This window comes from Triticum aestivum, chromosome 3B (genome assembly GCF_018294505.1).
Source record: "Triticum aestivum cultivar Chinese Spring chromosome 3B, IWGSC CS RefSeq v2.1, whole genome shotgun sequence".
NCBI lineage: Eukaryota > Viridiplantae > Streptophyta > Magnoliopsida > Poales > Poaceae > Triticum > Triticum aestivum.
Genome location: NC_057801.1, coordinates 363,432,650 through 363,504,738, shown reverse-complemented (window position 1 = coordinate 363,504,738; position 72,089 = coordinate 363,432,650).

Below are 72,089 nucleotides of genomic sequence, written 5' to 3'. Positions count from 1 at the left end.
TGATCATGACATGGCATAGTAGATGAATTGCACAAATCATGTAAAGGAAGCATGGCAATATCATCACATGAAAAACAAAAGCCAATGACCATCATCTCGTCATCTATGCCATAAGTGCAAATGGGATTTATTTTAATGGGGCATGCATAGTTACTATGTTGAGATTGAAATGATGTAATATGGGAGATCTCACTCATAGCATATGACAAGTTTAAAGGATTATCAAACATGATGTGACCAAAAGAATTTTCACATGATATCCTATGGAGAATAGCATCACAACTAGGCAACTCAACATGCTCATCATCATATTCATCATAAATAGGTAAGTCAAGGCATGAAGAAGTCTCACTAGCATGAAGCATGGGAATAGGTGTATCAACATCATGCAAGCAATCAATGTCAAGAGAGTCCACTAGTGGGACAAGAGAAGCACCATCACCTATGTTACCTTTGGAGCGTCGCTCATGTCTTGTAGGTGAGGTGTCGAAGATCCATTCGTTGTCATCTTCATCTTGATGGAACCATGTGGGGGTGCATCATTTCCACCATGGCCATTGGTTTTCCCATTGGAGGGATGGACTCATCGAGGGTAGACAAGTCATCATGTAGGAGACCTATCACCAAAGAATAAAACACACCAGGAGTAGAGGTTAAGTCGTTAGAAATCATAGTGGCCTCACATGCCATGTCAACTACCTCACTCGCTAAGTGTTGTGGCTCACTCATTCCCTCAAGGATGCTCTCACTCATATGGTTGGTGGAGTCACTCAAATGGCGCTCAACCTCACATAGGACATGTGGCATACTCTCATGTGTGGGGCTAGTGGTGGTCACACTCATCCTCTCATAGGAAATGCTCTCAATGTCACGTATGGTGGAGTCACTCATCTCACTCATGGGGTGGTGGCTCTCCTCACATGGCACTTGGGGCATCTCTTCATATGTGGGTGTCAGAGAGATCTAGGTGCAAATGTCTCCATCTCCAGTCGCGTAGCTTGACTCGGAGTATGAGTCCAATATGGGCGACGTCTTCATGTTGTTGAAGAGGTTCGTGCTCGTCGCCGTAGTCGAATGGGATGGCCCTTGCTCGACATTCTTGTCGCCATCTTGTTGTTGGAGGTCCATATGATGTGGCACCTCGTATGTCGTCTCCATGACCGAAGGGAATTTCCCATGCTCGGACATCTTCCTTGAGGGGCTTCCAAAGATGGAAGTGTCGCCCTCGCTTGTAGGTGGTCGCCTTGGACTTGATGAAGTCGTTTTAGGCGTACACGTGGGAAGTAGGCAAAGATGTCGTATGTCCAAAGGTTAAGATTCCTTGATAGCACTTGGCGAAGATGCCGAAGTGGTGGTGGTAGCCGTAGCACCATCTTGGTGGTGTTCGTCTCGTGGTCTTCTCTTTTGCTCATGAAGCTTCGACTTGGCCTAAAGTAGGGCTTGTTGGGACTTGTGCATTTGCGCTTGTGGAGCATCTTCATGATGATGGTGTCGTTGTCGCGCTTGAGCTCGATGGCGTTCGTCGTCGTCATGCACATGATTCTTGGAGGTGACTTGCCCTTCACGACGATGTTGATCATGAACGTGATGGTGGTCGCCATGTAGATGATGATGTGGGCGACTTGCGCTTGCATCGTGTTCGTGCTCCAAAGACTTGTGGCTTGAACGTCGCCACCTTGAAGATGACGAAGGGGAAGAAGACTTGATCAAGGCCCAAATCTCCTCCATCCTTGCATCTTGCTCCTCTTTTTGTGCGGAAAGCTTCTTATCAATGTAGTCCCTTTTCCTTGCTTCGGAGTGACGAATGTCGATGGAGATGTTCTCTATGCGCTCTCGCAATCTTGATTGTGTGCCTTGCATTTGTTGTTGTAGATCGAAGATGGACGCTTTGGTATTGTAGTTGTTCACGCCGTCTTTGTTGTCGTAGACCGGAGAGGAAATGCCTTGCCTATCCATCACAAGACTCGAGCAAATATGAGTGGGGGAAAGAGAAGAACTAGACCAAATGTACCTTGACCGATGTTGAAGATGGATCAATGATCACTCTAATGTGTAACAAGGAAATAGCACAATTGGTACCAATTCTTGTCGGTTTCCACACCTACACAAGTAAGGCTTATGGTGGAGCTCGATGAGGATAGTGGCACAAAAATTTGATTCAAAATGTTAGCAAGAGTCAATAATGTTGAAAGAGATTCGCAAATTCGCAAGTGAAACAAATGGACCAATAGCAATATGTGGCACGCGGAAACACACACACGGATAGATAAATGGGATCGTGCAACCAAGGAATGAGCACAAAATGTGGAATCCACGGAAAACGCTCGTGTTGCACAACTCACGAGAGACGCTAGCACAATTGCTCTATAGGAGGATACGACACTTGTGCACAACCTATAAGATGCAAAATATATGGACTTCTATCCCAAGTATGCTATGTATGTATGGTTCCCGGTGTTTCTCAAAAGATGATCCAAGATGATCGGATATGACAATCTTATATGCAATGTGGTATGATGCTATGGCACTTGCTTACAAGCTTCTTTGCTCTCTTTCTTTTGCTTAAAAGCTTTATTTCTTTTTTTATGGCCACTTTTGCACAATGCACAAACCAAGATAGCAATTGTGTATATGCGGGAACAAACTTGTGACACAAGATGTGATACCAATATATGCACCACGATGATATGGTATGTATTCTATGGGAAGTATAGATCACTAATGTGCACAAGTAACATTTCCGGCAATACTCAAATGGCTAGTCTCGATAGGCAAGTAACGCAAAATGGGCTAGGGGTTAACAATGCAATGGCAAGGGGAATATACAATGGAGGGATACCACGATACCAAGATGATATGGAGGTTACCGTCTGTGGTGATGATGAGTGGCGGTGTTCTTGATGTAGAAACCAAGATGATGGAGACTTGTCCCTAAGTAGCCGAAACACCTTAGGAAAGGGAAAAACCGCGAACTCAAAATCTCAAAGGTCAATTGTCAAAATGGTGGTAGCGGAAAAGCGGTGGTGGTTTGCACTTAGCAATGCAGACATCAAATGATGGGCTATACACGTGTCAAAGTTGAAGTTGTTGTCCCTAAGTAGCCGAAACACCTTAGGAGACACAAGCCACAACTCAAACAAGCTCAAACAAAATTGTGTTAAGTTTGGGTGGTGGAAAGTGTATGGTGGGCAAGGTTATGCGGAAATGGTGGTGGTTGATGAAGAAGCAACCGTTCCTAAGTAGCCGAAACACCTTAGGAGACTCAAATCACTACTCAAGCAACCACTAATTCTATGGCAAGCAAAATGGGTTAGGTTGCGGAAGTCGGTGGTGGTGTAGCGGATGATGTGGTGGAAGCCCTAGGCAAACTTGCCAAATTTTGGAAATTTTGATGGAGTCAAAAGTTGTTGAAACCTATCTAGATGGATGGGGGGTATCAATAGCTACTCAATGAGATAAAGAACGCGAAAATTGGACTCTGGATGAATTAGTTATGGTCAAAACAGTGAAACGGGAAAAGCTGAAATGACAGCGGGCGGACATCCGGGGGTTTGGCCGGATGTCCAGGTCCTGATGTATAGAACCTTGCGCGAAAATGTGCTCTAGGAGCTGGATGTCCGGGGGTCTGGCTGGATGTCCGGTCTCCAAATCCGAGGATGAACTCGAGGAACTCGATTTTGGGGCAGAAATTGATGATTTCGGGGGCAAAATTGGATGGATTTCGTGGACGGAAGGTGGGGAAACTTGAGGAGATGCTATATCCACTTGAAACCAAGCAAATCCATGGATAAAAATCAACAAAACATCATCAAACCAACAAATCACAAAAAAAATTGGGGGCTATTTTTGGTTGGGTTTTTCGGATTTAGGACCAAATCAACAAAATCAAGCTAGAAAACACGGGTAGGGGCTCCAAAAACGTGATTAACGTGGCTCATGATACCAAGATGATGTAGGGTAGAACCCTAGCGGCCCGATATTTCACGTTTGGAGAGGATCCCTATGAGGAACACGAAGAACGCGCGGAGGGGAATGAGGGAAATCACGGGGAAACGCAAGAGAAAACACTCAACCAACACGAATATGATCACACATGTGCTAGATCCAAGAAACACAAATAGGTGCACGGTCCAAATCCAACAACAGACGATACAAGTGGTGGTAGTTCATCTCCGAGAGGAGATCTTGAATCCACGAGGGATCTTCCCGTAAAGGGGTCTTGAATCCAGGTGGATCTTCTCCGAAGAGGCCGCGGTCTCTCACGAGGAGGAGATCCGTATGGATGAGAAAAGCTCTACCTCAAATGAGCTAAACCAATGCTAACCCTAAAATGTAGGTGGAGGGGGAGTATATATAGTCTAAGGGGCGAAGGGGTACATGGGCCTCGGCCCAGATGCGCTGCACGCAGGCAGGGGAGGTCGGATGTCCAGGCGACGGGCCGGATGTCCGGGCTTTCCCGAGACGCCGAATGTCCGGGCGTTGGGGCCGGATGTCCGGGCTGACGAGATCCAGCTTCTGGACGTTCTGTGATGGGGCGCCGGATGTCCGTGCTGTGGCCGGATGTCCAGGCTTGCGGGAGGGGCCGGATGTCCAGGGCCTAGCTGGATGTCCGGGCCCTGTAGCACTTCGGTTGCTGGGCTGCTGCTGTTGTTGACATCTTCAGGGGCCGGATGTCCGGGCGAGGGCCGGATGTCCGGGTCCTGTAGCCTTTCTCCGGTTCCTCTCGTCGTGCTCCTTCATCCTTGTACTTGGGGACTTGTCCATCATTCCGAGGGTCTCCTTGGTACCTAGGCATGTGTAGTGTCCTTGCATTAGGTAGCAACCATGTCTCGCATGAACGAAAAGGAGAAGCATTTAGGAGCGGGTTCACCTCGTGTCCAATGGCATAGGTTTGAGGTCTCGTCGTATGTACACTTGGGGCTTGGAGAGTAGTCATAGTGTACATGGGGATGATCGTCGGATGCTCCGCATCAGCAGGCCCCACATGTTAGTGACCCAGGGGGGGGTCAAATCCCTGGTCAAACTAGGTTGACTCGTTGGCGTTTAGCCGCCGGTGACGTCCAGACGCGGCGAAGGGTGCGGGTTTCGCCCTCCGGCAACCAAATGGATGGCAGAGGCCACCTACGTGTAGCTGGGAGCGAGCCGCGTTGAGGGGTGGTGGTGGTTGAGCTCAAGGTTGCCGGAAACGATGCTGGCGACGAGCTTTGCGGCTGCCAGAGTTCGGGCGAGGCCGAACTCGTCGTTGTGGTGGTTCTGGAGGCACGAGGCCAGCTCCTACATGGCCTACGAGGTGTGGTGAGGTCAATGGACAAGGTGGCATGGCCGTTGGGTGGCCGGAGCTGCGTCGGCGATGAGATCAGGCTGCGGCGTGTGCGGTGGTGCTTGTTGCAGTCGCTGCAGGGGACGACAGCGAGAACGGAGAGGATGGGGGGAGGCAGGAGCTCACGGTGGTCTCGGAGAGCTAGGCGGCGAGGTTGGGGACGAGCTGGAGTGAGCCTGACAGCGAAAGGGATCTCCGGCGATGGCGAGGTCGAGCGAGGATGTTGCGGTGGCACCAGGGCGAACGAGCGGTCGGGGCTCGGCCTGCTCGACGAAGAGGAGGGCAGCGAAGCTTCTGGACACGGCGAGGTGGCATGGAGACGACGGTGGCCGCGGCTACAACGGCGGTGCGGCTGTGGCTGCGTCGGCCATGGTGGGAGAGAGCGAGGGAGAGGCGCTCGGGGGAGAATGAGGTGTCCAGGGGGTCGGGGTGACAATGTGGAGGACGTCCAGGCGTCCAGCAGCGCGAGCGGCAAGCGGCTAGCGCCCTGGCAAGCTCGCATGCGCCGGCGTCACCTCCCTGCCTGCCTGGCGGGGAAGAAGCAGCTGGCTGGTGCGGGCCAGCACAGTGCTGGGCCGCCACGTGGGCCGGCTGGTGGGTTTGGCCAGGTAAGTTTGTTTTCCTTTTTATTTCTGTTTTCTTTTCTCTCTGTAGGTTTGTGGCTTTTCTAAAAATGCCTAAGCACTTTCAAAAATCATCAAACTACTCATGCCCATTGTAGAGAATATATCCAACAGTAAACATTTTGGTTTATGATTATTTGGACATTTAAAATGTTTTATAGCATTTAAATGTCCAAATGCAATTTACATATGATTTAATCCAGTGACCTTAGGATGTCCTAGAAAATTGTGCACCATTTTTGCTAGAGGTTTTAGACCAAGGCAAAGATGATGAACATTTTAGAAGGGCAGGTTCATTGAAAAAGATTTTAGTAAACCCTAACTGGATTAAGGGGGTGATGGGGGTTCTGTCATCCCCATTTCCAAGTTTTTGATCAAAGTAAACATGATGCAATCACTCTAATGCAGGAACTAGCTAGGGTGTGACACAACGCTTCGGTAAGCGTCGCCGGGACAATGCGTTGGAACTATGAAGTAACGGGAGAGAGAGGGGTGCCAAGGGCTTTGTGTGTCCTCTTGGGGCACCCTCTCCCTTCTATATATAGGTGGAAGGGCGTGAAACAGCCCCTCCAAAGTCCAAGGCGCAGCCAAGGGGGAGGAGGACTTGGAATCCATGTCCAATCCTATTCCTACTAGGACTCCTTCCTTTTTTCCTTTCCCTAGCCACATGGGCTTTTGAGGACTTGGTGCGCCTAGACCAATAAGGCTAGGTCACCTCCCCGCAGCCCATGCTAGCCCTTGAGTCGTGGTGAACCCACTTATGGACTTCCAGACCCCTTCGGAATCCTCCAGGACCTTCTAGAAGCTTCCTAGTACAATACCAAAAAAACTGCACCTTTTTCCGGAACCCAAAATATGAATTCCTATGTGTAAATCTTTACCTCTCGACCATTCCGAGACTCCTCGAGATGTCCAGGATCTCATCCGAGACTCCGAACAACATTTTGTTACCACTCATCAAATATCCCAATACTACTCTAGCGTCAACGAACGTTAAGCGTGCGGACCCTACGGGTTCGAGAACTATGTAGACATGACCGAGACACCTCTCCGGTCACTAACCAATAGCGGAACCTGGATGCTCATATTGGCTCCCACATATTCTATGAAGCTCTTTATCGGTCGAACCGTTATGACAACATACACAATTCCCTTTGTCATCGGTATGTTACTTGCCCGAGATTCGATCGTAAGTATCTTCATACCTAGTTCAATCTCGTTACCGGCAAGTCTCTTTACTTGTTCTGTAATACATCATTCCGCAACTAACTCATCAGTCACTATGCTTGCAAGGCTTCTTATGATGTGTATTACCGAGAGGGCCCAGAGATACCTCTCCGATACTCAGAGTGACAAATCCTAGTCTTGATCTATGCCAACCCAACAAACACCTTTGAAGATACCTGTAGAGCATCTTTATAATCACCCAATTACTTTGTGATGTTTGATAGACACAAGGCATTCCTTCGGTATCCGGGAGTTGCATAATCTCATAGTCGAAGGAATATGTATTTGACATGAAGAAAGCAGTAGAAATAAAACTGAACGATCATAATGCTAAACTAACGAATGGGTCTTGTCCATCACATCATTCTCCTAATGATTTGATCTCGTTTATCAAATGACAACACATGTCTATGGTTAGGAAACTTAACCACCTTTGATCAATGAGCTAGCCTAGTAGAGGCTTACTAGGGACACGGTATTTTGTTTATGTATCCACACATGTATCAAGTTTCCGGTTAATACAATTCTAGCATGAATAATAAACATTTGTCATGAAATAAGGAAATATGAAATAACAACTTTATTATTGCCTCTAGGGCATATTTCCTTCAGTCTCCCACTTGCACTAGAGTCGATAATCTAGTTCACATTGCCATGTGATTTAACACCAACAGACCACATCTTTATGTGATTAACGTCCATAGTTCACATCGCCATGTGACAAACACCCAAAGGGTATACTAGAGTCAATAATCTAGTTCACATCACTATGTGATTAACACCCAAAGAGTACTAAGGTGTGATCATGTTTTGCTTGTGAGGGAAGTTTAGTCAATGGGGCTGCCATATTCAGATCCGTATGTATTTTGCAAATTTCTATCTCTACAGAGCTCTTGTATGGAGCTACTCTAGCTAGTTCCTCCCACTTTCAATATGTATCCAAATTGAGACTCTAAGTCATCTGGATCAGTTAAAGCTTGCATGGACATAACCCTTTACGACGAACCCTTTATCACCTCCATAACTGAGAAACATTTCCTTAGTCCTCTTTAGGTACCTATGGATAATTTTGACCGTTGTCCAGTGATCCACTCATGGATCACTATTGTACCCCCTTGACATACTCATAGCAAGGCACACAACTGGTCTGGTAAACAGCATGGCATACTTTATAGAACCAATGACTAAGTCATAGATAATGACTTTCATTCTCTCTCTATCTTCTGTCGTGGTCGGGCTTTGAGTCTTAATCAACTTTATACCTTGTAATATAGGAAAGAACCCTTTCTTTGACTGGTCCATTTTTGAACTTCTTCAAAATCTTGTCAAGGTATGTACTCATTGAAAATCGTATCAAGCGTCTTAATCTATCTCTATAGATCTTGATGCCCAATATGTAAGCAGCTTCACCGAGGTCTTTCATTGAAAAAACTTCTTATTCAAGTATCCTTTTATGCTATCTAGAAATTCTATATCATTTCCAATCAATAATATGTCATCCACATATAATATCAGAAATGCTACAGAGCTCCCACTCATTTTCTTGTAAATACAGGCTTCACCATAAGTCTTGTATAAAACCATATGCTTTGATCACCTTATCAAAGCGTATATTCCAACTCCGAGATGCTTGCACTAGTCCATAGATGGATCGCTGGAGCTCGCACACTTTGTTAGCACCTTTAGGCTTGACAAAACCTTCTGGTTGCGTCATATACAACTCTTCTTTAATATACATTAAGGAATGCAGTTTTTGACATCCATTTGCTAGATTTCATAATCATAAAATGTGGCAATTGCTAACATGATTCGGACGGACTTAAGCATCGCTACGGTTGATAAGTCTCATTGTAGTCAACCCCTTGAACTTGTCGAAAACCTTTTTGCGACAAATCGAGCTTTGTAGACAGTAACATTACCATCAGCGTCAGTCTTCTTCTTGAAGATCCATTTATTCTCTATGGATTGTTGATCATCGGGCAAGTCCACCAAAGTCCACACTTTGTTCTCATATATGGATCCTATCTCAGATTTCATGGCCTCACGCCATCTGTCGGAATCTGGGCTCATCATAGCTTCTTCATAGTTTGTAGATTCGCCATGGTCTAGTAACATGACTTTCAGAACATGATTACCGTACCACTCTGGTGCGGATCGTGCTCTGGTCGACCTACGAGGTTCAGTAGTAACTTGATCTGAAGTTTCATGGTCATTATCATTAGCTTCCTCTCTAGTTGGTGTAGGTATCATGGGAACAATTTCTATGATGAACTACTTTCCAATTCGAGAGAAGGTACATTTACCTCATCAAGTTTTACTTTCCTCCCACTCACTTCTTTTAGGAGAAACTCATTCTCTAGAAAGGTTCCATTCTTGGCAACAAAGATCTTGCCTTCGGATCTGTGGTAGAAGGTGTACCCAATTGTTTCCTTAGGGTATCCATGAAGACACACTTCTCTGATTTGGGTTCGAGCTTATCAGGCTGAAGCCTTTTGACATAAGTGTTGCAACCCCAAACTTTAAGAAACGACAGCTTAGGTTTATTGCCGAACCACAGCTCATATGGTGTCATCTCAACGGATTTAGACAGTGCCCTATTTAACGTGAATGCAGCGGTCTCTAGTGCATGACCCCAAAACGATAGTGGTAAATCAGTAAAAGACCTCATAGATCTCACCATATCAAATAAAGTACGGTTATGATGTTCGAACACACCATTACGTTGTGGTGTTCCAGGTGGCGTGAGTTGTGAAACTATTTCACATTGTTTTAAATGAAGGCTAAACTCGTACTTCAAATATTCGCCTCTGCGATCAGATCATAGAAACTTTATTTTCTTGTTAGGATGATTCTCCACTTCACTCTAAAGTTCTTTGAACTTTTCAAATGTTTCATACTTGTGTTTCATTAAGTAGATATACCCATATCTGCTCAAATCATCTGTGAAGGTCAGAAAATAACGATACCCGCCATGAGCCTCAACACTCATTGGACCACATACATCGGTATGTATTATTTCCAATAATTCATTGGCTCACTCCATTGTTCCGTAGAATGGAGTTTTAGTCATCTTGCCCATGAGGCATGGTTCGCAAGTATCAAATGATTCATAATCAAGTGATTCCAAAAGCCCATCAGCATGGAGTTTCTTCATGCGCTTTACACCAATATGACCTAAACGGCAGTGCCACAAGTATGTTGCACTATCATTGTCAACTTTGCATCTTTTGGCATCAATATTACGAATATGTGTATCACCGTGATCGAGATTCAATAAACCATTAGCATTGGGTGTATGACCATAGAAAGTTTTATTCATGTAAACAGAATAACAATTATTCTATGTCTTAAATGAATAACCGTATTGCAATAAACATGTCCTATCTTGTTCATGCTCAATGCAAACACCAAATAGCATTTATTTAGGTTCAACACTAATCCTGAAAGTATAGGGAGTGTGCAATGATGATCATATCAATCTTGGAACCACTTCCAACACACATCATCACTTCACCCTCAACTAGTCTCCATTTTTTCTGCAACTCCTGTTTTGAGTTACTAATCTTAGCAACCGAACAGGTATCAAATACCTAGGGGCTACTACAAGCACTAGTAAGGTACACATCAATAACATGTATATCAAATATACCTTTTTGTTCACTTTGCCATCCTTCTTATCCGCCAAATATTTGGGGTAGTTCCGCTTCCAATGACCATTTCCTTTGCAGTAGAAGCACTTAGTTTCAGGCTTATTAGGTCCAGCTTTGGGATTTTTCACGGGTGAGGGAGTCCTGGACTATGGGGTCCTCGGGAAGCTGGCCTATGTGACATGGACCAGACTGATGGGCCATGAAGATACGAGATAGAAGGTTTTCCCCCGTGTCCAGATGGGACTCTCCTTTGCGTGGACGACAAGCTTGTCGTTCTAATGTGTAGTGTCCTTCCTCTATAAACCGACTTTGTATAACCCTAGTCCCCTTCGGTGCATTTATAAACCGGAGGGTTTAGTCCTTAGGGGTAATCACAATCATACAGGCTAGACATCTAGGGTTTAGCCATTACAATCTCGAGGTAGATCAACTCTTGTAACCCCTATACATCAAAGTCAATCAAGCAGGAAGTAGGGTATTACCTTCATTAAGAGGGCCCGAACCTGGGTAAACATCGTGTCCCCTGCCTCCTCTTACCTTTGATCCTCAGACGCACAGTTCGGGACCCCCTACCCGAGATCTGCCGGTTTTGACACCAACATTGGTGCTTTCATTGAGAGTTCCACTATGTCGTCATCAGAAGGCTTGATGGCTCCATCAATCATCCATAACAATATCGCCCTGAGGGAGACTTTCCTTCCCGGCCAAATCTTTGTCTTCGGAGGCTTTCCAATGCGTGCCAATTTGATTGGCCATCTGGAGCAGATCGACAGCTACGCCCCTGGTCATCAGATCAGTTTTGGAAACCTAAACTATGTCATTGACACCCGGGGAGACTTGATCTTCCAAGGGTTCACGTCCTCAATCGCAGCTCCGGCCTTAGATCCGGAACAACTCATCGAGTCCGAAGACAGGAATTTAGAGCTCGCTGGACTCTCCGCAGCCGTAGAACTCAACACCAGAGATATGGAGGGGATCGTTTCACTAGCAGGCCCAGAGTTATACCAGGATCCCTTCATCAACACGAAGCCGGACTCCTCCCCGAACACCAGATCTGAACTCTCGAGGTCCGTGTTATACGAGCTCGGCCAGGGAACTCTTGTCCTGCCCTGCTCCACGGATTCTCGCTTCTCGGTCCAAACCTCACTCTTAAACGAGGCCCTAGACTTAATGTGATCTCTCGCCATCATAGAAGGATCATAGCCGAACTATGCTCGGCCCGCACTAGGGGCTGAGAGTGGGGAACTTTACGCCCCACCCACCACCCACTTCATAGCCATTGTCAGGACTTAACCGACATGCTCCAGATAACGCCAAAGACAAAGAAGCCCCTATCGAACTAACATTCAAACATGACGATTGGGAGGATGGGCAAGTCAACCCCGACGACCCCATCGAGAATGAGGGCTCGGAGAATAGTAACAACTTACCAACCTTCAAAGAGGACGAGAGCCTTGGCAACGAAGAATTCATTGTGCCAGAGGAACTCCTCAAACAAGAGCGCTTTAAGCGTCGGCTAATAGCCACTGCACGAAGCCTGAAAAAAAGAAGAAGCAGCTTCAAGCTGATCAGGATCTGCTCAATGACAGATGGACTAATGCCCTAGCAGCCGAGGAATACGGCCACGAACGCCCAACCAAGAGTTAGCCGAAGCGCAAGCTGCTACCCCAATTCGATGACGAGGCCCCAGAGCCTATACTGCCCACATGTAACGCTGCTGACGGACCTGACCGACCACCACGTGGCCAGGACAGAACGACAACTCAAGCCAAACACCAGCCTGCACCACCCCGCCATAAAGGCAGAGAGACAGTAGCTACAGGATACACTTATGACCTACGACAGGACCTGGCTAATAGATCTAGTCAGACCAGATCAATCTATGGATCACGAGGGCGTGCCCCAGCGGGAGAGGATAGCCATCAGGCCTAGCGCGACAAGCACAACCTCACCCGGGCCAAGAACCGCATACTGACTCCATCCGAACTGCGTCGTGATGTTGCCCGATATAGAGGCGCCGCACACCCCCTATGCTTCACCGATGAGGTAATAGAGCACCAGTTCCCAGAAGGGTTTAAACCCGTGAATATAGAATCATACAATGGCACAACAGATCCCGCAGTATGGATCAAAGATTTTCTTCTCCACATTCACATGGCTCGCGGTGACGATCTACATGCCATCAAATACCTCCCCCTCAGACTTAAGGGACCAGCTCGGCACTGGTTAAACAACCTCCCAGAAAACTCTATAGGAAACTGGGAAGACCTGGAGGATGCCTTTAGAAACAACTTCCAGGGCACTTATATCCGGCCTCTAGACGCCGATGAGCTCAGTCACATAGTCCAGCATCCCGGAGAGTCAGCCAGAAAATTCTGGACCCGGTTCCTAATCAAAAAGAACCAAATTGTTGATTTTCCAGACGCCGAGGCTCTAGCAGCCTTTAAACATGGCATCCGCAATGAATGGCTTGCCCGACACCTCGGCCAAGAAAAGCCGAAGTCCATGGCAGCCCTACATCACTCATGACCTGATTTTGCGCAGGTGAAGATAGCTGGCTTGCCCGTAACAGCATCATTACCAGCAATCCTGGCACTTCCGAAGCAAGGAACAGAAATGGCAGGCCCTGACGCAACAAAAACAAGTGTCGAAGCAATACTGACAATGCCGAAGACACGACGGTCAACGCCGGATTCAGTGGCTCCAAGCCTGGTCAGCGGAAGAGGCCATTCAAAAGAAACAAAGACGGATCATCTAGCCTGGACCGAATACTCGATCGACCTTGCTAGATTCACGGCACCCCTGACAAGCCTGCCAACCATACCAACAGAAGTTGTTGGGTCTTTAAACATGCCGGTAAGTTAAACACTGAGCACACGAGGAAAGGGTCGCCCAGCAAGGATGATGACGAGGAGCCTCGCCCACCGAACTCAAGAGGACAAAAGAAATTTCCCCCCGAGGTCAAGAGGTGAACATGATATACGCTATTCACATCCCTAAAAGGGAGCGCAAGCGCGCGTTAAGGGAGGTCTATGCGATAGAGCCAGTCGCCCCAAAATTCAACCCATGGTCAGCATGCCCGATCACTTTTGATCGCAAGGACCATCCGACTAGTATCCGTCATGGAGGTTCAGCCGCATTGGTCCTCAACCCAATTATCGATGGATTCCACCTCACGAGAGTCCTCATGGATGGCGACAACAGTCTTAACCTGCTCTATTAGGACACAGTCCAGAAAATGGGTATTGACTCGTCAAGAATCAAACCCACCAAAACTACCTTTAAAGGAGTAATACCTGGTGTAGAGGCCCGCTGCACAGGCTCAATCACATTGGAGGTCGTCTTCGATTCGCTAGACAACTTCCGAAGTGAAGACTTGATCTTCGACATCGTCCCTTTCCGTAGTGGCTATCATGCACTTCTTGGACGAACTGCGCTTGCCCGCTTCAATGCGGTCCCGCACTATGCTTATCTAAAACTCAAAATGCCAGGACCACGCGGTGTTATAACAGTCCATGGAAACATGCATCGCTCCCTCCGTACTGCGGAACACACCGCGACCCTCGCAGCAGAAGTGCAGGTCGGCCTTATCAAACCGAACTCCACATCGGTAGTCAACCCACTGGACCCTATCAAACGAGTCCGGACTACCCCATAGAATGATAGTCCCGCTCATCAGGAGCTCGATTAGCAATTCGGCCTCTATCTTTGCTTCAACTGAACTACGGCATATGTACTGCGTGCACATAACTACGCACTACAGATACCATGGGCGACTATGGATGCATATCAAGGATAAAGTCCACAATACGGCTTGACCGTACCTAGACCCCCATATCTACCCTTTTCTTAAACTTCGTTTTTTTTAGGTTCCCTACAACCCACATCACCTTTTTATGGTGCCAAGGGCCCTTTTCCCGGCCCCTGAGGAAAACCTACACATTAATTCTATTAAAGGATAAAACACCAAGGCGAAAAGCAGCGCAGATGTACGGCAGAGTACCTAAATGATCTTCACATATCACGTACTCCCCTTTTTAGCACCTTTACGTAGCTTTCTCTTTCGCTCGGATTGTAAAATAGCCTTGATGCTTATAGCATTATATGTACAAATACGTTTTGACGTATCAATCAGACTATAATGGAAACAGTTTTTCGCCCAAACTATTCGGTATTGGCTTATTTTCTAATCTGTATTCCTTCTTTTTTTTGTCTAATCGTCATTTACACCTCGGCACGACCTAAATCGCCAGGGGCTCCATTCAGCCACGTACATTTCTTAAAAATAATATAAGTCCGAACACTTTCATAGTGCAATTTGACGTCCCAAATCTAACATTATATGCATCGGCTCCGAATCATGTCTTGGGTCAATAGTTGGGTTGCCCGGCTCCTGTGGTTACTACCTTACATTTTGATTGTTCGGCTAAGGAAGTAAAGGGAGAACTACTGCGATTGTGTTTCTGGTTAGCCGGATAAACACCTTAGTAGAGAAAGCCGAAAACTGACTGTCATGATGCGGCGAGAGCTGGTCAGCTATTCGGTGACTCGGTATAAATCTCTTGCAATTTTTCCCGTGTCACACGAAGGACTGGTTTTTACCTCGTCAGGTGTCTACAACACCCAAGTTCGGATCACCGAACAATACCAGGGGCTGTGCCTACAATCTTATTGTCAAACTCCAATAGCCAAGTGAGAGTGATAAAGCTGCATAGTCTGATTGCCTGGTTCGCCGCACTAGCACCTCCTTCAAGGACCAAGTCATCGGGTTAAGTGTGTTTTTGTGCTGTTCCGAACACCCCCGTAGTATCTACGTGAGGGGCTGAAGCTGACGACTGGCCAACTCTCAAATTGAACAAACGGTCGCAACGGAGGATAAATAATTTTAGAGGAAACAATACTAGAATTATATGAACGCCTTGTTTTCATTATACAAAGTTTTGACATTGCAGATACATTCATTCAAAAATGATGTCCTTCAAACACAGGCCCTCTACAATGAGGGATCCTTCAAGGACGTAATTGAAGTATCGCTCCGGTGTACGATGCTCCTTGCCTACGGGGGGTCCCTCGGTTGCAAGACTGGTGGCATTCATCTTCGCCCACTACACCTTGACACGGGCAAAGGCCATCCGGGCACCTTCGATACAGACTGACCGCTTTATAGCATCAAGTCGTGGGCAGATATCGACTAGCCGCTTCACAAGCCCAAAATAGCTACTGGGTATGGGTTCCGCTGGCCAAAGACGAACTATAACATCCTTCATGGCCAGTTCGGCCACCCTATGTAGCTCGGTCAGCTGTTTCAGCTGATCACTAAGGGGCACAAGATGCTCTGGTGCAAGGTACTGTGACCAAAATAGCTTCTCTGTTGAGCTCCCCTCTTTGGGTCAGAAGAAATCCACAGCATCAGCAATACTTTGGAGAAGATCTGCAAACGCTCCTGGAGAACTCCAAATGCATGTCAGTAAGGTGTACTTTTTCCTCACAATTTTGCTCTGCATGTTAAAGGCCTTACTCGCCGTGATCTGCTTGGCCTCTCGGATCTCCAAACAGGCGCCTTGGGCTTCAATCTGGGCCTCCTTTGCACTTTGGAGCGCCGTACCAAGTTCGGAGTCTCGATCCGACACCTTGCGCTCCCAGGACTCACATTTGCTTATAGCATCAGTGAGCTCTTGTTGGACTTCCTCCAACCTCGCTTCATGTTTTTGGCGGGCGGTTCGCTCCTCGTCCGCCTCCTTCTTGGCCTAGGCTAGAGCACTCTTGAGGGCCTCGACCTCAGATGTGTCACCTATGAGCATAATCATAAAGCTCATTTAGATAACGAATTGGAACTCATATCATTTTAGATATGCTTCGGTATTACATACCTTGTTTTGCCTCCAACTTCCACTTTAGTTCGGAGACTTCGGCAGCATGCGAGGTTGCTGCTAGCTTCGCAGCCTGTTCGTCCAAGGAGACATATATGTTAGCTCTTGTGAAGTATTATTCGATCCTCTGTTCGGCTTTTCTTCGCGAACGCCGAACAGAGCCTCAGGGGCTACTATCTATATACAGGTATTCCTTTTGTAAATAGCCAAAAGTATATTACGTCACATACCTCAAAGTCTGTTAGAAGGCTGGTATAGGCTTGGTTCAATCCGCTCTTAGCGGACCGAACCTTTTCAACCACCGTACCCATAAGGGTATGGTATTCCTCCACAATGGAAGCACTCTGAAGCACTTCCACCAGAGTGTCTGGCGCCTCCGGATTGATAGAGGACGCCGGCGGAGACGGTGCGCCCCCTTCCCTCAAAGAAGGTTGTTGGTCCAATTCTGGAGCTATATGGGTCTCCAGAATAACATTCGGGTGGGGACCGAATTGAGCATGGCCCCCATCGTTGGTCTCCATGGGGGTGGATTTCCCCCTCTTTTCGGCAACAGAGGTATTACCCTCCGTCGCCACCTTCACGGCCTCCTGCACTTCCCCATGACCCGGAGAGGTTTTTTGGGACAACACTTTGGTGTTACCGTAGCAGTGGGTGGAGAGATCTGCAGAGGCGACTCGCTCTCCATCGCGTTGAGCCATAGCGAATTCCCAGATGATGATGATTGTGAGCCGGGCTGCAATGCGCAATTCAGTATGTTAAAATAATAAGGCATAAATTCGGATATGTGTATGGTGTCTTCACATACTTACGGTCCAGCCAAGGGCTTTGGCCTAGGGTGCCACTCGGGGATAGTGTAAGTGCATCTAGTGCCCCTTAGTGATTTTGGTGTATTGAAGACTTATAGGTTAAGGGACTAATATGTTCGTGAGTATACACAAGTTCTATAAGTCGATGAGGAGTTTGATATTTACAGTGAAAGTCGACCCCTAAAAATGAATGTCTTCGGCTGAAGACTTTGGTTCTCCTGAAGACTTTGAAAGTGAAGAAATTGGTGTGACTATGAAGACTCGGATATTCATGCGAGGACTATGAAGCATGAAGACTTTTGTTTTCGTAGTTTCATTTTCTTCTTCTTGAGTCATAGGAAACACCGTACTGTTAAAGGGGGTCGAGGTAATACTAAGGGAACTGATTTCCAAGTGATGCTCATCTCAAAATCCTACACCTACCCAATCCTTCGAGTGAAGCCTTTAGAAATCTCATATCAGTTCAGTCAATTTCTTCAGTGACAGAGATGAAGATCTTCTTCTGGTCTCTGAGGAATTTGTTTTGACTGAGGAGTCAGGAATTCGCCAGTGCGGATTGCCTACACAGTGAGGAACATGATAGCCCTGAGGAATTCGAACCTCAAATCCGACTGTTGCTGCGCCACGCGCCAGCTGTCCAAAGCATCAACCCACCTAACGGTCATATCATTGAAGGGCATTTATGTCTTATCATGTCAGGCTGCTCCCTAGGCTATAAATAGTCGCCCCCTACAACCTAGCTGGTTGGCTGCTCCGAGAGAAACTTACACTTGTCGATTGATAGCATCCCATCCTCCGAGGACTTTGAGCGAAAATCATCAAGTGAGGAAAACCCAAATCCCAAACCCAAACCTACAAACCCAAAGTGATTGAGCATCACTGAAGAGATTGTTCCTGTGTGGAACCGACGCTTGTTACCTTCGAGGACTGTGTATCCTCCAGACGGTTAGGCGTCATGGTCTGAGCATCCAAGAGCAATTGTGGATTGCCGAGTGACCGAGTCTGTGAAGGTTTGGAAGTCACCTATAAAGACTTACCACTACTGTTGAACGAGGTATTTGTGATCTTAGCTCAAGGAGAATACAGTGAGGACTGTGTGTCCGGGACTGTGTGTCCTCGAGTTTAAATACTCAGCCGCTCCAACCAGATGTACAACTGTCACAGCAGTTGGAACTGGTCTACCTAATCATTGTCTTCACCAAGCCTACTGGTTCTATTTCCTCAACCCTTTCATTTCCTCTATTATGTGTTTATGAACCTGATCATTACTGTTTGAAAACTTTGACTGAAGACTTTCCCTAATCCTCAATCCTATTTCTTCAGTCAGTTTGTCTTCGTCCTGCTTATCATGTGTTTACGCTTTCTGTACTCTGTGTTAGTCTTTCATTTCATCATGATGACTATGATGTTGCTCTGTTATGCTTATACCTGAGTACTTATTCCGCTGCAAGTAGTTCTTCGCTTAGGAATTTCCTCACCCTGAAATTCCTCAGTGAAGAATTCTTAAAAATCGCCTATTCACCCCCCCTCTAGTGGACGTAACGCCCTTTCAATTGGTATCAGAGCAAGGTACTCCCTTGTTCTGTGTGATTTTGGTTTAACCACCTGGAGTTTTAGGTATGTTGACTGCAGGTATGATCAAGGTCTCGACTGGGTGTCCTACCTTTGATGGGATGGACTACCCCTACTGGAAGAACAAGATGCGCATGCATCTTTAGGCAATTGATAACGATCTCTGGTATGTTGTGGAAAATGGCGTTCCCTCTGTCACTCCGTCTGTGAATGCCGCTGATGTGAAGAGATTCAAGCAACTTGATTCTCAAGCGAAGAATATCATATGTGGCCATCTGAGCAAAGGACACTATGGCAGAGTGAGTGCTCTGGAAACTGCCAAGATGATTTGGGACAAGCTGTCCAAGGTCAACGAACGACTCTCAACTCAACATGACTCCCGAGTTGATGTTCTTCGCAATCTCTTCAACCACTTCAAAAGAATCGACAACAAAAATGTTCAGCAAACCTTCGATCGCCTCACAGACATCTCAAATGAGCTTCAAGCACTTGGTGCCACTAACATCACCGACCATGAGGTGGTGAAGAAATTGCTGAGATCACTTGATTCTTCATTCGACACTCTTGCACTGATGATTCAAGAGCGAGATGATTATAAGTCACTAGATCCCGCTGATATCCTCGAGAGGATAAATACTCATGAGTTCCAGCTTGCTGAGAAGAGAGATCTCTATGGACCGAGGTACGGAAGATCACGTGCATTGAAGGCCAAGGCAATCCCTGAGTCCGAAGCTGAAGACTCTGGTAGCAGCCTTGGTGATCCTGAAGAACTGAGTCAGTAGCTAGCAATGCTCGTGAGGAAATTCCAGAAGTTCTCTCGCCGCGGTCGCTTTGGAAAGTCTTCAAGAAATGATGATTCCTCGTCTCATGACTACAAGAAGAGAACTTGCCACAAATGCAAGAAACCTGGTCACTACATGTCTGGTTATCCTCTGTGGGAAAAGGAATCAAAGAAGAAGAAGTACAAAGATGACGATTCTGATGACTCAAAGAAGAAGAAGAAATCTTCAAAGTCTTCATCATCAAAATCTTCAAAGTCTTCATATCACAAGAAGAGCAGTTCCAAGAAGGCTCGGGCATTCATTGGCAAGGAAATGGACTCTGAAGCTGAATCTGAGGAAAATGTGGAGGAGGAGGAATCCGAGGAATCAAACTCTGGTGTGGAAAGCTTAGCCCTCGCTATCGCTTACGTCAGCAAGTACATCTTCAACACTGAAGAAAATGACCTCCCCAACTCTGCTGACAAAAGCTTTGATGACTACGCTCCCACCTACTGCTTCATGGGAAAAGGTGCCAAGGTACTCAAACATTCGCCCTCTGACTCTAGTGAGGATGAATCCGATGAAAATCTCAAGCCTAGTTACTCGAAACTTGCTAGAATTGCTGTTAAAAAATAGAAGGCTTTAGAAAAGATTCAAAATCAACTAGACAGAAGCGATGACCTGTTGGGTGAGGAATTGAATCGAGCCAAGACTCTAACAGATAATCTTCAGAGACTTTAAACTAAGTTTGACAACCTTCAAAATCATCATAACACTCTCTTAACAGATCATGAGAAGCTTTCTTATGAATTTCTTCCGAGAAAGCAAGATCTTGAGAAGTTAAAAGTGAGTTATGATGATCTTCAGAAGGAAAACGATTCATTGCTTGCTCAACAGATCAGTTCCGCTCAAGAAGAATTTATTCCACCATGTCTGAAATGCATTGAGCGTGAATCTGCTAATTCATCACCTGGATGTTCAAATGCTTCTATTACTGCTATCGGATGTTGGGTTCCGGCATACCCTTAAGGTTCGAACTCTGGGGTGCGCGCGAAGATCCTCCCCCTGCCAATCCACGTCTGATCGCCTCGCGAGAATCTAAGCTAAATGATGAACAACACGGGGGTCACAAGATTTATACTGGTTCGGGCCACTATTGTGGTGTAATACCCTACTCCAGTGTGTGGTGTGGTGGATTGCCTCAGGGGCTGATGATGAACAGTACAAAGGATGAATAGCCTCGCGAGAGGTGTTCTTGAGCTGGTGCGATGAACTACTTGGATGAGCTAGATCGCCTATGGATCTGATGAGGATTCTCTGAGATGCCCTCTTCTGTGGTGGCTAGCCCTATTTATAGAGGCCCTGGCCCTCTTCCCAAATATTGAGCGGGAAGGGCGCCAAAAACGGCATGTTTTGAAGGGGAACATCTAGTACAAGTTATCCTGACTAAAGTTGGTCTTCAACTGCCAAAGGTACTGGGGATGACGCCGTCTTGGGCTCCACGATGACCTCCATCCTGCCGCTCGGCTGGTCTTGGTCTCGTTGCACTGAAATGGCAACCTTTGCCTGATGCCTCGGTACTCCACGCCTGTGCTTGCCCCCTTTGCACCAAAGAGGAAACAAGGACACCGCGCAGGCCGGCGCCCGCCTGGCGCCCACCTGGTCTCAATCGTCACGGCTTGCGTCACGAGCACCTCGCGAGGTACCCCTGCCTTGATCTCTCTGCCTCCTCGCGAGCCTGCCTGGCGAGGCCGCTCTTGAGGAAGCCTCATGTCGTCCACCCCGCGAGGCTTGGCCCTTCGCGAGGGTCTTGAGTCTTGTGCTGATGAAGATGGGTCGTACTGGGCCACCACTCGAGCCATGCTGCAGGCCGCAGGCAGGGAAATCTGGGGACCCCCATTCCCATAACACCAACAGTAGCCCCCGGGCCCAAGGCGCGCTCGGACTTGGCTTAGCAGAGAAGCAAAGGGGCAAGTGCGGAGCGCCGCAGGCCCCATCATCCTGTGGCCTTGGGCGCCGCGTGGCGGTTGATTGGACGTGGGCGCCTCCACTTCCCCATGCTGCCTCGGCAACTGCTCGACTTGACAAGTCCCTGCATGCAGAAACAAGTCCTAATTACCTGTGATCGTGGAGGCCGACGGTTGGCCTCCTCCGGACTATAAGTACGGACGAGCGAGAGCCCCCGCAGTCCATCTCTTTTTGCTTCACTCTTTCTTCCTTGCCCTTGCTCCACTTTATGCCAATGGTACCGATCCGCCGGTTTTTAGCGGAAGAGAAGGGGAAGGCCCCCCGAGAGGGTCCCGACCCGCTTCCGCCGAAGAAGCGGCCGGCGACGTAGTTGCATGGCAGGAGACGTCGAGGCCCTGGTACGAGCAGCCGCCGCCTGGGTTTCCGCTGCCCTTGTACGCCCAAGCCGAGGGCCCTGGAGAAGAAGATGCCGAGCGGCACCGCCGGTGACACCAACGAGTCACGGCGGTGCGCGTTGTCGCCCCTGGGGTCCATGCCGAGGGCTCTGAGGGAGTCCTGGATTAGGGGGTATCCGGACAGCCGGACTATACACTTTGTCCGGACTATTGGAGCGTGAAGATACAAGACTCAAGACTTCGTCCCGTGTCCGGACGGGACTCTCCTTTGCGTGGAAGACAAGCTTGGCGATCTGGATGATAGTTTTCCTTTTTTGTAACCGACTCTGTGTAAACCCTAGCCCCCTCTGGTGTCTATATAAACCGAAGGGTTTAGTCCTTAGAGGGACAATCACAATCATAATCATCATAGGCTAGCTTCTAGGGTTTACCCTCTACGATCTCGTGGTGGATCAACTCTTGTAATACCCATATCATCAATATCAATCAAGCAGGAAGTAGGGTTTTACCTCCATCGTGAGGGCCCAAACCTGGGTAAAACATCGTGTCCCTTGCCTCCTGTTACCATTAGCCTTAGACGCACAGATCGGGGCCCCCTACCCGAGATCCGTCAGTTTTGACACCGACATTGGTGCTTTCATTGAGAGATCCTCTGTGTCGTCTCTTCAAGGCTCGATGGCTCCTTCAATCATCAACAACAACGCGGTCGAGGGTAAGACTTTTCTCCCCGGATAGATCTTCGTGTTCAGCGGCTTCACACTATGGGCAAACTCGCTTGGCCATTTGGAGCAGATCGACAGCTACGCCCCTGGCCATCAGGTCAGATTCCGAAGCTTGAACTACACGGCCGATGTCCGGGGAGACTTGATCTTCGACGGATTTGGACCTATGCCAGAAGCGCCGAACAGTCACGACGAGCATGGCTTAGACCTGCTGTCTGAGAAACTCGGGATATCGCGCCCGCAGGAGCTCCGGACCTAAATCCAGGGCAAATCGCGTCGTCCGAGGACGGGTGGATGGACCCCGCCCCGGAGGCTGCACACTCATTGGTGATAGAGCCGAGCACCGGCTTCACCCTCAAGGAAGCATGTGACACCAAACCCCCGTACTCATGTCTGGCCGTAGGTTCCAGTCTGCGCCTCCCCGAGCCCGCCAAATCTGGCTGGGCTCCGGTAATGGAGTTCACCACCACGGATATCTTCCAACACTCGCCCTTTGGTGACATGCTGAACTCGTTAAAGTCTCTCTCTTTGTCAGGAGGCTCCTGGCCGAACTATGCCCGGCTTCAGTGGGAAGCAGGCGACGAGGGAATTAGTTGCCCACCCACCACCCACTTCATTGCCACGGTCGATGATTTGACCGACATGCTTAATTGCGACTCCGAAGACATCGACGGTATGGACGTCAGTGCAGGAGACGATTCAGAACCACCACCCATGGGGCGCTGGACTGACACCTCGTCATATGATATATACATGGTGGACACGCCTAAGGAGGACGATGGCGATAAAATGGAGGACAAAACCCCCGGACAAAAGCCAAAACGACAGCGCAGACGCCGCTCTAAGTCCAGCCACAGTAAAAACGACGATAACAGTGCGCGAAGGATCGACACCCCAGACAATTCCAAAGGAAACAACGACCATATGGACCCAGCGATGGAGCAGGATGAGCCAGGTCACGCCGAACACAGCCCGGAGCAGACGCCCGATCACAGCAATCCCGAGGGCCGAACCCATCAACCCGCCCTGGGAGAAGAGCAAAGCCCGGACGACGATGCATTCATCATCCCGAAAACATGTTTGGAACGACATAACCTCCACAGAAAGCTCATGGCCACTGCGAGAAGTCTAAAGAAGCAGAAGCAAAGGCTTAAGGCTGCCCAGGAAACGCTCAATCGCAGATGGAATACAGTGCTAGATACTGAAGAAAAATACAACGACGATCGCCGCACAAAGAGCTATCCAAAGCGCAAGCTGCTGCCAGAATTCGACGATGAGGCCGTTCCACCGAAGAACAATACGACCAGTCGGACGGACAAACCACTCCGTAACTGCAACAAAACATCCACTGACGCCGCACACGATTTACGCGAGCTACTGGACAAAAAGCCCGGTGCAACCAGGTCCATCTACGGATCTAGAGGACACGCTCCGGCGAAGGATTATGGTCACAAAAATGATCATATTGATCGAATACCAGTTCAGAATCAACACCGGACACAACAACAGTCGATAGCATGCTACAACATGTCCAGATACAGAGGAGCCGCTCACCCTCTGTGCTTCACCAAAGAGGTTGGACCACGAATTTCCATAGGGTTTCAAACCCGTGAATATAGAGGCATACGACGGAACGATAGACCCCGGGGTCTGGATTGAGGATTTTATCCTGCATATCCACATGGCTCGTGGGGACGACCTCCACTCCATCAAATACCTTCCCCTCAAGTTGAAGGGACCAACTCGACACTGGTTAAAAAGCCTCCCCGAAAAATCAATTGGAAATTGGGAGGAACTCGAGGATGCTTTCAGGGCCAATTTTCAAGGGACCTATGTCCGACCTCCGGATGCGGACGATTTAAGTCACATAATTCAACAGCCTGGAGGGTCCGCCCGCAAGCTCTGGAACAGATTCCTCACTAAGAAGAATCAAATTGTCGATTGTCCGGATGCCGAAGCCCTGGCGTCCTTCAAGCACAGCATCCGGGATGAGTGGCTCGCCAGACACCTCGGCCAAGAAAAGCCAAAGACAATGGCAGCCTTAACAAGCCGACCCGCTTTTGCGCGAGTGAAGACAGCTGGTTGGCCCGTAGAGGCACCAGCGACCCAAGTACATCCGAAATAAGGGATGGCAATGGGAAGCCATGGCGCAATAAAAACAAACGTCGAAACAAGGAAGAAAGTCCGGACAACACAGCGGTCAACACCGGATTCAGGGGCTCTCGACCCGGTTAACAAAAGAAGCCATTTAAAGGCAGCAAAGAAGGACCCTCCGGCCTAAACAAAGTCCTGGACAGGCTGTGCCAAATTCATGGCACTCCCGAGAAACCTGCGAACCACACTCATAGAGAATGGTGGGTCTTTAAGCAGGCCGGCAAATTAAATGCCGAACACAAGGGAAGGGAAACACCAAGTGAAGACAAGGATAAGCCTCGCCAGCCGAACACTGGGGGACAGAAAAAATTCCCACTAGAGGTAAAAACAGTAAACATGATCCACGCGACTCACATGCCCACAAGAAGGCGTGAACGCGCGCTTAGAGACGCATACGCTATAGAGCCCGTCGCCCCCAAACTTAACCACTGGTCGGCCTGCCCGATCACCTTCGATCACAAGGACCACCCAACTAGTATGCGGCACAGAGGATCAGCTGCCTTGGTGCTCAACCCAATAATCAACGGATACCATCTCACTCGCGTCCTCATGGACGGCGGCGGTAGTCTTAACCTAATATACCAGGACACTGTTCGCAGGATGGGGATAGACCCATCCAGAATCAGCCAAAATAACACCACCTTTGAAGGGGTGATACCAGGCGTTGAAGCCCGCTGCAGGGGCTCCCTCGTACTAGAGGTGACATTCGGCTCCCCAGGCAAGTCCAGAAGCGAAGAACTACTCTTCACGATCGCCCCCCTCCAAAGTGGTTATCATGCCTTGCTCGGGAGAACGGCCTTTGCCCGCTTCAATGCAGTACCGCACTACGCCTACCTTAAACTCAAGATGCCCGGTCCACGTGGCGTCATCACCATTAACGGAAGAACAAATCGTTCTCTATGCACCGAAGAGTATGAGACGGCTCTAGTAGCCGGACTCTAAGCTACCTCTAATACATGAACGCACGATCGGTCGTTAAGACCACGGACACGGTTAGACGAGTCTAACAGTCCAGATAAACCTGATCTAGGCGCCATACATGTAATCCAATAGAGGACACCAGGGGCTATGGATATTTAATAAAGCCCCACTATTGGCTTAACCTTATTAATAGGCCAATGTCTTACACTTTCACTATTCATCGCACGCTTACGTCATGCTCTTCTACATGAGTCTTTCCTTTTACAGACACCATTCGTGCGATACCCTTCCAGGACATGGCACAACAGAGATAAAGGTGCAGACGTGCAGCAGGGCCCCGCTCAAAGGTTTATCTTTAGATTAAGCCCATGTGTAAACCTTTTTATTGTCTCTTGTTGTTTACACATCCCATGGGTACTACACCCACAGAGGATACTTTCGTTATTGGCATTTCGCCACGGTAGACTAATGCACGTACCTGGAAATACAGGGTTCATAATGAAGGGCGTTATTCAGCCCAGTATATGTTACAAAGTCCGAATACCTTCGGGAGTGTTCGGCGTCGCGAGTTTGGCCTTATATGCATCGACTCGAATCATGTCTTTGGTCAAATGTTGGGTTTGCCCGGCTCCTGGGTTTGCCGCCTTACGTTCCGTTCTTATCGGCTAAGGCGGCCAAAGGAGAACTACTGCGATTGTGCCCTGGTTATTCCGGATGAGCACCTCAATAGAGAAAGCCGAAAACTGACTGTCATGATATAGCGAGAGACTGTTCAACCACTCGAAGACTTATCGGAATCTTTAGGATTCCTCCGCATTAACGAAGGACCGTTTCCTGGTCATGTACACACGCGCCCATTCGGATGCACTCGAAGGTACCAGGGGCTACATAGTCGCCCCACCGTCAAACTCCTATGGCTAAGTGAAAGTGTTAAAGCTATATAGTCGGGTTTCCTAGTTCGACGTGCGATCACCTCCTTAATGCACCAAGACATTGGATCAAGTGTGATTATGCATATTTTCGTGAACACTCCCACATTGCATGCGTGGGGGTTGAAGCCAACTACTGCTAACTTTCAGATTACATATATACATAAAACGGCCGCACAGGAGGCACAATAACACTTTCGGGCAAAAAGTATAAACATAGCCTTCATAATTAAAATAGCATTGTTTTTACAATTAAATGGTTTGTCACTCGAACATGACATTCTTCGAGCACTAAGCCTCTATTAAGCGAGCACCTTCTGTTACCTGCTCCAAGTAGTGCTCGGCCGGATCCTGGCCTCCCGCCGGATTCTGGGTCGCAATGATGGTGGCCTCCATATCTGTCCACTATGCTTTAACGCGGGCAAGAGCCATCCGTGCACCCTCTATGCACGCCGACCTCTTCATGGCATCAATCTGTGATATGGCACCAAGGAATTGTTGCACTAAACCAAAATAACTGTTCGGCTTAGGCCCCTTCGGCCATAGATGGTCTATTACAGACCGCATTGCAAGACCGGACAACCTATGAAGCTCAGCCACAACAGCCATCCTCTCACTCAACGGATCTGGGCGCGTGGGAGAACTGAATTGCGACCAGAACAGCTTCTCCACTTCCTTATCTTTTTGATCTTCGAAATACTTGGCCGCATCAGCCGTACTCTTCGCCAAGTCCGCATACGTGTCTGCAGGGCTCCAGCGTCGATCCAGGGGAGCATACTTCGGATCTAAAAACTTCATCTGCAGTAAAAAGGGGTTTCTAGCCGCGATTTCTCTGGCCTGTCGAAGCTCCTCCTGCGCATCCCTGATTTTCGACCGCGTCTCCTTGGCCGCATCAAGTGCCTTCTTCAGCTCAGCCGAATTAGACTGATTCTCTTTTTCAAGGAGCTCATACCGGTCGGCGGCATTTTTCAGCTCCACAGCCATCTTGGCTATTTTGTCTTTGCTTCGGCGATGAGCAGCCTGTTCGGCTCTCAACTCTTCGGCCGCATTTAGGGCACCCGCATTGCTAGCCCGGGCTTGTTCCTTGGCTAGGGCAAGTTCCGCCCTCAAGGTTTCCACGGCAGCAGCATCGTCTGCAGTCCAAGCATATCGCATTAATATTATGCTCCTCTCAATCTTTCCTATAAAAATAAGGAAAGCAAAGCACATAGCTTGTGACTCGTTAAGCCGCTCATTCACAAGTGTTATGTCGGCATCAATAACTCCAATCTGTCGCCTCAGTTCGGCAACTTCAACTGACTGGTCGGCTGCCGGATCCTTAGAGACATGCGCATAAACATAGCGCGATCATTACTTAAAAATGTGATCCTCCGTTTGCCGCCTAAGGTTGGCAACAAGAGTCTCAGGGGCTACTATCCATATGGAGCACACCTAGCGCGTGCGTCACAGTCAAAAATTATGTATTTTCATTACATACCTCAAAGCCTCTGAGCAGGCTCGTAAAGGCTTCATTCAGCCCGCTTGTGGCGGATGAAATCTTCTCGAGCACCGTGCTCATTAATGAACAGTGCTCCTCCAAGAGAATAGCTCGCTCCAGAAGACCCGTCACTGTGTCCGGCTAGACGCCGAACTATGCCGAACCCTTCTTATCGACCCCCGTGGGAGCCGAGCGCTCCGGGCTTAGGGCGGTGATAACCCGCAAGTATACGGGATAGTTGTAGCCTCTTTCGATAAGTAAGAGTGTCGAACCCAACGAGGAGCTAAAGGTAGAACAAATACTCTCTCAAGTCCTATCGTCCATTCATACGACTCTACGCACGCTTGACGTTCGCTTTACCTATAACAAGTATGAAACTAGAATTACTTTATAGGTGTGATAGGATAGGTTTGCAAGATAATAAAGAACACATAAATATAAACTAGGGGCTGTTTAGATAAAGATGCAATAAAGTAAATATAGCGAGTGTGGAAAAGTGGTGGTAGGAGTTGTGAAATTGTCCCTAAGCAATTGACTACGTTACTAGACTGGTAATCACTATTGCAATTCTATTTGAGGGAGAGGCATAAGCTAACATACTTTCTCTACTTGGATCATATGCACTTATGATTGGAACTCTAGCAAGCATCCGCAACTACTAAAGATTCATTAAGGTGAAACCCAACCATAGCATTAAAGCATCAAGTTCCCTTTATCCCATACGCGACAACCCCCTTACTCGGGTTTGTGTTTCAGTCACTCATGCAACCCACTATAAGCGAATCATGAACGCATTGCAACACCCTACAGTGGGAATCCCTCACGCTTGTGCTACACGGAGGGCCCAATAGGACAGCACCAATAATAAAACATGCAACTCAAACGAATCATAGCAATTCATCAATCACCGATAGGACAACGAAAATCTACTCAGACATCATAGGATGGCAACACATCATTGGAAAATAATATGAAGCATAAAGCACCATGTTCAAGTAGAGGGTACAGCGGGTTGCGGGAGAGTGGACCGCTAAATATAGATGGGGGAACGTGATGGAGGCGTTGGTGAAGATGATGGAGGTGTTGGTGAAGATCGCGGTGATGATGATGGCCCCCGGCGGCGTTCCGGCGCCACCGAATGCAAGGGGGAGAGATCCCCCCTTCTTCTTCTTCTTCTTCTTCTTCTTCTTCTTCTTCTTCTTCTTCTTCCTTGACCTCCTCCCTAGATGGGAGAAGGGTTTCCCCTCTGGTCCTTGGCTCCCATGGCGTGGAGGGGTGAGAGCCCCTCCGGGATTGGATCTATCTCTCTGTTTCTGCGTTCTCTGATTCTACCCATTCACCGTTTCTTTAATATCTGGAGATCTGTAACTCCGATTGGGGTGAATCTTTCGCCCAGATCTTTCTCATAAAATTAGCTTTGTTGCGGCAAAAGAAGAGCGTCAACCGCCTTACGGGTGGCCCACGAGAGTCCAGGGCGCGCCCAGGGGGAGGGCGCACCCCCCTGTCTCGTGGCCACCCCGGACACCGTTTCGCGTTGATTCTTCCTCCGGAAAATCCCAAATATTCCAAAATAATTATCCGTCCATTTTTATCCCGTTTGGATTCCGTTTGATATTGGGTTTCTACGAAACATAAAACATGCAACAGACAGGAACTGGCACTGGGCACTGGATCAATATGTTAGTCCCAAAAATAGTATAAAAAGTTGCCAAAAGTATATGAAAGTTGAAGAATATTGGCATGGAATAATCAAAAATTATAGATACGACGGAGACGTATCAGCATCCCCAAGCTTAATTCCTGCTCGTCCTCGAGTAGGTAAATGATAAAAAAGATAATTTTTGATGTGGAATGCTACCTAGCATAATCTTGATCATATGTCTAATCATGGCATGAATATTAAGACACGAGTGATTCAAAGCAATAGTCTATCATTTGACATAAAAACAATAATACTTCAAGCGTACCAATAAAGCAATCATGTATTTTCAAAACAACATGGCCAAAGAAAGTTATCCCTACAAAATCATATAGTCTGGCTGTTGCTCTATCTTCATCACACAAAGTTTTTAATCATGCACAACCCCGATGACAAGCCAAGCAATTGTTTCATACTTTAATAATCTCAAACTTTTTCAACTTTCACGCAATACATGAGCGTGAGCCATGGATATAGCACTATGGATGGAATAGAATATGATGGTGGAGGTTATGTGGAGAAGACAAAAGGGAGAAAGTCTCACATCAACTAGGCATATCAATGGGCTATGGAGATGCCCATCAATAGATATCAATGTGAGTGAGTAGGGATTGCCATGCAACGGATGCACTAGAGCTATAAGTGTATGAAAGCTCAAACTGAAAACTAAGTGGGTGTGCATCCAACTTGCTTGCTCATGAAGACCTCGGGTGTTTGAGGAAGCCCATCATCGGAATATACAAGCCAAGTTCTATAATGAAAATCCCCACTAGTATATGAAAGTGATAACTCAAGAGACTCTCTATATGAAGAACATGGTGCTACTCTGAAGCACAAGTGTAGTAAAAGGATAGTAACATTGCCCTTCTCTCTTTTTCTCTCGTTTTTTCTTTTATTTTTCATTTTTTTCTTTCTTTTTGGTGGGCTTCTTTGGCCTCTTTTTTTATTTGGGCTTCTTTGGCCTCTTTTATTTTTCATAAAGTCCGGAGTCTCATCCCGACTTGTTGGGGAATCATAGTCTCCATCATCCTTTCCTCACTGGGGCAATGCTCTAATAATGATGATCATCACACTTTTTATTTACTTACAACTCAATATTACAACTCGATATCTCGAATAAAGATATGACTCTATATGAATGCTTCCGGCGGTGTACCGGGATGTGCAATGATCTAGCATAGCAATGACATCAAAAAACGGACAAGCCATGAAAACATCATGCTAGCTATCTTACGATCATGCAAAGAAATATGACAATGAATGCTCAAGTCCTGTATATGATGATGATGGAAGTTGCATTTCAATATATCTCGGAATGGCTATGGAAATGCCATGATAGGTAGGTATGGTGGCTGTTTTGAGGAAGATATAAGGAGGCTTATGTGTGACAGAGCGTATCATATCACGGGGTTTGGATGCACCGGCGAAGTTTGCACCAACTCTCGAGGTGAGAAAGGGCAATGCACGATACGAAGAGGCTAGCAATGATGGAGGGGGTGAGAGTGCGTATAATCCATGGACTCAACATTAGTCATAAAGAACTCATATACTTATTGCAAAAATCTACAAGCCATTGAAAACAAAGTACTATGCGCATGCTCCTAGGGGGATAGATTGGTAGGAAAAGACCATCGCTCGTCCCCGACCGCCACTCATAAGGAAGACAATCAATAAATAAAATTGTGCTCCAACTTCATCACAAAGCGGTTCACCATACGTGCATGCTACGGGAATCACAAACCTCAACACAAGTATTTCTACTAATCCACAACCACCCACTAGCATGACTCTAATATCACCACCTTTATATCGCAAAACTATTGCAAGGAATCAAACATATCATATTCAGCGGTCTACAAGTTTATGTAGGATTTTATGACTAACCATGTGAATGACCAATTCCTGTCATCTCTCTAAATACATATAAGTGAAGCAAGAGAGTTTAATTCTTTCCACAAAAGATATGCCCATGCTCTAACAAATATAAGTGAAGCAAAAGAGCATTCTACAAATGGCGGTTTTCTATGTAAAGAGAAACAGGCAATCCAACTTCAAATGATATAAGTGAAGCACATGAAGCATTCTATAAAGCCACACTCAAAAGATTTAAGTGAAGTGCAATGAGCATTCTATAAATCAACCAAGGACTATCTCATACCAGCATGGTGCATAAAAGAAAAGTGAAAACTAAATGCAAAAGACGCTCCAAGACTTGCACATAATGCATAAACGAAATGAATACGAAAACATATCGATACTTGTAGAAAGAGGGGATACCTTCCGGGGCATCCCCAAACTTAGACGCTTGAGTCTCCTTGAATATTTACTTCGGGTGCCTCGGGCATCCCCAAGATTGAGCTCTTGCCTCTCTTCCTTTTCCTCATATCGAGACCTCCTCGTTTAGACACTTCATCCACACAAAACTTCAACCGAAAACTCGGTAAGATCCGTTAGTATAATAAAACAAATAACCACTCTAAGTACTGTTGCAAACCAATTAATATATTGTTTTTGCATTGTGTATACTGTAATATAGCTTTTACATGGCTTAATCCACTAATATAAATTGATAGATTCATCAAAACAAGCAAACTATGCATCAAAAACAGAATCTGTCAAAAACAGAACAGTCTGTAGCAATCTGAACATCCACCATACTTCTGGTACCCCAAAAATTCTACCAAAATTAGGAAAACTAAACAAGTTGTATAGCAAGACAGATCAAAAGGAAGCAGAACAAATTGGCGTTCCAGTTAAAAATTGAAAATCGCGCACTACAGCCAAAGTTTCTGTCCTGCACCGTACAAACCAACAAGCATCGTAAACATCCTAAAGGCAAACCTTGGCACATTATTTTTATAATACAATGTAATTGTACAAGGGGATAATTATTTTTGATGAAAAGTTTCTGTAATCAAGATTCACAAAATTTCCGTGAGCATGAACAAAGTTCAAGGCTAGCTCCCACTTCAACAATGCTTGTCTTTCTCACTTTCACTTTCCTTTTTGAAAAGTTTTTAGGTTCCCCTCTTTATTTTTTGTTTTTTCAAACTATATGAAAGCACTCAACAGAAATAAATGACTCTCTAAAACTTCTGGGTTGTCTCCCTGGCAGCGCTTTATTTAAAGCCATTAAGCTAGGCATATAGTGCTCAAGTAATGGATCCACTCGGATCCCAAGGTATATCAAAGCCAATTTTAATTAACAATGATTTGTAATTTAGTAGTGAGCACAACGTAAGATATATCAAGTAACAATGAAGTATAACTCTCTTCCTATGCATCGGCATGTCGTAAAAGAACAATTCATGCACACATAGTAAAGGCCAATGCATAGTATAAGCAGTTTCTTGCAATTCTATCGTGTTGGAAACATAGAGAGGTGGAGACATAGTTACTCTCTCATAATAATTGCAAGTAGGAGCAGCAAGCACATGCATATCACATTCATCAAAATCATCATGTGCAATGGTAAAAGGCAACCCAACAATATAATCCTTACTAAGCGCAAATTTCTCCAATATAGTGTAGTAGGGATAATTCAAAAGGATAATAGGACTATCATGCGTGGGTGCGATAGCAACAATTTCATGTTTAACATAAGGAACTATAGCAAGTTCATCTCCATAAGCATAATTCATATTGGCATCTTGGCCATAAGTGTAGCAAGCATCATCTAAAAGGGATATTTCAAGAGAATCAATGGGATCATAGCAATCATCCTTCGGTAAGCACGAAGGGGAATTAAACAATGTATGAGTTGAAGAGTTACTCTCATTAGAAGGTGGGCACGGGTGATCAATCCGCTCTTCCTCCTTTTGTTCTTCGCTCTCCTCATCATCTTTTTCATCCAATGAGCTCACAATTTCATCAATTTCTTCTTCCATAGCTTCCTCAAATATTAGTCTCTTCTTGGACAGTGGAGAATTTCTCAATATATGGTTTAACATAGGCATTAGAAGCATAATTATCATAACAATATTGAAATATAGCAAAATTTCCAGATTTGTAAAGAGTAGCATCATACTTTTCAATCAAAGAGGCAATCTCATAAGCACCTTTAAAAGCAACAAATTCTTCAATTTGTTGAACATCATAGTAATTGTAAACACCCTTAGCATACGAAGATATGATTCCATTATCACTAAACAAGCATTGATAGGGTAGGTGTTTCTTAGGGTCTTTAGAACAACAAGTAAACTCATATATTTCACATAAATTCCAAGCATAGAATTGCAAACGTTGAATTTGATCCCATAATAGTTCCCTTTTTCAGATATACGGTGTCGCACAAAACAAGCATGCTCATCTAAAGATTTTCCCTCAACTAAACTAGTGGGGGTTTCAGCACGAGCACAAAGGGATCGAAGATGATCCATGTAAAAAGCTTCAGGAGTGTGATAGATTTTGAGTGGTTCTTCAACCACTGGTTCAGTAGGTACAACTATTTTTTTGGTATTTTGCGTTTCCTACCCATAACTAAAGATAGAAAACAAATAAGAACAGCAAATAAAAATTACTTAGTGATAAAGCAAACAAGGACACACGAGAATATTCACCCCACGCTATGACTCCCCCGCAACGGCGCCAGAAAAAGGTCTTGATAACCCACAAGTATACAGGATAGTTGTAGCCTCCTTCGATAAGTAAGAGTGTCAAACCCAACGAGGAGCTAAAGGTAGAACAAATACTCTCTCAAGTCCTATCGGCCACTGATACGACTCTACGCACGCTTGACGTTCGCTTTGCCTATAACAAGTATGAAACTAGAGGTACTTTGTAGGTGTGATAGGATAGGTTTGCAAAATAATAAAGAACACGTAAATATAAACTAGGGGATGTTTAGATAAAGATGCAATAAAGTAAATATAGCGAGTGTGGAAAAGTGGTGGTAGGAGTTGTGAAATTGTCCCTAAGCAATTGACTACGTTACTAGACCGGTAATCACTATTGCAATTCTATTTGAGGGAGAGGCATAAGCTAACATACTTTCTCTACTTGGATCATATGCACTTATGATTGGAACTCTAGCAAGCATCCGCAACTACTAAAGATTCATTAAGGTGAAACCCAACCATAGAATTAAAGCATAAAATCCCTTTATCCCATATGCAACAATCCCTTTACTCGGGTTTGTGTTTCAGTCACTCACGCAACCCACTATAAGCGAATCATGAACGCATTGCAACACACTACAACGAGAATCCCTCACGTTTGCACGACACGGAGGGCACCATAGGACAGCACCAATAATAAAACATGCAACTCAAACCAATCATAGTAATTCATCAATCACCGATAGGACAATGAAAATCTACTCAGACATCATAGGATGGCAACACATCATTGGAAAATAATATGAAGCATAAAGCACCATGTTCAAGTAGAGGGTACAGCGGGTTGCGGGAGAGTGGACCACTGAATATAGATGGGGGAAGGTGATGGAGATGTTGGTGAAGATGATGGAGGTGTTGGTGAAGATCGCGGTGATGATGATGGCCCCCGGCGGGGTTTCGGCGCCACCGGAAGCAAGGGGGAGAGAGCCCCCCTTCTTCTTCTTCTTCCTTGACCTCCTCCCTAGATGGGAGAAGGGTTTCCCCTCTGGTCCTTGGCTCCCATGGCGTGGGAGGGGCGAGAGCCCCTCCGAGATTGGATCTATCTCTCTGTTTCTGCATTCTTTGATTCTACCCCTTCACCATTTCTTTAATAACCGGAGATCTGTAACTCCGATTGGGGTGAATCTTTCGCCCAGATCTTTCTCATAAAATTAGCTTTCTTGCAGCAAAAGAAGAGCATCAACCACCGTACGGGTGGCCCACGAGAGTCTAGGGCGCTCCCAGGGGGAGGGCGCGCCCCCTGTCTCATGGCCACCCCGGACACCGTTTCGCGTTGATTCTTCCTCCGGAAAATCCCAAATATTCCAAAATAATTCTCTATCCGTTTTTATCCCGGTTGGATTCCGTCTGATATTGGGTTTCTGCGAAGCATAAAACATGCAACAGACAAGAACTGGCACTGGGCACTGGATCAATATGTTAGTCCCAAAAATAGTATAAAAAGTTGCCAAAAGTATATGAAAGTTGAAGAATATTGGCATGGAACAATCAAAAATTATAGATACGATGGAGACGTATCAGGCGGCCGAAGTATTAGCTTCTGGCTTCGGCGAATCTGGACTCCTCCGTGACGACACCTCGTGGTCGCCCGCCATATGAGGCGGGGAGGTTGGTGGGGTCTCACTCTCCATTATCTCCGGAAGGAGATCCCCCGAAGACGAAGTCTGTTGAGAAGAGCTGCTAGCCGGACTACAAAGAATGGATCCTAGTTATTGTTCTCGGAGAAGGAAGCAGTACCTTTGTATTTATGATTGACTTACAGCTCGGCTGAGGGCTGGCCCGTTGGCGGGCATGGCGCGATGAGGACGCCCTCTGGGGCAGGGCCCCCTGGTGAAGCTCTCTTCCCTTGTCGGGGCACCTCCGTCTCCAAGTATTCATAGGCGGCCCTCTTCTTCCCGCGAGGGGAGGAGGCCTTAGATTCCCCTCCCCGACTATTCTCCTTTGGGGAGGTGGCAATTCCCCCGATTTGGATGTACAATGTGTGAAGTTCTGCTTCTCTGTTCTTCCCTTCGCCTTTCCCCGAGGGCACCTTAGTTAGCACACGACCAAGCATCTTGGCTATGGCTGGACTAGGCAAGCCTTCGGGAAGTGGCACCGGACACCTGATTCTCTCCACCTTGTTGAGCCACTCCTGTCCATGGAGGATTTTTAGAATAATGTTATAAAAATAAACAAAGTGTTCGGTTTCTGGGTCGCTTACTTGGGTATCTGGGCGGTTGCTGCTCAGGCCCGCATCCTCGGTGGTGTCCGGACACTTTACTTGTGGTCCGAAGAATAACTTACACATTCGTTCGAGCGTCATGCTGAAGAAGTGCAGAATAGTCTGCGGACCTTCCGGATTGAACTCCCACATCCGGAGAGGCCGTTGTTTGCACGGCAGGATCCGTCGGATTAGCATTACCTGAATTACGCTTACAAGGCTGATGTCCCTCTCAAGAAGCTCCCATATGCGGCTCTGCTGCATTGGTACATCATTAGCAGGCCCCCAATCCCGTCCTACGTTAGGGGCAGCTACCCACTTTGTGCCTCTGGGAACCGTGACGTAAAATCACCTTCGCTGCCATAGATCGGACACCTCCGGGAAGGAGACCTCTGACCATGGGGCGTCGGTGTTCCTACTTATTACAGCACCTCCGCACTCCGCGTGTCGCCCCTCAATCATCTTCGGCTTCACATTGAAGGTCTTGAGACATAAGCCAAAGTGCGGGGTGACGTGGAGAAAAGCTTCGCACACAACGATGAACGACGAGATATGAAGAATGGTGTCCGGAGCTAGATCATGAAAATCTAGTCCGTAGTAGAACATGAGCCCTCTCACGAAGGGATCAAGAGTAAGGCCTAATCCACGGAGTAAGTGAGAGACAAATACGACGCTCTCATTGGGCTCGGGAGTAGGGATGATCTGCCCTGGAGCAGGGAGCCTGTGCCGGATGTCAGCGGTCAGGTATCCGACCTCCCTAAGCTTCGCGATATCCTCCTTTGAGACAGAGGACGCCACCCACCGACCTTGAAGGTTGGGTTCGGACATGATTGAAGATCCGGAGGGCTTAAGCTTGGGCTTCAGGTGTTGGAACTCGAGATGTGAAAAGGCGCAAGCGTGGTAGAAAAGAGGGATAGGCCTCGACCCCTCTATAAAGGGGGTGAATATCAAGCGTCCTCAGCGTAACCGCTTGAGACTTACCTAAAAACACGGAGTCACACCAACAGTCGTCGTGGGGTGGTGCACGCCCGTATCGATGGAAGATCCCGCGATAAGGGGAACACGATCTCTGCTTTGGCAGGGCGTGCCAATAAAACCGCCTCGCAACGCGTATTGAGGCAAGCCAAGAAAAACCGGTTCGTGTTAGACCAGACTATGGCGTAAGAGCACACCGTGCAAAAATTACCAGCAGATCAGATTTATGAAGTACTATGCTCTCTATGGAGGTGTGCGGAAATTATCTCGCAAAGCTGGACACGATCCGTAAATCTGCTTCGGAATATTCGGAGATGGAACCCGGCTTGCAATGCCGAAGACAATCTACGCGCCGGACTCATCGTCATTGAAGCCTGGTTCAGGGGCTACCGAGGGAGTCTTGGATTAGGGGGTATCCGGATAGCCGGACTATACACTTTGTTCGGACTATTGGAGCGTGAAGATACAAGACTCAAGACTTCGTCCCGTGTCCGGATGGGACTCTCCTTTGTGTGGAAGACAAGCTTGGCGATCTGGATGATAGATTTCCTTCTTTGTAACCGACTCTGTGTAAACCCTAGCCCCCTCCGGTGTCTATATAAACCGGAGGGTTTAGTCCTTAGAGGGACAATCACAATCATAGTCATCATGGGCTAGCTTCTAGGGTTTAGCCTCTACGATCTCGTGGTAGAGCAACTCTTGTAATACCCATATCATCAATATCAATCAAGCATGAAGTATGGTTTTACCTCCATTGAGAGGGCCCGAACCTGGGTAAAACATCGTGTCCCTTGCCTCCTGTTACCAATAGCCTTATACGCATAGATCGGGACCCCCTACCCGAGATCTGCCGGTTTTGACACTGAAGGCTCTTCTCGCGAGCTTGTGCTTCATGCCGCTATGCCTCCACGCACTTGGATTCGCCTTCCTCCCTCCTTCGCCTTCTAGATGCCGCCGAGAGGGCCTCTGGAGCTCTGGCTACAGCATGCTGACTGCAGCACCCTCGTGACTAGAGCGGAGGTCGAGGTCGTCGCTCCGGGCAAGGTCTACATGACCCGGGGCTGGGGCGAGATCGCCCGGGTCTGCCGGACAGGGGGTACCCTCGTGATTCATCTTGAATATGATGGCGCCTCCTTGATGTTCTTCAAGGTCTTCGATGCGGAAGGACGCCGACTGGAGTGCTGCCTCAAGGAAGGCGGCCGGGGCATCAAAGTGGCGAGGGCCAGGCCTGCCAACCGCTTCCCCAGCAGCTCCTCTGGTAGCAGTGGAGAAACCGGAGGGTCCAGTGACTCTCCTGAGCTTCACATGAATCCGGAGACGAGCGACGACAGCTACGAGCCCCCGAGCTCGCGTCGCGCTCGGAGTGGGGCAGCTGCATCGGGCCGCCGACGCCGCCGATCTGGATGAGGTTGGTGCCGGCGCATGTCGGCCCACTGTTGATGATGGCGTCTCCTATGGAGGGGCGCGTAGTTAGCGTTCCTTAGGATTGACACCTTTTGTTCCCTGCGAGGAATCGAAGAAACACCCCGCGGGGGTATGTAAAGCGTATGCCATGTCTTTTATGAATATTATCCTTATTATGGAGCGATGCGAGGTGCTTGTCCTGTCTCGGCTCGGCTTCCCCTTTCTATCCTCACAAGGACTTGGTGCTCTACGCTGACAGGTCCTGGTTCCCAGGCAGGCTTCAGCCATCGCTGGTATGCCAGGTCGCGATGCCGTGGTAAAGGCCAGGAGGTGAGCGGCCCAAGGTCCAGTAAGAGCCCCCAAGGTGCGATGCTCGGGAGGTCCCCTTTAGCGCTCAAGCAGCCTCCGCTGGGCAAGAAACGAAGGCAACATCGCTGTGACAGAGCCGCACTAGGCGAGGGTTTAGCGTCGCGTTGATTTAGCTTTTCCAGGGGCGTGACTTATCTCATGAGCTTGGAGTTGTTCTTCGGCGAGGTGCCGGGCCTGCGCGCCGACAGCTGGGGGTGTTGCTGGGTTGGGTCCTCGCGAGCTTTTCTCCTTTTCCCCGCACTTTCCTTCATGCTCTACGTCCTCAGGTCCCGGCCCTCGAGCGAGCTCAGCTGCCGCTGGTATGACAGGTCGTGATGTTGTGGGTCAAGGCCAGGGGGTGAGGGCTGGAGAGCCAGTAAGAGCCCCTGAGTCGTGATGCTCAGGCGCCCCCCTTTTAACATGCGAGCGGATCGCACGGGAGAGAGAGAGAGAGAGAGAGAGAGAGCTCACGACGCCCCCACGCTATTCCTTAGGCGGATCCTGTACACCAACACGAGGAAAACAAGGACTGCCATTATGGTTGCCAGCCAGCCATTGGTTGCTCCGAGGGAGTGGTTGAGGCACTGAGGGCCTGGTGAGGTAGCGCTTTGCAGGGCTGCCACGGCCAGAGCTCGACCACTCAGATTTGTCGATGTTGTAGGGACGGACCCATGCGCAAGCGCCGTGCCAGAGCGAGCGGCTCCAAAGGTAGGTGTCAATCGAGCAGGCGATTATCTCAAGCAGGTTAAGCATGAAGAAGCAAATCAACTTGGATAGATGCAGAGAAAGGCACACGCCACTGGGTCAGGCCCAAGCGGCTTGGGGATGATGCAGCCAGAGAGGCGCCCCCAACAAGGTAAGCTGAAGACATAAGAAAAATGGATACACGCTGCGGGGACAGACCCACGCGACCTGGGAATGATGCAGCCCTAAGGGCGCTCCCAACTGAAACGAAACTTGAGAGAAGTCACCTGATACCGTTGCAGAGCGAGTGTCGGAGTAGCTGACGGTGCATGGTGAAGAAGCCAATCCTCACGAGCCCTCGGGGCTCTGAGCCTCGGGAGGCTCTGGAGGTCCGGGCGGCTCGGCGAGGTCCACTTCCATTTCCTCCGGGAGCGCGCGGTGCTTGGCCACCTGAGCTTCCAGAATGCTTCTCATCATGCGCTAGTGGGTAGCAGCCGTGTTCGGCAGGCCGAAGGGCATGTGAATGTAGCTGTGCGGTGGACCCTCGCAACACCCCACACGCAAAGGCTAGAAGCGCTCCTGAGACGCGACTCGATTGAGCCCTGGGTAGTCGATGCTGACGCGCAAACCGCCATCCTCGCCTGGATGGGGAGCTATGCTGGGCAGGTGGCGGTTGCCGCACATGACTCTCGATTCCTGCAACTCCTGGGCGACCTTGGTGATTAACTCCCGAGGGTTGGGCCCTCCTTGCCTTACGCCTTCCTGAGGGAAACGTGCTGCGAAGCACGCCTCCAAGTGGTGCCCGAGCGCCTCCCTCGTGACCTTGGCAAAGTCAGTGGCTCCCCAAGAGAGAGCCCCCGAGCCTTGCCCGAGGAGGGCGCCGGGCGTGCCTTCCTATGCGACGGAGGGTGGTGCCCCTTGGCTGGGCGCATGTCCGGATGTGGCGCCTCCGGAGGTGCCTGCTTATTGAGGCCTTGAGTCAGGTGATGTCTTCTTCTTCTTGGGGGCTGCTTCAGGAAGGTTTCTACTCTTGCTGTCTGGGTCCTCAATTGATGCGGCTTGGAAGGCGTGCTCGAGAGAGCACACCGCATCCTTCTCTTCACAGGGGACCGTGATGACTCCGCCACTTCCTGACATCTTGAGAACGTTGTAGCCATGGTGAGTCACTGCCATAAACTTGGCCAGGGCGGGATACCCGAGGATGGCATTGTATGGCAGGCGAATGTGGGTGACGTTGAAGTCAATGAGCTCGGTACGGTAGTTCTTGCGCTGTCCAAAGGTGACAGGGAGACGAACCTGCCCTATCGGGACAGTGGAACCATCAGTGACTCCTGAGAAGGGCTTGGTTGGTTGAAGCTGATGGTATGGCACTTGGAGATTGTTGAACATCTCGACGGATAGGACGTTGAGCCCTGCCCCGCTGTTGATGAGGGTCCTGGTAACTTGCACGTTGTTGATGACTGGGGAACAGAGCATCGGGAGGACACCGGCTATTGCCACGCATTTGAGCTGATCCGCTGAGCTGAACATGATGGCGCACGCAGGCCACCTGAGGGGGCGTGTGGCCTCAGGCTTGGGGAGGACTGCATTCACCTTGCGAGCAAACTTCTTGAAGGTGCGCTGAGAGGCTGGGGCCTGGGCACCGCCCAAGATGCAAGCGATTACATGCGGCTCCTGGAAGCCCCCAGCCCCCTCGTCCTGATGATGGTCGTCATTCCTTCTTGGCAGTGGTGGCAGAGGAGGAAGTCCTGTGTTGCCTTGCGGGCGATCCTTACGAGGCTGATCCCTCCAAGCCCCCTCGCGAGGCTGATCCTGCCAGCGGTCCTTGCGAGGTCGGTCACGCCACCCTTGGTGAGGGCCACGGTCGTCCCATCATCCTCCACCTCTTCCTCCGCCTCGGCCGTAGCCCCGATCATTGCGCTCGGGGCATCGACCGACATGGCCTTCTTGCACGGCCCTGAGCTCTTGGCATTTGTTGGTGTTGTGGGTATGGAGATCGTGGTACACGCAGTACCGGCTGCCATTGGACGACTCCGGCTGATCCTTGTCCTGCTTCATGTCCGGCTCTACTGCGAGCACAACTGCTCCCTTGCGCTTCACATCCTTGGCCTTGGCTTTCTTTTCTTCTGGATCTGCAGCCGGGAGATCGAGAAGGGAAAGGCGTCCCTCCTCAGCCCTTGCGCACTTGGTCGCCAGGTTGAACAACTCCAATGACGTACACAGATCTTCGTGGATTGCCAGCTCCTCCTTCATCTTGATGTCATGGATGCCATCAGAGAACGCCGAGATGATGGCCTCCTTGGTCACCTTGGGAATCTTGAGGAGAGCGTTGTTGAAGCGCTGGATGTACTTCTGCAAGGTCTCTCCGGGTTGCTGCTTGATGCGGCGCAGGTCACCCACGGCCGGCGGACGGTCGCGAGTGCCCTAGAAGTTGGCAATGAAGCGAGTGCACATCTCGTCCCAGGAGGCAGGTTGAGGAGCCAGGTGCGGGCACCGTCCTTGAGTGCCATGGGAAACCAGTTTGCCATGACCTTTACGTCCCCGTTGGCGGCTTCGATGCCCAGCTCGTAGAGCTGTAGGAACTCTGCGGGGTCGGCAGTGCCGTCGTAGCGAGGGGCAGGTCAGGTTTGAACTTGCCCGGCCAAGCGACACTGCATAGCTCGGTGGTAAATACGCGGCAGCCTGCGATAGCCATCGGAGCTCTCTGATGCGGGGCTTGCTCTTAGGGATTCCCACGCGCCGCTGCCTGGAGCAGCGCGGGGTCTTGATGTGCTGGCGCAGGGATGCGGTCGTGGCGCATCGGTGCCGGGAGCACGCGTGCACCTTCTTGGGGACGAGGGATTTCTTGGCAGCTCCTTTCTTGTCGCGCGGGCACCAGACGTGGTGGATCTCGTCCTGGGGCCGCGCACCTTGGAGCCAGGGCGCCTTCTTGGGGAGGAGGTGGCGGAGGCACCTCCTGGGCTGCACCACCCGTGCAGGACGGAGGGTGAGGCAGTGAGAGGGACGGTGAGGGGAGCCTCCTGTGGTGCTGACGAGCTCGGTGATGCGAGCGAGCCACACTTCGTAGAGGTCGTCGACGAGATAGTAGTGCAGGAGCTCACGCGCCAGGAGTAGCACAGTGTGCGTGTCCGTGGGGGCGCGACGGGCGTGGGACGACGAACCAGCTGGAGTCAGCGACGGGGTGGCGGTGCGGCCTTCCCGCCACACCGAAGGATGCAGCGACGAGGCCTGCTACTCGTTCCCCGCCGGGCCGATGGCGGCGTTGGCGGCAGGCGACGGGGAACAATGGGGACACCCACCGATGGGAGCCGTCTAGGCAACGCGGGCGGAGAGGGCAGCCCGACGCTCGGCACGAGCCCGGCGAGCGTCAGCCATGGACACGACGGGTGATCGAACACGGAACAGCGGAAAAAGGATTCCGGGGCACCCCTACCTGGCGCGCCAAATGTCGGATGTTGGGTTCCGGCAGACCCTTAAGGTTCGAACTCTGGGGTGTGCGCGAAGATCCTCCCCCTACCGATCCACGTCCGATCGCCTCACGAGAATCTAAGCTAAACGATGAACAACACGGGGGACACAAGATTTATACTAGTTCGGGCCACCGTTGTGGTGTAATACCCTACTCCGGTGTGTGGTGTGGTGGATTGCCTCAAGGGCTGATGATGAACGGTACAAAGGATGAACAGCCTCGCGAGAGGTGTTCTTGAGCTGGTGCGATGAACTACTTGGATGAGCTTGATCGCCTATGGATATGATGAGGACTCTTTGAGATGCCCTCTTCTGTGGTGGCTAGCCCTATTTATAGAGGCCCTGGTCCTCTTCCCAAATATTGGGCGGGAAGGGCGCCAACAACGGCCATTTTGAAGGGGAACATCTAGTACAAGTTATCCTGACTAAAGTTGGTCTTCGACTGCCAAAGGTACTGGGGATGACGCCGTCTTGGGCTCCACGGTGACCTCCATCATGCCGCTTTGCTGGTCTTGGTCTCATTGCACTGAAATGGCAACCTTTGCCTGACGCCTCGGTACTCCACGCCTGTGCTTGCCCCCTTTGCACGAAAGAGGAAACAAGGACACTGCGCAGGTCGGCGCCTGCCTGACGCCCGCCTGGTCTCGATCGTCGCGGCTTGCGTCACGAGCACCTCGCGAGGTACCCCTGCCTTGATCTCTCCGCCTCCTTGCGAGCCTGCCTAGCGAGGCCGCTCCTGAGGAAGCCTTGTGTCGTCCGCCCTGCGAGGCTTGGCCCCTCGCGAGGGTCTTGAGTCTTGTGCTGATGAATATGGGCCATACTGGGCCACCACTCGAGCCACGCCGCAGGCCGCAGGCAGGTAAGTCTGGGGACCCCCGTTCCCAAAATACCGACAGCTGAAAATTCTTCAACTGTCTCTGTGGTCACAAATTCCTCATCTGAGGATACCACATGTATCACTGAAGATAATGCAGGGCTGAAGGAATTGTATGTGACAGGCATTTACAAAAGCCTCAAAGAGTATCAGACTCTATGTGATGTGCTCAAAAAGTAGATCTTGAACAGGAACCCTAGGAAAGAGGGTATTGCCTTTGAGAGGAGACTCAATGCAGATGGGACCTACTGGAAACCTTAGCAGTATCCCAAAACCTCATGGGTTGCTGTGAAAGGACCTCCTTTAGATCCATGCACTCTATCTAGCTTTACTTGTGATTCTTCATATTCCTCTGATGAGTCATTTGACTCCAACTATAAACTGTTTAACAATCAGAATGGTGAAGTATTTGCTCGATTTGTTGGAATTAATTGCAGGAACGGTCCCCCTATGAAGAAAATCTGGGTTCCTAAAAGGTGCCTTGAAAATCTTTAGGTGAATGTCATCATGACACCACCCATGAAGAATAGGAACCCCAGATCAAATTCTTCATATGGATCAAAATCTTCATGGATCCAAGTCCTCATATGAACCAAATTCTTCATATGGATCAAATTCCTCACGTGGATCAAAATCCTCATATGAACATCATCATGCTAACACTTCTGTTTCGCAGGAAAATCTAAAGGCTATGAATATGTGCATTATTCTTCAAACCATTATGTTCATAAGTCCTCAAAGAATTTCTCTGCTTATTCATATGCTTATCCTAACCACTCATCTATGAAACAAAGTGCACTGGCTTCTATGCCATCTTTTTCTTATGGAGCTCGCAGAATAATGAACTCTTTGCCACCCCTCCAGATGTAGGTGGTGAAGAAAAAGAACTAATCTCTTATGCAGGGTCAGGTCTCCAGAAGAACTTGATCGTCTGAAGAAAATGTTGGAGACCTGAATGTGCTTGAAAGGACGCAAGCTAATCATGAAGAAATGAATCATTCATTTCTCACGTCCTCATACTGCTATGTCTGTTACTGTTGATGAAATTGATATCATATTCTTCACTGATGAAGTATATGGGTTCGTAAGTTACACTAATTCATCTACATCATGAACAACCCAAAGCTACTGAGTGGGTCCTCGACAGTAGATGTACAAATCACATGACCGGTGACAGGAACTTGTTGATGGACACTGATTTGTCACCATCTCATCTGAAGCATATCACCTACGCTGACAAAGGCAAAAGCAAGGTATTAGGTCTAGGTAAGGTTGCAATCTCAAAGGATAGACACATGGACAAAGTCATGCTTGTCGAGTCCTTAGGATTCAACCTCATGTATGTCTCGATGCTTTGTGATCTTGATATGGTTGTTGTCTTCGGCAAATATCATTGCATTGTCCTAATGCAATCTGACAACTCCAAAGTCTTTGAAGGCTTTAGGAAAGGAGACTTGTATATTGTTGATTTCTCTGCAGGACCACATCCTACCACTTGTCTACTTGCAAAAGCTTCAGAATGCTGGCTATGGCATCGACGACTTGGTCATGCTGGGATGAGGAACTTACATCCACTCGTGAAGAAGAAGCATGTCATTGGCATCGAGGGTGTCAAATTCCTCAGAGATCATCTTTGTGGGGCTTGTGAGGCTGGAAAGATCACTAGAGCCAAGCATCCCTCGAAGACTATCATGACCACTTCTCGTCCCTTTGAATTACTTCATATGGATCTCTTTGGCCCTACTCATTATGCCACATTCTCTAGTTCTGCATCATTATATGGCTTTGTCATAGTTGATGACTATTCTCGTTACACATGGGTGCATATCATCACTTACAAAAATTAAGTGCAGGAAGTTTTCAAACGATTTTCCTCAAGGGCTTCTACTAACTTCGGTGTGAAGATCAAGCATATTAGGAGTGATAATGGAACAGAGTTCAAGAACACTGGCCTCGATGAATATCTTGATATACTTGGTATTACTCACGAATTATCTGCTCCTTATACTCCTCAGCAGAATGGCGTCGTGGAGCGCAAGAACTCCTGTTGAATACTCAAGAACACTGGCCTTAATGATCTCTTGTTGAGATGGCTCGCACTATGCTTGATGAATACAAGACACCTCAGCGCTTTTGGCCTGAAGCAATTGATACTGCGTGCCACATCATCAAAAGGGTATATCTTCACAAATTCTTCAAAAAGACCTCATACGAACTCCTCACTGACAAGAAACCCAATGTAAGTTATTTCAAAGTCTTCGGTGCTAAATGTTGGATTAGAGATCCTCACCATCACTCTAAATTTGCACCGAAAGCACATGAGGATTTTATGCTTGGTTACGGAAAGGACTCGCACACGTACAGAGTCTTCAACATCAATCATCACAAGATTGTTAAAACTGTAGATGTGCGGTTCGATGAAACTAATGGCTCGCAAAGAGAGCACCTACCTCCTGTGCTAGATGAAATGTCACCTGAGGAATCCATCAAGTTCAAAGCTACTGAGGATATCATCCCTACCAAAGAATCTGCTGAAGAAGTCATTCCGGTTCATGAAGAAAATCACGCTGGTGCTGCTGAAGAAACTGGTCCTGAAGAAGCTGCTGGGCCTAAGCAAAGTCATCAACCCGCACATCCTCGCGTTGCAAATGAAGTGCAGATCGAGAAGATCATCGATGACATCAATGCAGTAGGTCCTCTCACACGCTCAAAAGCTTCACATTTATCTAACTTTTGTGGGCATTTTGCTTTTGTCTCTATCACATAGCCCACTAAAGTTGATGAAGCATTCATGGAATCTGAGTGGATTCAAGCCATGCAAGATGAATTGCATCAATTTGAGCTCAACAATGTGTGGGAACTTGTCAAGCGACCAGACCCACGCAAGCACAACATCATCGGTACCAAATGGATCTACCGCAACAAACAAGATGAAAATGTCCTTGTGGTGAGGAATAAAGCTCGTCTTGTAGCTCAAGGCTATACACATGTTGAAGGAATTGATTTTGATGAAACTTTTGCACCTGTTGCTAGACTTGAGGCTATTCACATATTGCTTGCTTATGCTAACCATCATAATATCATCTTAGATCAAATGGATGTGAAAAGTGCATTCCTCAATGGTAAGCTTGAGGAAGAAGTATATGTTGCTCAACCACCAGGTTTTGAGGATCCAAAATTTCCAGATCACGTCTATAGACTCAACAAGGCCCTCTATGGCCTCAAGCAAGCACCTCGGGCGTGGTATGACACACTGAAGGAATTCCTCATGAAGAAAGGCTTCAAACCCGGTTCACTTGACCCAACTCTTTTAACCAAAACATACGATGATGAATTATTTTTGTGCCAAATATATGTTAATGATATTATCTTTGGTTGTACTAACCAACGATACAGTGATGAATTTGCCTATATGATGAGTGAAGAATATCAAATGTCTATGATGGGAGAATTGAAATTCTTTTTAGGTCTTCAAATTCGTCAACAATACAAGGGCATATTCATATCTCAGGAGAAATACCTCAAGGATGTGTTGAGGAAATTCGGCATGCAAGATTGCAAAGGCGTCAAAATCTCTATGCCCACAAATGGCCCTCTATGCACCGATGAAAATGGTAAAGACTTCGATCAAAAGGTATATCGCTCCATGATTGGCTCTTTATTGTACCTATGTGCATCTAGGCTGGATATTATGCTTAGTGTTTGCATGTGTGCCCGATTTCAAGCTACACCGAAGGAATCACACCATAAGGTTGTGAAGCATATTCTTTGATATCTAGCTCACACACCAACACTTGGATTATGGTATCCCAAGGGCTCTTCCTTTGATCTCATTGGTTATTAAGACTCTGACTATGCTGGTGATCGGGTGGACCGCAAGTCAACATCAGGAACATGTTATTTCCTCGGACGATCCTTGGTATGTTGGTCCTCGAAGAAGCAAAACTGCGTATCACTCTCTACTGCAGAAGCTGAGTACATTGATGCTGGATCTTGTTGTGCTCAATTGCTATGGATGAAGCAAACCCTCAAGGACTATGGCATCAATGTGAAGAATGTGCCACTCTACTGCGACAATGAGAGTGCTATCAAGATTGCTCACAACCCAGTTCAGCACTCGAAGACAAAGCACATCCAGATTCGTCATCATTTTCTTCGTGACCATGTGTTGAAGGGCGACATCTCCATCGACTACGCAAATACTAAAGACCAGCTAGCCGATATCTTCACAAAGCCCTTGGATGATAAGAGATTTAGCAAGTTGCGGTGTGAGCTAAATATCCTAGAATCTTCGAATGTTCTTTAAAAAGGACACACATCCTAACACTTATGCTGACTTGATGACTTAGATGTGCAACACACAAAGTAACATTTTTCTTCAATCAATGAAGACTAACCCTCTAAGTGTGAATAAATTAATGAAGAATTTGATTCTCAGAACCCTACGACAATTGTACGCGGTGTCTGAAATCATCATTCTTATACGGTGGGTTACGCCACCAACCAAAGCTGAAAATCTTCAATTTGAGTTTTTCTTCATTTTTGAAATTCCTCAGTTTTTCAAATTCTTCAACTTTGCATTGTCTTCACTCCTTCCGTCGTTGTTCTTCATTAACTATATATATACTTTAGTTTTTATGCCCTCTACAACATTCACTTATTGCTAATTCTTCAAGTTGATTTTTCTGCTAAGTGAATGTGATCGGACCCTTTCCCCCTCTATGCTAAACTCAACCCAGTCTATTCACAACTTCTTCATGTGCGTTCTATTTGACACTCGTTCAAAATCTTCACTGTGTCCTTGTCAGCTGAAGAAATTGTGAACAAAACTTGAAAATATTCTTATATGACTTTTTGGCTTTTGCCGCTCAAACCGTTACACATCCCACGATAAAACTTACCTATTCACCCACGATCTTACACAATCTCCACCACACTGTACGTGGGTGACACATGTTGCTAGGATGAGAAGGGTCAGGGTACCGTCGTCCATTTTCCTCGGGCGAACGGTTTTTCACTACGGCTATAAATACCCCTCACCCTCCTCAGACTGCATTTACCCCGCTTGATCTCACTCCCCTCGCTCGAGCTCTCAAGCCCTAGCACCACCGCTACTTTCATCGTCGCCGATGAGGAAGAGCTTCACTGCCTCGACCTCGTCATCATCGTACTCGCGTTCGCCGTGGACATCTTCTCTCTGCCGCCGCCGTAGCTGTCTTCCTCCGCCAAGTTAGGGCGTGGAAGATCTGGGTAGACGAACTTATCAATCTACATTCCCAGTTCATCGTGTTCTTCGTCAAGGGTAATTAAAAGTTACTTTTACTTCCTTTGTTTCTACTTATGATTTTCATAAAATCCTCAAAATGTGTTTATTCTTCAACCTCCACACTCTAAACACCTAGCACAAATCTTCTGCTCTTGATTTGTTTCTCTAAGTGACGTTTTCCTTCATGATTCCTTAATCGTGTGAATCTCACATTCCGCACAACTCTGGAACCTAAGTCAAAGAGCGCTTAGTGAAATTCTTCAAGGCACATCTGGTCAATTTCCTCAAACTTGTTCTTTTTTGCAAAAAAAAACTTCTGAGAACGCATATGACCTCTCCAAATTCTTCGCACCTATACTCTGTTCACATGTACACATGTCTTCTGTTGAATCACTAGGTTCTCATCAACTTAACTCACTTGCAGTGTTCCTCGAAGAAAAGCTGCATACTTCCTCAGAGAACTCTATTGTTCAAATTCCTCAGCTAAAGAAAATGGCAGATGGTAAAAGACCTCAGAAAGGAGGAAAGAAGCTTGAAGTCAACACTGCTTTTGAAATCCCTGATGACATTGACGCAGGGTACTGCACGCCTGATGAGGCAACTCACGGCAAATAAACCAAGAATGAGCGCAAAGTGCGCATACAAAGGATTGAACGAAGATGGGCACGAGAATGGAGGGAGTACAGATATGTCACTCCTAAATATATGAAGAAATTCGCTCTTCACCCTCCATGCTCAAGACCTCCATTGGCACCTGGCCAAAGAGCTGATCCAACAAGCCTTAAACATGGTGAGGATTATGCTGACGAATGGGCCGGGCGGCAAGCTAAGTTGGCCAAGCAGGCCAAAGAAGCAGTGAAGAAATTCAATGAAGATTCTGCTGTTGCCGCTGCCGAGGCCACCACGAGCAAGAATGATATGCCTAAGAAGCCTGCTCGATAATCAACTTCCTCAGCAATGCCCTCACGGCCAATCTCCTCTGTGCCATCAAGGCAAAATCCTCAAGCTGCCCCAGTTCCTCAAGCTACACCAGTTCCTCGGGTTTCAAAACCCTCATCTCCTCCGGCAAAGTCCTCAGCACCTGTGCATCTCGCCACGTGCCAAAGGACCACAGGCATCTCAATTGCCTCAGGAGCTTCAGCAAGTTCTTCAGTTCCTCATCTGTCTTCAAAGAGCCCAACTCTGCTGAAGACTAAGGCCACTGCAGGACGAGGCACTAGACCAAGTCCTCACAAGGAACAAGTTGCTTTTGAAGTGCCTTCTGATGATGATGAGGCTGATGGTGATGAATTAGCTGATATCATCCCAGAGAGACTGCAAAGGGCCGCTAGAGCCAAAGGAAGTGTTGTGCCTCTTCTATTGGATCCGAAGAAGATCCTGGATTTCAATGACCTCTGGCAGAAAGATCCAAATACTCCTCTGCCAGAGCTAGACCTCACTCCTGGACAAAGTCACATGTTGATGGCGTTCATTGCTGAAGAAAAGTGGAAATTTGATCAACCCAGAGCTACCAAGAAAGCCCAGTACAAGAAGCAGCGCTATCTGAAGGATAAGGTTCTGAGGTTATCGCCTGAGCAACTCATTGCTATGCAATTTGACAACAAAAAGCTCAGTGATGAATTTGATGCCTATAAGGCTCAATGGATGGGAGCCAAGGTCAGATTCGTCAAACTGGCGAAGAAATTCACTTCCAATGTTGCTGATCCATCGCACATTGAGATTCCCTCGGCTGAAGCTTCTGCCCAGCCGACTGAAGAACATGCCAGCACCGCTGATGACAATCAGGCTGCTGATGAAACTACTAGCACCAGGGTTGAAGAAATACCAGCCGCTGAAGAAATTGCCTGGGCAACCACTAGTGTTGCGCGTGAAGAACAAGTCAGGACAGCTGAAGAATCTGAAGTTTTGCCTGAAGAAATTGCACAAGACAGGCCAACTGCATCAGTTGTGCGTGAAGAAATTGATCCAATTTCCTCTGCTCCGCCTGCACCAACACCAAGCTCAATTCTTCCTTCTGCTCTAGAAGTGAAGAAAACAACAGCTGCGGAGCAAGCCGTTCTGAAGAAAAGCAAAGCATCTATTTCCTCAGAATCTTCTGCACCCAAGAAGGCAAAGATTTTGACAAGCTCAATTGAGAATCCTATCGATGTTGTTCCTCTCTCAAGCATGCCATCAAAGGAACTCGTTCCTTTTGGTGAAGATTGTGAGATTCATGATGAATCTGGTGAGGAAAATCCCTCTGCTGCTTCCACAGAGCAGATGGATGAAGAAATTGAAGTGGATGCTATCACTTCAACTCCCCAGGTATCATCGCCAATGCCTCAGTTCACAGCTGAAGAGGCCCGCGTTGAAGAAATGGAAGAGGATGAGGATGTGGACATTGGGAGCACCACACCTGTGATGAACGATGATTTTTGGGATAGTCAGCACCCCAACTCTCCTCTGTTCACACCACTTCAACAAATTCCTTAGTCCCCAGTCTCTACTGAAGTTCAGATGGGTTCTGATGAAATTCATACTGCCACTTCCATTCATGAAGAGATTCCAGCCACTAGTGCTGATGACAAAGCTGATGAAGAAATGGAGGCCCAGGCTGCTACTGAAGCAGAAGCTGAAATTCCTCAGCATGCGGCTCCGGAGATTGAGATTCCTGAGATTGTACTGCAATTGACTAACACTCCTCGGCCAAAGCCGAAGAATCCCTTCTCCAAGACTCCAAAATTCAAGGCTGATGCCTTCTTCAATGAGCATGTGTTCTTCACTAACTACAATCCATATGACTCTGCTCGTCTGAGAAGGAAGCGTTTCTAGACTGCTAGCCAAGCCAACTTCTATTCCTCGGTGCTTTTCAACAAAGACAAAGTCTTCGACCATGAGCACATTCCTCATGTTGATATGGAATCACTGCCATGCTTCACACGAGTCCTCAGTGATATTCATGATGTTGGACTGCTCAATTTCTGCACTGATATCTGTGATTGGAATGAAGAACTCATTCTTCAGTTCTATGCGTCGCTGCACATCACTAGCAATGCTGAAGATGTGAACTCATGGGTGTTCGACTGGATGACAGAAAATACTCACTTTAAAGCACCGGCCACTGAATTGCTTCATGCCATGCTTGCCAGTCCTCCCCCAGAAGGTGCGCATCTCATCTACAATGAAATTGAACTGTCTGGTCACTTCATGCAAGTTATGATGAAGCCATTGAAGCTTGGTCAAGCCTCAAGGACAAAGTTCCTTGTGAAGGAATTGCAATATGTGCCTAGGAATGTATACCGCATTCTGACCAAGACACTGAGTCCAATCAAAGGCCACAACTCGAATGATGAAGAAGTTGTTGGCATCATGAAGAATCTGCTTTTCAATATCATGCATGGTATTCCAGTGAACTACCATGACTTCTTCATGAGGACTTTGGCAAATGTTGCATGTCTCCCTTTGAGTTGAAGCCTTATGCTCCTTGGATTATGAGATTCCTCAGATCAAGGTCTTCACTCAACTACAAAGTTGACACACTCAACCATGGCAGGTAGTTGCCCCCTATTGAAGTCCTCAAGCGGACATTTTCCTCAGCTGATGAAAAGGGCAAGGCCACTGCAATTATTGATGAGGGCAATCGACCATTGGATGGACAGTTCCGCAAAGCTGCTTCATATTCCACCAATGATGACTCTACTACTCATGACTCTGCTGCCAATGCCTCAAAGCAAAGTCCTCAGGCCACAACTCCAATGGTGATGACTGATCGTGAGCTTCTCCTCAGTCTTCATCAAAAGGTGGATTGCAATCATAAATGGGTCAAGCGTCAGTTTGGTGCTATTCTTCACAACATGACTGCCACATACAATTCAGTGAAGAAGAACCACTATTACCTCAATGAAGTTTTTGATCGCACCTGGGCTGTCCTGACTCATCTCTACGATGATGAAGATCTCAAGCAGATGGGCTTCAAGCAGGATTTCAGCTGGTCCAAGCCTCAGGCGAAGAAATTCAAGAAGGTTGAAGTTCCTCCTTTGGTGCCCAGCTCATATTACTCATCCCGTGAGCTTGATGAAAATGAAGACCTGGACGACACTGCGGCAGGCCCTACTCCAACAACCGACCCCAACAACACTGGCGCTCCTCCATCGACTTCATGATGAAATTCTTCAGGGGCGTTAGTCCTCACTTTTTGTCCCTTTTGGTCATTTGATGACAAAGGGGGAGAAATTTGAGTTAGTCTTCAAGTGGGTCTATCTATATGGGCATTTTTTTGTTAAGTTGCAACTCTCGCTCTTCTGAAGTGTTTGTTGATTGAGTTGTAAACTTAAGTCCGATGGTGATCTGATACGTTTGCCGTGTCTATTTCCTCATATATGCTACACATGCATGCTGAATTACATAAGTCACCATATTTCGTCATGCATTTCAAATTCTTCATTCAATATGTTAAATGCGTGTATGAATTACAAGATATAGGGGGAGATCTCCATGATTCTACTCTCCAAAGGTGCATTGCTTCAAAAGCAAATTCCTCACTATGCACTTCTTCAGGGGGAGTTCTTCTATATCTTGCAATCGAATTCCTCAATGTTAAGCACTTTCAATTCATATGTTTATCCCCATTGAAAACTTAACCTATATTGTCATCAATCACCAAAAAGGGGGAGATTGTAAGTGCATCTAGTGCCCCTTAGTGATTTTGGTGTATTGAAGACTTATAGGTTAGGGGACTAATATGTTTGTGAGTATAGACAGGTTCTATAAGTCGATGAGGAGTTTGATATTTACAGTGAAAGTCGACCCCTAAAAATGAATGTTTTGGTTGAAGACTTTGGTTCTCCTGAACACTTTGAAAGTGAAGAAATTGGTGTGACCGTGAAGACTCGGATATTCATGCGAGGACTATGAAGCGTGAAGACTTTTGTTTTCGTAGTTTCGTTTTCTTCTTCTTGAGTCATAGGAAACATCGTACTGTTAAAGGGGGTCGAGGTAATACTAAGGGAACTGATTTCCAAGTGATGCTCATCTCAAAATCCTACACCTACCCAATCCTTCGAGTGAAGCCTTTGGAAATCTCATATCAGTTCAGTCAATTTCTTCAGTGATAGAGACGAAGATCTTCTAGTCTCTGAGGAATTTGTTCTGACTGAGGAGTTAGGAATTCGCCAGTGCGGATTGCCTACACAGTGAGGAACATGATAGCCCTGAGGAATTCGAACCTCAAATCCGACCGTTGTTGTGCCACGCGCCAGCTGTCCAAAATATCTACCCACCTAATGGTCATATCATTGAAGGGCATATATGTCTTATCATGTCGGGCTGCTCCCTAGGCTATAAATAGCTGCCCCCTACAACCACTAGCTGGTTGGCTGCTCCGAGAGAAACTAACACTTGTCAATTGAGAGCATCCCATCCTTCGAGGACTTTGAGCGAAAATCATCAAGTAAGGAAAACCCAAATCCCAAACCCAAACCTACAAACCCAAAGTGATTGAGCATCACTGAAGAGATTGTTCCTGTGTGGAACCGATGCTTGTTTCCTTTGAGGATTGTGTATCCTCCAGACGGTTAGGCGTCATGGTCTGAGCATCTAAGAGGAATTGTGGATTGCCGAGTGACCGAGTCTGTGAAGGTTTGGAAGTCACCTATGAAGACTTACCACTACTATTGGGCGAGGTATGTGTTATCTTAGCTCAAGGAGAATATGGTGAGGACTGTGTGTCCGGGACTATGTGTCCTCGAGTTTAAATACTCAGCCGCTCCAACAAGACGTACAACTGTCACAGCAGTTGGAACTGGTCTACCAAATCTTTGTCTTCACCAAGCCTACTGGTTCTATTTCCTCAACCCTTTCATTTCCTCTGTTATGTGTTGATGAACCTGGTCATTACTGTTTGAAGACTTTGACTGAAGACTATCCCTAATTCCTCAATCCTATTTCTTCAGTTAGTTTGTCTTCGTCCTGCTTATCCTGTGTTTACGTTTTCTGTACTCTGTGTTAGTCTTTCATTTCATCATGATGACTATGTTGTTGCTCTATTATGCTTATACCTGAGTACTTATTCCGCTGCAAGTAGGTCTTCGCTTAGGAATTTCTTCACCCTGAAATTCCTCAGTGAAGAATTCTTAAAAATCGCCTATTCACCCCCCCCCCTCTAGTTAACGTAACGCACTTTTAGATAGTATCGGCATCCGCTTTGGAATTGTTCGAAAGGGAGGGTTTTCCCTTCTTGGTCGCCTTTGCCTCCAGATCTGCGGAAGTCGCCCTTTTCTTCTCCCCCCTTAGGGGGAGAGTTGCTCTCTTCCTCCTCTACATCTTCGTCATGAGAAGAGGAGGTCTCGGTGTCTTCGTACACGGCATCCGAAGCACCCTTACGATGGAGGCCCCCTCTGGACTCCTTGCCCTTCTTCTTGGACTTCTTCTCCGGCGCCTGATACGGCACCGGAACCAGCATCTTCATCAGCAAGGGGGTGGGATGGTCCTCGGGCAGTGGAGCCAGACATTTGATCTGCTCCACCTTCTTTGTCCAGCCCTGTGGGAGTAAGAAAGTTCAATATACTCCTTGGATTTGCAAATAAAAGTTATCATAAAACTAACGGGAGTGGCCGGACGTGCGCAGTCAAGGCCGTGGTCTTCAGTTGTCTCCGGCCACGACTTTTGAGCCTTGAAGAGCAGCTTCCATATGTCTTCATGCGTCATGCCTAAGAACCGTTGCAGGGTCTGAGGACCGGCCGGGTCGAATTCCCACATATGTTGAGTCCGGTGTTGACAAGGGAGAATCCGGCAAAAAAGCATCACCTAGATCACACTGGCAAGGCTGGTATTCTTGTTTATCATGCCCTTGACGGGGCTCTCCAGCGTCGTCACCTCATCAGGCAACTCCCAATCTAGGCCCTTATTAAGCCAGGATGTAAGCCGCACCGGGGGCCCGGACTTGAACTCAGGAGCGGCGGCCCATGTGGTATCGCAGGGTTCTGTGATATAGAACCACCCCTGCTACCATCCCTTGACGGATTCCATAAAGGTCCCCTTTGGCCTGGTGACATTGGGGAGTTTGCTCACCATGGCGCCTCCGCACTCCGCGTGTTGGCCTACGACCACCTTCGGCTTCACATTGAAGACCTTGAGCCATAGGCCGAAGTGGGGAGAGACGCGGAGGAATGCCTCGCACATGACGATAAATGCCAAAAGGTTGAGGAAGGAATTTGGGGCTAGATCATGAAAGTCTAAACCATAGTAAAACATGAGACCATGGACGAAAGGATGAAGGGGAAACCCTAGTCCGTGAAGGAAATGGGGGATGAACACTACCCTCTCATTAGGCTTCGGAGTGGGAATGATCTGCTTTTTGGCAGGGAGCCGGTGGATTATATCCGCGGCCAGGTACCTAGTTTCCCGGAGCTCCTTGATGTTCTCCTCTGTAACAGAGGAAGCCATCCACTTGCCCTGCGCTCCAGATCTGTACATGGCTGGGGTGTTTGGTGGCAATGGAAAAGATTGGGACTTGGGCGCTGGAGCTCGAACGGCGGATGGGCTGAGGAGGAAGAAGGCATGGGTAAAAATATGGATCCTTATCTTCTTCTAGAGGCAGTGAATATCAAGCGCCCCCTCATAAGCCTTAAATGTCGCCTATTCCCAAGGGGACGTGTGAACGGCACGGTTGGATTACCCAAACCCCTATTGATGAAAATCTCGTGATAAGGGGACATGATCCCTGCTTTGACAAAACATGCCTATGACCGTGCCTCGAAGCACAAAGCGAGGGTTGTGAAACAGTTCAGCATAATAACAAGGCCAGGACATAATGCCTCACCGAAAAAATCGCTTATGGACGTGACTTACTTCGTTTCGAATATTTTTTGCCCATATAGCTTAAGGCTGTAATTATTTAGCAGAACCGGATACGGCTATTTTGCATGGAGGACTGCATTGGAGTATTCAAAAAAGGAACCTGCCTTGCAATGCCGAAGACAATCTGCACGCCGAATACATCGTCCTTGAAACCCGATTCAGGGGCTCTGAGGGAGTCCTGGACTGTGGGGTCCTCGGGGAGCCGGCCTATGTGACATGGGCCGGACTGATGGGCCGTGAAGATACGAGATAGAAGGTCTTCCCCCGTGTCCGAATGGGACTCTCCTTTGCATGGATGGCAAGCTTGGCGTTCAGATGTGTAGTTTCCTTCCTCTATAAACCGACTTTGTATAACCCTAGTCCCCTCCGGTGCATTTATAAACCGGAGGGTTTAGTCCTTAGGGGCGTTCACAATCATACAGGCTAGAAATCTAGGGTTTAGCCATTACGATCTCGAGGTAGATCAACTCTTGTAACCCCTATACACATCAAAGTCAATCAAGCAGGAAGTAGGGTATTACCTCCATTAAGAGGGCCCAAACCTGGGTAAACATCGTGTCCCCTGCCTCCTGTTACCTTTGATCCTTAGACGCACAGTTCAGGACCCCCTACCTGAGATCTGCCGGTTTTGACACCGACAATGGGAGTGAAAACTTTCTTGCCATTCTTCTTGAAGTTCCCTTTCTTTCCCTTGCCATTTTTCTCGAAACTAGTGGTCTTGTTAACCATCAACACTTGATGCTCTTTCTTGATTTCTACCTTCACTGATTTCAGCATCGCGAAAAGCTCGGGAATCATTTTCGTCATCCCTTGCATATTATAGTTCATCACGAAGTTCTAGTAGCTTGGTGATAGCGACTAGAGAACTCTGTCAATCACTATCTTATCTGGAAGATTAACTCCCACTTGAATCAAGGGATTGTAGTGCCCAGACATTCTGAGCACATGCTCACTACCTGAGCTATTATCCTCCATCTTGTAGGCAAAGTACTTGCGAGAGGTCTCATACCTCTCGACATGGGCATGAGTCTGAAATACCAATTTCAGCTCTTGGAACATCTCATATGCTCTGTGGCGTTCAAAACGTCTTTGAAGCCCCGATTCTAAGTCGTAAAGCATGGCGCACTAAACTATGAAGTAGTCATCATATCAAGCTTGTCGAACGTTCATAACATCTGCATCTGCTCCTGCAATAGGTCTATCACTGTCAGAGTATTGGGCCATGGGTAGCCTCACCCGAGTCCCTGAACCTGCCAAAACTTTGGGCCGGCTTTGTGCTGTGAGCCCCCAAACTGAAGCACCGCCTTCCGGAGGCCGGCTGGCTCAACCCCCAGCAGACGGCACCAAGAGCGGCCGGCTCCTGTCAGCCGGCCTCCAGAGAGGTCGGCGTCATGCAGGTGGCTACCTGGCGCCCTCAGAGTCTGCGCCCTCATCAAGAGGACAAGACAGGGTGAGGCTACAGTGTAGTCCCTCACCCCCGAATCATGGGCTTGGCGTGGCTATAGTGCCCCATACAAACAGAGCTCTCCTCATGGCGCAGCACTGTAGCCACTCCCCCCTTGACGTCACTCCTAACAGGCGGAGTCCTATTCCCCATGATGGCCTGTCAGTACGGCCTGCAGGCGGCGGGCCCTACCAGGCAGCGAGAGCAAGGAAGACGGCGGAAGCCAGACCTGAGGGAGGCCGGCCTCCGGCAGGCGGCCAGTTATTCCCTCGGGGCCCGTGCGCCATCAACCAGATGAGACCTGGTGTGGCTACAGTGACATCCCGCCAAGCGGCGGGACTGTAGCCACACTCTGCTGACCAAGCCCGCGTCATTAGCAGCACGGCTACAATAAACAGCCACACCCCAGACCCTCCAGCGGCGGGAGCGGCCTGTCAGCTCCGTACCAGACCAGTCGGCGAGGCCCACCAGGCGGCGGGCCCCAGCAGCCAGTGGAGAAGCCGGCGACCAGAGACACTGACAGTCGGGCCCAACACTCGGCCAGATTACCATTGTACCCCTGGGGGGTAGGCCTATATAAACCCCCCAGGGCACCCATGCAAAGGTTTTCCACCCCATTCGAACTAGCCACTACCCTAGAGGAAGAAGAGAGCTAGCCTTGCTTCCTTCTACCTCTAGCGCACAGCTCAAGGAGCACCATTGTATCACTTGTGCCTTAGTGATCATGCGGAGACCCCGCAGAGCAGGACTAGGGGTGTTATCTCCTAGGAGAGCCCCGAACCTGGGTAAAGTATGCCAGCGTTCGTGTCTACGCCTCATCCCGCTTCCAGGCATCGGCGACGTTCTACTCGCTCCCACCATGATAAGCCATCCTTTGGCATATGTCGCACCCAACCCCCGACATTTGGCGCCCACCATGGGGCGAGGTGCACCGTATTCCGGAGACCTGCTCTGGACGGGAACCTTGTTCCTCCCTGGCGAGTGAAGCCAGCCCAGCACGCCCGACAGCGTCAGCCTTGACGTGCTGCATGGCGTGGAGATCGCCTGTGCGGCGAGCTGCCTCGCCGACCTTGTTGGCGAGATCCACCTCTCCGACGAGCCGGCCTCCGACGCGGGCACCGGCTGCCCCGAGAGCCGTCTCATCAACCTCCTCGATCAGCTTCACGTCACCAGCGAGCCTGCTGTGGACCTGGAGTCTGTCGGCTCCACCGACCCAATGATCATCGACTCCGACACGGCGCTGCTTGATGCATTCCCCACCAACATGGTGACCTACAACAAGCCGCCTCCTCGCTAGCACAGCGGCGGGAGCACCATCACGGAGGTGCTTGTCATCAACAGTGGCGAGTGCTCGGACGGAGGCGCTCGAGACCCACTCGATGCGGCGCTGCGAGACCTGTCGGTGCCCATCCCAGAAGACGTAAACGCTGAGATGATGGAAGCACGCCGCGTCCAGCTCCTCGAAAGCGCTGGCCGACTGGCCAGCGTGCGACGCCTCTCGGACGCCTACCGTCGCTAGATGGACCGAGCCGTTGGTGGCACGCCGGCTCCTGAGGGGCCCAGCCGCATCGGCTCAATCCGGCAGCGTGGCGCGACCATCGCCAGCATGTTCGGGGTAGAACGCCCCATCTACGCCACGCCTGCAGAGAACATTCGGGCCGCCCAGGCGGTAACGGATGAGTTGGACAAGTATGAGGGCAACGAGCATCGCCACATGATGGAGCGAGTCCAGCAGATCCTAGACGTGTCCGCCGTGTAGCACGAAGCTGGCTGCCGCGCTGAAGTGCCCGCCCAGCGGAACGACGAACCGCCACCTCACCAGGACCATGGCGCGACATCCCGGACACCGACTGGTGGCGCCCGCGGAAGAAGAGGCAACGAGTCGGCTGCCAGCCACAGCCGGACTCGCCTCTCCATTGAGCATGACGAAGACGACCGCCCTCGAGCAGTGGAGCGGCGAGGCGACCCGCCTCCTCCTCTGCCTCATGGAGCAAGGCATCCCACTCCACCGCCTATGACGCACCCGACACTCGGCGACCGCCTTGGCCGCCGAGAGGGAGTCGGAGAGAACGACGCTCGCCACCGGATCGACCACCCCAACCGATCCCTAGCGTTAGAAGAAGAAGACGCATTGGGACCGCCTTGTTTCGGCACACAAACCCGAGATGAGCCTTTCCCCAGAGGGTTCACACTCCCAAGAGATACGCCCAAGTACACTAGCTCCATGAAGCCGAAGGACTGGCTAGTCGACTACTCCACGGCCGTCAGCATAGCGAATGGCAACAAGCGTGTTGCCGTGAAATACGTCCCTCTCATGCTTCAAGGCACAGCCCGGACGTGGCTCAACAGCCTGAAGCCCCGCAGCATCAACAACTGGGTTGATTTCATTGAAACCTTCATCCGCAACTTCACCAGCACATACAACCAGCCTCCCAAGCCCTGGCAGCTCTCCTTGTGCGTCCAAGGGCCCAGTGAATCAACTCGCGACTATCTCACGCATTTGGCCATGCTGCGCAACTCCTGCGAAGGCGTGCACGTGGTGCAGACAATCGAGTACTTCACCGCCGGGTGCCGAGAAGGCACCATCCTCAAACACCGACTTCTCTGCGACGAGCCTGCAACTCTCGACGAACTACTAATCATCACCGACAAGCACGCCACGGCTGACTCCTCCATGAAGGCGGAAATCCTAGTTGACGCATCCGGCAAGGTGGCACCTCAGGCTCCTTGGACTCCGGCCGGCGACACTAGTCGGCAACAGCACCCAAGCGACAACAAGCGGAAGGCCACCCAGCCAGCTTCCACCAGCCGGCAGGTGGCAACAGTCGAAGACCAGCAGCTGGAAGGGCAGCCAGCGCCCAAGCGTCAGAAGGGCGGCAAGCCCAATTGGTTGCCCGCCTTCTCTTATGAGCAAGCCCTTGATGCACCCTGCAAGTTCCATAGTGGTGCGAAGACGTCCAACCACACCACTCCGAAGTGTCATTGGCTCACCAGAATCGCCAAGGGAGATGGACTCCTGCCTCCTCCGCCTGCCGGCCCGCCGCCTCCTCAGCCCCAGCAGCCGATGGCCCGGCCAGTCGGCGCCATACAAGACGAGTATCCAGAGGAGCATGGAGCCTTTGTTGTGTTCACCAGCGTGGCAGATGACAGATGCAACAGACGGCAGCAACGACAAGAAGTACATGCAGTGGCCTTAAATACTCCAGAATTCATGCATTGGTCCAAAAAGCCCATCAGTTGGAGCAGGGCCGACCACCCGGAGGTGATGCCCTCCCCCGGTTCCTACGCCCTAGTCCTAGATGCTACCTTTGCAATGGAGAGGCGGGCAGCTCATCTCCAGAGTCCTGATAGATGGCGGCAGCAGCATCAATATCCTGTACCATGACACAATGGAGAAGTTGGGAATCAAGCAGAAGCAGCTCCACCCTAGTCGGACTGTATTCCATGGCATAGTCCCTGGCCTTTCCTGCTCACCAATCGGCAAGACCCAAATTGATGTTCTCTTCGGAGACAAGAATCATTTCCGCCGAGAGCCAGTTTGGTTTGAAGTGGTGGACCTTGAGAGCCCCTACCATGCGCTGCTTGGCCGACCTGCCCTGGCCAAGTTCATGGCGGTCCCCCACTATGCTTACCTCAAGATGAAGATGCCGAGTACCAAGGGGATCCTGACCATAGTCGGAGACTACAAGAAGTCATCTGCCTGCACCACGGACAGTAGCCGGTTGGCCGAGTCCCTTGTGATTGCAGCTGAGAAGCGGCTCCTTGACCGGGTTGTGGCGATGGCAGGCAAGAAGCCGGAAATGTCATCCATCCCCAAGGAGTCGGAAGTTGAGGGCTCGTTCAAAACGGCGAAGGAAACAAAGAAGATACCCTTGGATCCAGAGCACCCGGAGAGGCACGCTGTCATAGGTACAAACCTTGACAGCAAATAGGAAAGCGAGCTCGTCGATTTCCTCCGTGAGAATCGGGACATCTTTGCATGATCTCCCAAAGACATGCCGGGTGTTCCGATGGATTTCACCGAGCACGAGTTACATGTCCGACCTGACGCCAAGCCGGTCAGGCAGCCCTTGCGCCGCCTGTCAGAAGAGAAGAGAAGAGTTGTCAGAGAAGAGATAGCCCGGCTTCTAGCAGCCGGCTTCATCATGGAAGTGTTCTTTCCAGAGTGGTTGGCCAACCCAGTTCTTGTGCTGAAGAAAAACAAGCAGTGGTGCATGTGTATTGATTATACCAGTCTCAACAAAGCTTGCCCCAAAGATCCCTTTGCCCTGCCAAGAATTGACCAAGTGATAGACTCCACAGCCGGATGCGAGCTGCTGAGTTTTTTGGATGCGTACTCAGGGTACCATCAGATAAAGCTGAACCAGTCCGACAGGCTAAAGACCGCCTTCATCACGCCGTTTGGAGCCTTCTGCTGCCTGACCATGACGTTTGGCTTGCGAAATGTCGGCGCCACGTTTTAGCGTTGCATGCAGAAGTGTCTCCTCAAGCAACTCGGCGGAAATGCCCATGTCTATGTGGATGATGTGGTGGTGAAGACGGAGAAGCATGGCACGCTGCTGGAAGACCTCAAGGAGACTTTTGAGAACCTGCACCGATTCTAGATCAAGCTCAACCCGGAGAAATGCGTCTTTGGAGTACCAGCCGGCCAGCTCCTCAGCTTTCTGGGCTCAGAGCGCGGCATAGAGTGCAACCCTGTGAAAATCAAGGCCATTAAGAAAATGGAGGTGCCCACCCGACTGCTGGACATGCAGAAATTCATCGGCTGCCTAGCGTCAATCAGCCACTTCATCAGTCGGCTAGGCGACAAGGCTCTTCCCCTGTACCAGCTCATGAAGAAGACCACTTTTTTCGAGTGGAACGACAAGGCAGACGAGGCTTTTCTCCAGCTCAAGAAGATGTTGACCACCCCGCCTATCTTGGCGGCTCTGACTGAGAAAGAGCCCATGCTCCTCTACATCGCCGCCACCGGTCGGGTGGGCAGCACAGTCATAGTGGTAGAACGAAAGGAGGAGGGTAGAGCATTGCCGGTCCAGAGGCCGGTGTATTACTTGAGCGAAGTACTGTCCGCCTCCAAGCAAAACTATGCCCACTATCAGAAGATGTGCTATGGTGTGCACTTTGCCGCCAAGAAGCTGAAGCCTTACTTTCAAGAGCATCCAATTACCGTCGTCTACACTGCTCCGCTTGCTGAGATTATTGGAAGCCGAGATGCCTCAGGCCGAGTGGCCAAGTGGGCCATTGATCTGGCCCCTTACACCATATACTACCAGCCTCGCACCACCATCAAGTCACAAGCACTAGCCGACTTCCTCGTCGACTGGGCCGAGACCCAGTACCTGCCGCCAGCGCCAGACTCTACCCATTGGCGAATGCACTTCGATGGTTCAAAAATGGCACCGGTCTGGGAGCCGACATCGTCCTCACCACTCCCAAAGGCGACAAGCTCAGATATGTGCTGCAAATTCATTTTGCCGCCTCCAACAACGTAGCCGAGTATGAGGCACTCATACACGGGCTCCGGCTTGCCAAGGAACTCGGCATTCGCCGGATCCTGTGCTATGGTGACTCCGACTTGGTGGTCCAGCAGTCGTCAGGCGACTGGGACGCCAAGGACGCAAATATGGCAAGCTACCGCTTCCTCGTGTAGAAACTCAGTGGATACTTTGACGGGTGCGAGTTCCTCCATGTGCCAAGAAATGACAACGAGCAAGCAGATGCCCTGGCATGGATCGGCTCCACCCGGCAGGCGATACCAGCCGGCATCGCCTTGCAGTGCCTCCTCAAGCCGTCTATCAAGCCATCACCAGAGTCCAACTCCATCTTCGTGCCGGCCCTCCTGAAGCAGTCGGATCCGACTTGAGGGCCCCAGAAGCCGGCGCGGGGACTTCGATAGGCGGCCCGGGGACTGCAGCTGTCGCACCCGGCCCGGGGACTTCAGAACCCGGCCTGGGGACAACACCAGTCGGCCCGGGGACTTCTTCAATGCAGCAGGCGGCAGTCGACTCCAACTCGCCGCCTCCCGGCCCAACCGCCCTTGTACAAGTTGCAGTCGTGGCAGTTAGAGAGATAGCAGCACCCTCATGGGCTCAACCCATCCTCAACTTCATGGTGAACAAAGAGCTGTCATGCAATGAGATCCTAGCCCGACAAGTGCAACGGCGGGCAGCAACATACACCATAGTCGACAAAGAACTGGTTCGGCGCAGTGTCACTGGTGTGTACCAGCGCTGTGTGGAGCCGGACCAGGGTCAAGCAATCCTCAAAGATATCCACCAAGGCGAATGTGGAGACCACGCAGCTTCAAGAGCACTTGTTGCCAAAGCTTTCCGCCATGGTTTCTTCTGGCCAACTGCCCTAGAAGATGCCAAAGAGTTGGTCCAGAAGTGTAAAGGGTGTCAGAAGTTCCGCTTCAAGCCACACTTACCGGCTTCTGCACTCAAGACCATCCCCATTGCTTGGCCCTTTGCTGTTTGGGGGCTGGACATGGTGGGGCCATTCAAGACGGCTCGTGGCGGCATGACTCATCTCCTTGTCGTTGTGGACAAGTTCACCAAGTGGATAGAGACAAGACCAATCAAGAAGCTGAATGGGCCGACTGCCGTGACTTTCATCACCGACATCACCACTCGATACGGCATACCACATAGTATCATCACTAACAACGGCACAAACTTTGCCAAAGGAGACTTGGCACGTTTCTGCGCGACGCAGGGCATCCGACTGGACTTAGGGTCCGTTGCCCATCCACACTCAAACGGCCAAGTAGAGTGAGCAAACGGCCTCATTCTATCCGGCATCAAGCCCCGGCTGGTCGAGCCTCTAGAGTGCTCGGCCGGCTGTTGGCTCGATGAGCTGTCGGCCGTCCTCTGGAGCCTACGCACGACTCCGAACAAGTCGACCGACTTCATGCCCTTCTTCCTCGTCTACGGCGCCGAAGCCGTCATCCCGACGGACATAGAGTTCGACTCCCCGTGAGTCACCATGTACACCAAGGCGGACGCCAAGGAGGCGCGAGAAGACGACATTGACTTGCTGGAAGAGGCCGGCTACTAGCGCTCAGCTGGTCCGCTATCTACCAGCAGAGCCTGCGTCGATACTACAACCGCAAGGTGAAGCCAAGATCCTTCCAAGAGGGAGACCTTGTGCTCCGGCTGATCCAGCGAACAGCCGGCCAGCACAAGCTCTCGGCACCTTGGGAAGGCCCTTTTATCATCAGCAAGGTGTTGGGCAACGGCTCCTACTATTTGATCGATGCTCGGAAGCCCAGAGCACGCAAAAGAGATGACTCAGGCAAGGAGACGGAGAGGCCATGGAACACAAACCTCCTACGAAGATTTTACAGTTGAAAGCAGTATGTATCACGCTACCTTTTGTATTAAGTACGAAGACTCCGGGTCCCCCGAGAAGAACTCGGGGACTACCCTCTTTTTATCTATATGATAAGTGTTATGCCTATGAGTATGTATTTTTTTTATTTTTTCGCCTGGCACCGGGTTCCACCAGTCGGCCTGGAGGCTCGCCGCCTTCTGCTATATGCCTCCTCCTGAAGCCGGACAAGTAGTGTGTTGGCACCAAAAACTTCCCCTGTCATAAGCCGCAGCTCGCAGAGCGACTGAATGGCGGGCAGGGGTTGCAAAACAGTGCCCACATGAAAAATGGCTAAGGAAAGAACGCATATAGTCGAGGACGGCATCCCGCCTGTTCGGCCGGCTGCCGAGCAGCCGGCCGGCCGGCTTCTGCTTGCCTTGCCCACACTCCAAATGGCTAAGTACTTGCTCTCCTAAAAGCTAAGTACTCGACCCAGCCGCAGTCCACAGAGCGGCTGTTTGGCTGGCAAGAGGATAGCCAAGGGAGGGTGGCAAAGGAAAAAAGCAAGGAGCTTAAGGCAAGAAAAGTCAGAAGCCGGTAAAGCAAAGCATAAAGTGCGATAAAATATTTACATAGATAAAGGCCCACTGGCCAACAAAGTTTGATATACACCCGGCGGGTGGAATTGTGCAAATTTAACCAAAGTTGTCCAGACTAGTGAGCAGAAAAAGAAAAAGATAACATCCTAAGGGGCAGCAGAAGGTTTCGGCTGAGCGGCAGAGTCGGCGGCGCCGGTTGGTGCAGCAGAAGGATCTGGCTAAACTACGGAGTTGGCGGTGCCGGTTGGTGCAGCAGAGGGATCCAGCTCGACGGCTGGGTTGGTGGCACCAGTTGGGGCAGTGGACGGCTGGACAACAGAGTCGGCGGCGTCTATTGGAGGAATGGGCGGCTGGTCGGCCTCCGCCTGGCCGCCTCCAGCAGCAGTCAGCGCCTTGGAGCGTGGATCATTGCTTGAGGCCCGGTCGGGTTGAGGCTGGCCATCCGCTCCGACCTTCGGCACGTCGTCCTCGCTCTCCTCCTCCTCCTCCTCCTCCCCTTCATCGCTGGAGTCGATCACCTCAGCCGAGTCCTTGTTGTCCTCCGGGTTCAGCCCGAGCCACTCAAACGGCGCTTCAGCGCCCTCTTCAACCACTTCCGGGATCAAGACGCTGGTGTCAGTATAGTCGGCAATCACCGCCACCCTGCTGATAAGTTTGGCCTCCACCGCCACCAGCTCATCACGTGCCTCCAGCCGAAACATGGTCAGCTGGGCTAGATCCAGCCCAGGGTACCACGCCTTGACAAACTCCAGGGCTCGGCGCGCTCTTGCCCGGGCTGCAGAGCCCTTCCAAGCCTCCAGGCGGCCGGCCGCCACCTCCAGCCAGTCAGTAGTCCGACTGGGGGTGCGCGGAGCCTGCACGCCTGGCCAAAGGGAGGAGATCGCCTGGGCCCCGACACGCTGAAGGCGGCGCAACATCTGATGGGCAGGCCGAAGGGCAGTCTGGATGCTGAGAAGCTGCTCGTTGAAGGTCCGGGGGGCGTCGGCGGCAATCTGCACGCCTTCCGCCCTCCGCTCCTGGCATTGGGCCTCGACGATCTGATTCGCGGTGATGGAGTGGCCCGAGAAGAAGTCTGTTTCAACGAGGGGCAAGAAAAGCAAAAGGTCATAAGCTAGCACTCGGCCTAGATAAGGGTCGGCGACTCAGAGCAAGAAATAAAAGAAAAATGAAGCTTACCATTGACCAAGTCTTCAATACTGCTGAAGCAGGCAGTCATCTGCGCCTCCTTGTCGGCCCAGGCAGAGCGCTCGATCTCGAACTCAGCAAGGAGATCGGTTTCCTTCGTCTTCGCCTCCCTCTGAGCCGTCTTGAGGGCCTCCGCCTGCTACGCGAGCTGAGTGACCAGTCGATCATGCTCCCCAGCTAGCTTGCTGCACTCCGCCTCCTTGCCGCATAGGGTGGTGTTGGCTTCGCCCAGCTGCCGCTGCAAGGCGGTGTTGGCCTCTGCAGAAACGGGAGGAAGGAAAAAGCGTTAGTTAATCAACAAAGAAGGGACGTAGTTGCTAGGGAGATCCGGCCCGACTGCTCAGCAATCGGCCCGAATCTCAGGGACTACAGCTCGCGGGTGCGCCATCGCGCCCCCACAGAGAAAAGTTGTCAACAAAGATAAAGTCACTGGAAAGATCCAGCCCGACTGCTCAGCAGTCGGCTCGAATCTCAGGGACTACAGCCCGCGCGTGCGCCAGCACGCCCCCGCGAAAGAAGGAAGTCAAAAACTTACTCCGGCTCTCGGACAAGTTGGCGGTCTGCTTCTCCAGCTCTCGGACCCCGGAGTTGAACGTGGCCGCGCGAAGATTGTGGTAATCCTGCAAGAGGGATGTCAGATGAACTTAGCGCTTGACGCTTGCAAGTTAAAGTTCCGAGCTACCTGCTCAGCAGTCGGCCCGAAACTTGGGGACTACACCCAATGGGTGCGCTGGCGCGCCCCCACGAAGGAAGCAAGAAGATCAAAAATTAAATAGAAGCAAGAAACTTACTCGGATGGCTGCCCGCGAATCCAGGAACACCTTGTTGCATCGCTTGAGGGCTTCGGCTTCGGCCCGGAGCTTGGCCTGGACGTCAAGGGCCGCCTGGTTCAAGGCCCCTGTTCCGCCTCCGCGTACCCAGCCGGCGAGCGCGGCGCTGGTCGCCTCGGTGTCGGGCACCGACGAACTCGCGGCACCGGCCTCCAGCGGCCGCGGTGCCGAGGCCGCCTTCGCAAGACGGCGGTGAAGGAGATATGCCCTAGAGGCAATAATAAAGTTATTATTTATTTCCTTATTTCATGATAAATGTTTATTATTCATGCTAGAATTGTATAACCGGAAACATAATACATGTGCAAATACATAGACAAACATAGTGTCACTAGTATGCCTCTACTTGACTAGCTTGTTGATCAAAGATGGTTGTGTTTCCTAGCCATAGACATGAGTTGTCATTTGATTAACAGGATCACATCATTAGGAGAATGATGTGATTGACATGACCCATTCCGTTAGCTTAGCACTTGATCGTTTAGTATGTTGCTATTGTTTTCTTCATGACTTCTACATGTTCCTACAACTATGAGATTATGCAACTCCCGATTACCGGAGGAACACTTTGTGTACTACCAAACGTCACAACATAACTGGGTGATTATAAAGGAGCTCTACAGGTGTCTCCAAAGGTACATGTTGAGTTGGCGTATTTCGAGATTAGGTTTTGTCACTCCGACTGTCGGAGAGGTATCTCTGGGCCCTCTCGGTAATGCACATCACTATAAGCCTTGCAAGCAATGTAGCTAATGAGTTAGTTACGGAATGATGCATTACATAAACGAGTAAAGAGACTTGCCGGTAACGAGATTGAACTAGGTATTGAGATAGCGACGACCGAATCTCGGGCAAGTAACATACCGATGACAAAGGGAACAACGTATGTTGTTATGCGGTTTGACCGATAAAGATCTTCGTAGAATATGTAGGAGCCAATATGAGCATCCAGGTTCCGCTATTGGTTATTGATCGGAAACGTGTTTTGGTCATGTCTACATAGTTCTCGAACCCGTAGGGTCCGCACGCTTAAGGTTTCGATGACAGTTTTATTATGAGTTTATGAGTTTTGATGTACCGAAGGAGTTGGAAGTCCTGCATGAGATCAGGGACATGATGAGGAGGTCTCAAAATGGTCGAGACGTAAATATCAATATATTGGACGACTATATTTGGACTTCGGAAAGGTTCCGAGTGATTCGGGTATTTGTCGGAGTACCGGAGAGTTACGGGAATTCATCGGGGAGAAGTATTGGGCCTTATTGGGCCATACGGAAAAGAGAGAGGGGCTGCCTAGGGCAGGCCACGCCCCCTCCCCCCAAGGCCTAGTCCGAATTGGACTAGGGAGAGGGGCTGCGCCCCCTCCTTCCTTCCCTTCTCTCTTCCCCTTCCTTCTCTCCTACTCCTACTAGAAAAGGAGGAGTCCTACTCCCAGTGGGAGTAGGACTCCCCCCTTGGCGCGCCCTCCTCCTTGGCCGGCCGCCTCCCCCTAGCTCCTTTATATACGGGGGCAGGGGGGCACCCCATAGAGAACAACAATTGATCTCTTGATCTCTTAGCCGTGTGCGGTGCCCCCCTCCACCATAGTCCTCGATAATATTGTAGCGGTGCTTAGGCGAAGCCCTGCGATGGTAGAACATCAAGATCGTCACCAGGCTGTCGTGCTGACGGAACTCTTCCCCGACATTCTGCTGGATCGGAGTCCGGGGATCGTCATCGAGCTGAATGTGTGCTAGAACTCGGAGGTGCCGTAGTTTCGGTGCTTGATCGGTCAGGCCGTGAAGACGTACGACTACATCAACCACGTTGTTCTAACGCTTCCGCTTTTGGTCTACGAGGGTCCATGGACAACACTCTCCCTCTTGTTGCTATGCATCCCAATGATCTTGCATGTGCATAGGAAAATTTTGAAATTACTACGTTCCCTAACAGTGGCATCCGAGCCTGGTTTTATGCATAGATGTTATATGCACGAGTAGAACACAAGTGAGTTGTGGGTGATACGAGTCATATTGCTTACCAGCATGTCGTACTTTGGTTCGGCGGTATTGTTGGATGAAGCGGCCTGGACCGACATTACGCGTACGCTTACGCGAGACTGGTTCTACCGACGTGCTTCGCACACAGGTGGCTGGCGGGTGTCTGTTTCTCCAACTTTAGTTGAACCAAGTGTGGTTACGCCCGGTCCTTGTGAAGGTTAAAACAGCACTAACTTGACGAACTATCGTTGTGGTTTTGATGCGTAGGTAAGAACTGTTCTTGCTCAGCCCGTAGCAGCCACGTAAAATTTGCAACAACAAAGTAGAGGACATCTAACTTGTTTTTGCAGGGCATGTTGTGATGTGATATGGTCAAGACGTGATGCTATATTTTATTGTATGAGATGATCATGTTTTGTGACCGAGTTATCGGCAACTGGCAGGAGCCATATGGTTGTCGCTTTATTGTATGAGATGCAAGCGCCCTGTAATTGCTTTACTTTATCACTAAGCGGTAGCGATAGTCGTAGAAGCAATAGATGGCGAAATGACAATGATGCTACGATGGAGATCAAGGTGTCGTGCCGGTGACAATGGTGATCACGACAGTGCTTCGGAGATGGAGATCACAAGCACAAGATGATGATGGCCATATCATATCACTTATATTGATTGCATGTGATGTTTATCCTTTATGCATCTTATCTTGCTTTGATTGACGGTAGCATTTTAAGATGATCTCTCACTAATTATCAAGAAGTGTTCTCCCTGAGTATGCACCGTTGTGAAAGTTCTTCGTGCTGAGACACCACGTGATGATCGGGTGTGATAGGCTCTATGTTCAAATACAACGGGTCCAAAACAGTTGCACACGCGGAATACTCAGGTTAAACTTGACGAGCCTAGCATATACAGATATGGCCTCGGAACACGGAGACCGAAAGGTCGAGCGTGAATCATATAGTAGATATGATCA